This window comes from Salvelinus namaycush, chromosome 9, assembly GCF_016432855.1.
Source record: "Salvelinus namaycush isolate Seneca chromosome 9, SaNama_1.0, whole genome shotgun sequence".
Classification (NCBI taxonomy): domain Eukaryota; kingdom Metazoa; phylum Chordata; class Actinopteri; order Salmoniformes; family Salmonidae; genus Salvelinus; species Salvelinus namaycush.
The window spans coordinates 40,022,780-40,094,868 of NC_052315.1; the positions used below are offsets into that span (position 1 = coordinate 40,022,780).

The 72,089-nt window shown below is 41.5% G+C and overlaps 3 protein-coding genes across 5 annotated transcripts; 1 reads left to right on the top strand and 2 right to left on the bottom strand.

Annotated features, from left to right (window-relative positions):
- Nucleotides 1-1,261: 1,261 nt before the first annotated feature.
- Nucleotides 1,262-17,114, bottom strand: LOC120054052 (GTPase KRas). Of its 2 annotated transcripts, XM_039001420.1 has the most exons (6): nucleotides 16,874-17,114; nucleotides 8,535-8,652; nucleotides 7,756-7,934; nucleotides 7,168-7,327; nucleotides 5,051-5,175; nucleotides 1,262-4,107 (listed from the first exon to the last, which is right to left on the bottom strand). In XM_039001420.1, the coding sequence occupies exons 2-5, from the start codon at nucleotides 8,643-8,645 to the stop codon at nucleotides 5,056-5,058; spliced, it is 570 nt and encodes a 189-aa protein (XP_038857348.1). In that variant the 5' UTR covers nucleotides 8,646-8,652; nucleotides 16,874-17,114; the 3' UTR covers nucleotides 1,262-4,107; nucleotides 5,051-5,055. The 2 variants fall into 2 exon arrangements, with proteins under 2 accessions (XP_038857348.1, XP_038857349.1); XM_039001421.1 differs by lacking the exon at nucleotides 5,051-5,175.
- A 4,557-nt stretch (nucleotides 17,115-21,671) lies between these two features.
- LOC120054054 (ras association domain-containing protein 8-like) lies at nucleotides 21,672-57,656 on the top strand. Of its 2 annotated transcripts, none has more exons than XM_039001422.1 (6): nucleotides 21,672-21,965; nucleotides 35,320-35,583; nucleotides 45,501-46,306; nucleotides 49,483-49,680; nucleotides 52,594-52,744; nucleotides 56,732-57,656. In XM_039001422.1, the coding sequence occupies exons 2-6, from the start codon at nucleotides 35,481-35,483 to the stop codon at nucleotides 56,851-56,853; spliced, it is 1,380 nt and encodes a 459-aa protein (XP_038857350.1). In that variant the 5' UTR covers nucleotides 21,672-21,965; nucleotides 35,320-35,480; the 3' UTR covers nucleotides 56,854-57,656. The 2 variants fall into 2 exon arrangements, with proteins under 2 accessions (XP_038857350.1, XP_038857351.1); XM_039001423.1 differs by having other exon boundaries at nucleotides 35,356-35,583.
- Nucleotides 57,657-66,674: 9,018 nt separating this feature from the next.
- bhlhe41 (basic helix-loop-helix family, member e41) lies at nucleotides 66,675-69,284 on the bottom strand. The gene is made up of 5 exons (XM_039001424.1): nucleotides 69,086-69,284; nucleotides 68,912-68,975; nucleotides 68,634-68,741; nucleotides 68,421-68,532; nucleotides 66,675-68,210 (listed from the first exon to the last, which is right to left on the bottom strand). The coding sequence occupies exons 1-5, from the start codon at nucleotides 69,145-69,147 to the stop codon at nucleotides 67,279-67,281; spliced, it is 1,278 nt and encodes a 425-aa protein (XP_038857352.1). The 5' UTR covers nucleotides 69,148-69,284; the 3' UTR covers nucleotides 66,675-67,278.
- Nucleotides 69,285-72,089: the final 2,805 nt, after the last annotated feature.

Consider the following 72,089-nt stretch of genomic DNA (forward strand, 5'->3'; position numbering starts at 1 on the left):
TTAACTAAAAATAAAAGCTGAAATGTCTTGAGTCAATAAGTAGTCAACTCTTTTGTTATGGCAAGCCAAAATAAGTTTGCTTAAATAATAGTATCAATTAGGTTAGTATTGTGGAGTAACTACAATGTTGTTGATCCATCCTCAGGTTTCTCTGATCACAGCCATTAAACTCTGTAACTATTTTAAAGTCACCTTTGGCCTCAGGGTGAAATCCCTGAGCGGTTTCCTCTCCGGCAACTGAGTTAGGAAGGACGCCTGTATCTTTGTAGTGACTTGGTGAATTGATACACCATCCTCAAAGGGATATTTTTTTTATTAATCTACTAATAGGTAACCTTCTTTGCAAGGCATTGGAGAACCTCCCTGGTCTTTGTGGTTGAATCTATGTTTGGAATTTACTGCTTGACCTTACAGATAATTGTAAACAGAGTGAAAAGAAGGAAGCCTGTACATAATACAAATATTCCAAAACATGCATCCTGTTTGCAACAAGGCACTAAAGTAATACCGCCAAAAATTTGGCAAAGAAATTCACTTTTTGTCCTGAATACAAAGTGTTAGGTCTGTGACAAATTCAATAAAGCAGAGTACCACTCTCCATATTTTCAAGCATAGTGGTGGCTGCATCTTGTTATGGATAGGTTTGTAATCGTTAAGGACTGGGGAGTTTTTCAGGACAAACAAAACAGAATGGAGATAAACACAGGCAAAATCATAGAGGAAAACCTGGTTCATCCTGCTTTCCACCAGACACCAGATTAATTTACCCTTCAGCAGGACAATAACCTAAAACACAAGGCCAAATCTACACTGAAGTTGCTTAACAAGAAGACATTGAATGTTCCTGAGTGCACTAGTAACAATTTACTTAAATCTGCTTGAAAAATTAAAAGACCTGAAAATGGTTGTCTAGCAATGATCAACAACCAATTTGACAGAGCTTAGAGAATTTTGTAAAGAACAATGAGCAAAAGAGATTTACCCAGAAAGACAAATTTAATCGTAGCCAAAGGTGATGGTAAAATGTATTGACTCAGGATGTTGAATAGTTATCTAATCAAGATAATGTTTTATATTTCATGAATCTTTTACAGCCGTTTGAATTTTTCTTCCACTTTGACAGGGCATTGTGTAAATTGCTGACAAAAACTGACAATTAAATCCATTTGAATCCCACTTTGTAAGAACAAACTGTGGAAAAGGTCAAGGGGTGTGAATACTTTTAGAAGTCACTATGAGCAATGAAAACAGGGCCAATTCCTCTTAATTGTTTTGTCTTTATTACACATTAAATAGGAGTGGTGAGATTCATGGCAACAAAAAAAAAAGACAGATTTGGGATCAGATCACCACTCAACACAGTGACCAAAGAGAGCTCTCTATGGATGTGTTCAACAGTGGTCATTCATTCACTCCCCTAGACCCAATCACTCTCCCAAGTCCCATCATACACAAGAGAGAGAGTACTGAAAACTCCATTAAAGCAACATTCATTTAGACACACCAAAGAAATGAAGCACAATTTACAAAATGTGCACCTTTCAGTATCACAACTATACAAAAAGGTTGTTAAATACGATCCAGGTATAAATGCTACTTCTTTTCAGAAATCAGCAGTTGGCACGCAAAATAAAAAGGGAGGTGGAACATTTTGGTAGAATTACTTTTTGTGATACAGTATTGTTAACAAATGGCGTCCCATAATCAAAAATGCGCTAACAGTTCATATCTAACTTTAGGAACAAAAAGGAGGTAATAAAAGTGGGCCAAAAAAGCATAAATCCTAAATAAATGTATTGTATATTATGTTTCACTTTAGAATCTCATTCCTCTCAAACAGCAGAGTTTGTAGCTGTTGAACAGACGTGACGAAGAAGCCTAATGCAGTCTCGGCTCACATGTATCCCTCTGCTGTCTGACTGAAGCACCCGATGCAAACACAAAAGGCAATGTGTAAGAAGCCTCAAGGTAAAACCCTGGTATTAAGGTTGTGAAATAACGCTGAAAAACAACTATTCCGTGTTATTATAAATTAATACTTTTTTTTCTCTAAAAATGAATTTAATGGTAATTGCCTCATTTACAGACATCAGCTCCAGTTACATCACTAGGAAGCAACAACCTTTGTAAGGAATACATTTGACAAATTATTGGACTGGACCAGTCATTTCACTTGAAACACAGCCCAGCAAAACCCACGCAACACCTTCCCACCCAAGCTCTAACCCAAAAAATATAACTTCACGAGGAAGAATGAGAAATTTATATGAGCAATAGATTTTTGAACACTCTTTGCATGACAACGATTCTATGGGGGTGCATCTTTCGTAGAAGTAAAACAAACAAAAAAAATAGAGAAAGGAAGATCTGTGGTTGGACATTAAAAAAAAGGCCTTTAAGATTTTCTTTGCCTAATCTAGCCAATCCAAAAACAGGAAAGTACATTTATGGCAGCAATAAGTACAAAGGCTTGGGGAAATGTGCAAGGCATATTCTGTTAGGATCTGATGGATATTTTATGTCTTGCATCTGAAGACAGTAACTCACTATTCTTTAAGACAGTTCACCTGAATAACACATATACATCATTAGATTACTTGGTTTAAAGTTTAGGTTTAATTTAGGCATGCTATTTGTTTGCACTCAAAACAATTTGGATGTTACGCTGTAACAAGAAAGCCCAAATCTTGATTTGCCGGTTCAATAACTAAGATGAGGTAAAATGTGTTACTTCAGTAAAATAACTTGAATGGGAAAGGTTTGTCTTTCAAAAACACAGAACATGACACAAAATACACCAATCCTGAGGATATGAGGGGAATTTCACCGTGCAAACAAGATCTCTTGATGAACAATTAACTCATCTTTTAAAACATTCAGAATGAGCAGGGTATATCAAATTGAATGATAAAACTACAGGAGACACTGGATTGTGTAGAGGCATTTGTTTAAGCAACATGCAGTGCCACTGAGCAACACAACATTAGCTGCATGTCCTCTTCAACATTACTGAGAATCTTGCTGTTCTGATGCTATGTAAAAAAAAAAAATCTATTTTGTTTCTTACCTGCCACCTGGAGCGTTTCAGTTGTTGAAAAGGTTTCCCACCATTTAACAACTGGTTTCTACACAAAAGATCAGATCAGGTATGGTGAATATAGATTGACTCGAGGCCCGAAACACTATAAAAGCCTATGTGGCCCAACTGGACAGGAGCTCCTCGTTCCTGGCCCTAGTGGCTGTATCAGTATCGTACAGTATTAGTATCACTGTGCCATTCCCCATTGACTAGTAAGAACACATTGCATGCAAAAAGGAAAGTCCTGTAGGCAGGAAATCACTACCCACAAATTACAAAAAAGCACTAACAGATTACAACTTAATTAAAATGGGTAACCAGGACATTTTTTAAACTAGATACAGTAGTAAAGTTCACATGCATGCTTCAAGTACAGCATGACATTATTGAATCATATCTAGGAGTTTAAAGTCGGAGGATGGGCATTATTACACACAGTGGCCGGGACATTTGGAATTTCCCCCAATCAAGTGTTGGTCCTGCCTCCCAGTTGTTACTCCTTGTCCAATGGAATGGGATTCAACTATTTGGCACCCCATACTGTTAAGAGCATCTCATGCTCTCCAGCAGAGGGAAAATAAGCTTTTTAGGCTTGCTTTTTCTGTTGTCCAAAATTTCCCTACAGTAATGAACTTGGCTGTTGAATAAAGTCCTTTCGTTTTACTGTCTACCATAATTGATAATCAACCTATCGGACCAACACTTCTGGGCAACTGGCACTAAACAGAAAGTAAAGCTTATTGGTTTCAAAATAAGAGAAAAAGGCAGAAAAATAGGGTTCATTTCCATATTCAGTATTTTGGGTACTAAGATAAAGAGGCTAATAATTTAGCGTAATGTACAAAAATGTATTACTTGAACTGTTTTAACACATTTTTTTTGTCTATCTTGAAAAGGGGGCTGGTCATTATTCACATGAGTATACACTTTGTCTTGGACTTCTTTTTCTTCTTCTTGCCCTCCTTGCTCATCTTCTCCTTGTGTTTTCGGATTTCCCGCACTAATGTGTAAAATGCATCATCGACACCCTGGGGAAAAGAAAAAGTTAAGGTTTGTTTTGAAAACTCTTCCCAAAAACACTTATGTTCTCATCTGTGACTAACATGAAAGCTTGGCCAGATGCAAATGTCTGAAATGGCACCCCTATTCCCCAACATATTGCACTACTTTTGACTATATAGGGAATAGGGTGACATTTCAGTGTACACACCTAGTACGTAGACTAACATGCATTACAAAACTTGCGTTACAAATGTGCTCATTGCATATTGATTCGTTGGTAGGTGGATTTGTGGCATGAGCTGGCCCAGCAGACAACAGCAAAGACACAATGGCTACATCAATGATGCCAAAGAGAGGCAGGGACCAAAAATAACCAGGTCTTTGTCATTCACTGAGCACAACATTGGTTTCCTCTCTGATACAATAGGTGACAAAGTCATTTCAGATTGTGAGATAGAAAGAACAAGGCAGCGAAAGAAAGACAAAGACAGAAACAAAGGACGTTATGTGCGACATCAACGCACACAGTTGCCCCGGGACTTCAGTGGAACATCTCCGTGCTGTCCTCTTAGTAATCACACTTCCTTAGTCACCATTTCAAGACTTCATTTCGGCCCAGATTATCACAATCGCCATCGGTCACACAGTTCCAAGCTTACCTGCTCCCTCGTCTCTCACCACTGATTTGTCTCAGTTGAGCAGTTTACAAAATTATCATCACCCACGATAGTATAAACATACCCCACACAGAGACACAGATACCACAGGAGGAGAAACTAAGATGGACGCCTGGTTTCAAGGAGACCACACAGCAGATCCCAGGAGGTTAGCTTAAATAGGGATGAATCCTACCCACCAAGCAGCAAACATTACCACTTTCCCTGCTCGGTACCACACGGACGACACCCTCCCACACACCACAAATACACACCTGACGGACGTGAGGGAGCGCGGATGATACACACTTACCCCTTTCACATCACAACACACTTTTTAAGCTTGACGCAGCGCGGGGTCTTTTCTTCCTTGCTGAGCTTTTTCAGCCGGTACAGCCTGATCTCCCGTACCAGACTGTAAAAGGCATCCTCCACTCTCTGCAGTGCGAAACACAGCTCTCCTCAGTTAGGGGATACAGGGACACTGTTGACCCCTCAGTGTTCGGGGATACAGGAACACTGTTGACCCCTCAGTGTTCGGGGATACAGGGACACTATGTAGACTGTGTTCCCTCACAGTGTTAGAAAACATTAAGAACACCTGCTCTTTCCATGACAGACTGATCAGGTGAAATCTATGATCCCTTATTGATGTCACTTGTTAAATGCACTTCAATCAGTGTAGATGAAGGGTATGACAGCTTAAAAATCCTTATTTAATCTTTGAGACAATTGAGACATGGATTGTCTACGTGTGCCATTCAGATGGTGAATGGGCAAGACAAATGTTTTAAGTGCCTTTGAACAGGGTATGGTAGTATGTGCCAGGTGCACCGTTTGAGTGTGTCAAGAACTCCAACGCTGCTGGGGTTTTCACACTCAACAGTTTTCTGTGTATATCAAGAATGGTCCACCACCCAAACTGTGGGAAAAAAGCATTGGAGTCAACATGAGCCAGCATCCCTGTGGAAAGCTTGACAACTTGTGGAGTCCATGCCCTGATTAATTGAGGCTGTTCTGAGGGCAAAGGTGTGTGCAACTCAGTGTTAGGAAGGTGATCCTAATGTTTTGTACACTCAGTGTATTGGCATTCTATGTCGACTAAGTCTACATTTAGCTGTGTATAGGGCTGATGGATAAATCGGAGGATGCATTTTTTTTTATACAGTTTAAAACAATGAATAATTTAACCTCACAGGGGAATGACAGGTACAAACGTGTGTGTATTATTTGTGATTTCAGTACAAGAGCAACACCAGGTAGCCGGGCGATTCGACCATCGGAGGAGTGAGCTGGAAGAGACCAATCAGCGGCCCCAGAAGGAGTTGTGATTGGACCGATGCAAAAAGAGCAGAAGGTTCACCGACTGACAAATCGCCACATACATCACAGCACCAGCCAGCCACGCATAGCCTCACACGACACGCACCACTGAAGCCAAGCCAGCAACCACATAATCAAACAGACAATAGTGCACCATACAGCACACAATCACTTCCCACTGTCCATTAAGCATGATTATCACCCCGCCACAAAACAATTACCGACAATTTCCCCTCTGTCGTGACGATTCAGTGACAAAGATTGACTGATTTGTTGATTAAAACAATGCCAGATCCATTATGGAGCCTCTAATGGTGAAAGAAAGCCACATTTCCATGACAGAGGAGCATGCACGGACACAGCAATTCATAAATCAAGAATTCAATTAAGCAAAGGGACTTTAATTATGTACAGTACATTACCCGATACGTTTCCAAGCACCATTTAGAAACAGAGCACATATAGCCATTGATACCAACGCAAATCAAAAAGGCAGCTCGGGAGTCAAAAGAGGACCACAGCATTTTGTGAGATTGAAGTGGCCATGATTGTAAAAAGCCATCGCAAGGACACCTGACACAGCTGGTAAGAAGTAATCTTGCTACAATAAAGAAAATTGATCTGTGGAGAAAATGGTTGAATGGCTGATGTGTTCACGCCAGCAAATACCCTCGACACTACAAGGGCTCGATTTACTAAGGTGCAAAGTTATACCAGGTGCAAAGTTATACCAGGTGCAAAGTTAGGACCATTTTTTTTTCTCACCCAAGATGAAATGGAACAAAAATAAAAAATTGTGAGACATTAATAAGGTGGAGCGCACATTTCAACTTATAAGTTATCCCACATAAAAAATAAAATAAAAAACGAGTAAACTTTTCACCTGTTTTAGTATTCTGTCTCAAATCGGTCTTCAACTAGATATGGAGTAGAGCTAATGTAGCCGTGAAATCCAGACTGAATCACGCTACATTTCACTTTACCGAATTCAGTCTGGATTTCCAGGCTAGCCTATAGCCGTCATGTTAAAAACCAAGGTCATAGTTGCTGTTTGAGCCATGGCTGTGTCCACACAGCCCACTAGGGCTTGTTGTCTCCGTCTCTCACCTGTCTGGTTTTGGCCGAGGTCTCGATGAAGGGGATGCCGTAGCTGCGCGCCAAGTCCTGAGCCTGTTTGGTGTCCACCGTCCGGGACGGCAGGTCACACTTGTTCCCCACCAGCACCATGGGCACGTCTTCCGAGTCTTTCACCCGCTTGATCTGCTCTCTGGAGAACAAAGATGACAGGGAAGGCAAGGGTTAAATACCAGTGCAATGCTTTGGTCATCCAAAGTATGGAATGGACTCCTTTTTTGGGTTATTGATTTCACACACAACCTGGTTAAAGGGTTGGTGAAAGAGTGGGTTGAACAGGTCGAGAGTGATGTTGGCTTTGACACAGTTGACAGGATATGGTTGGCACAACTGTGTCTGCTTGGAAACCGATACAACTATAGTCCGCTGGTTTAACTATAGTCCGCTGGTTTAACTATAGTCCGCTGGTTTAACTATAGTCCGCTGGTTTAACTATAGTCCGCTGGTTTAACTATAGTCCGCTGGTTTAACTATAGTCCGCTGGTTTAACTATAGTCCGGCTTACCGCCATCAGTGCAATCGGCAGTAGTACTTCAGATGTTGTGGCAGAACCTAGCTCACCTATAGTGGTGGATGTCCTCGAAGGACTTGGTGTTGTTGATGGCGAAGACACAGAGGAAGCCCTCCCCTGTCCTCATGTACTGGTCCCTCATAGCGCTGTACTCCTCCTGACCTGCAGTGTCCAGGATGTCCAGCAGACAAGTCTCCCCGTCAATCACCACCTGCTTCCTGTATGAGTCCTGAAGGAGGGAGCAAGAAAGAGAGAGATGAATGGTTCAGGACTGGACACCTATGAATGAGCACATATTCATAGGTGTCCAGTCTACCTGACTAGGGCTCTGAAATCCTCTATGTAACTATATGGTCATAGAATGCTCATCTGATAAAGTTCCAAAGGAAATACAACAGTATTGGAATTGAAGAGAATGGATGGGATGACCAGGTAAGTGAGACTATATGTGCACTAGGGAAGAAATGCATTCAGTCTTCAAGCAGTCATAAAATGTATAGCTTTCAGAGTAATAATTTCTGACATGTCAAACTTCATCACGTAGCCATCTACAAATGTTAAACTAACTGAATGACAACATGTTGCGAATATTATATTCATACATTCAAATAACAGAATCTGGAGCACATTTTTACTTGCATTTGCACACAATTTGTTTTGCATATTCTGATTGCAGTTATTTTTCACGCAGCTCTGAGCAGTCCTCTGTGCAGGCGGAGCAGCAGCCACAAAAATTGTACACAACTTTTTTTCAAAGTAACTTTTCCTCCTGACTCCCAGGCATGCCTTGTAGTGAAAGACACGTGGTTGAACTGAAACAACTTTTTACCTCGATGGTGGGGTCATATTCATCCACAAAGTGGTTCTGGATGAGCTGGATGGTGAGTGCGCTCTTGCCCACGCCTCCTGCTCCCACCACCACCAGCTTGTATTCGGTCATCGTTCACCTATGGGACAGAAGACACAGAAATACAGTCAGTGAATATAAAAATAAACATTTCATGAGCTACACACTAACCACAGACTCAACAAGAAATAGTCACATACATAGGGTTGCAGAATTCCAGTATCTTTCCCAAAATGCCCATGTTTTCCAGTTGGAGGATTCCTGGAATCAGGAAACTGGGAGATACATCCACCAACAAGGAATTCTCCACCTGGGATTTCTTTAAAAACCTGGGAATTTTTTTACTCCACCCCCCCACACACACGGAATAAAGCTGATATGAACTATTTCTTCATAACCATCTGGTCAAGTTGTATTCATTCCTTATCAGTTACGTTACTCTAAAGTGCTTGTGTGTACAGAGCCCGCCAAATGCTACATTTGATTTTGTCCCGATTGTCTACACATTGCCTTTCATTTGCAACAATGACCATCCTGTGTCTAGAGCTGCAGGGAATGCATACAATCACAGATCTATGTGGATACAGGAATGTTTACATTCTATTCAATTTCATCCTGCGATTTCAGAGAAAATGGAACGAGAGGACCTAATATACTCTACTATTTTATTATAACAGTTTAAAATGGGCTTATCAACAAGGAGAAGAAGATATGTAAAACCATGAAAGTGATTTTGGAATTCTGCAAAGAGAATGTAATTTACGTAGACTATTATATTGATATTATAGGACACAAGCAAGGTTCTTGCTCATAAAATGATGACTTATCATTAATTAACATCGTTTGAACATAATTTACTGTTACAATTCCCTCAAACATCATCCCCATAAATGTTGCTACTAAATCTTCCTGTATCTCTAACTGTAACACAAATTCAACAGTCAGTTGTGAGTAACAGCTACACAATGGGATCTGGCAGTAGACACGCATGACGTTACTTTACAACCCCAGAAGTATCAAGCAACAGGGAGGCACACACTGCTATCCAGACAGTTATGTTTAAAAAAGATTAAACACTTGTTCTCAGTTGAGGCTGACATTTAACTCAATGAGTAGCATCTCAAAATACAACGGAAATAGAATCACCTAGTAATTTCTGATGAAAAAAAACATACCAACAAAATAGACTGTCCAATCGATGATACGAATCATGGATGCTATATTAGACAATCAGTGCTGAACACAACCGTACAGTATGTCAACAACACTGTACATTATGTCCGATACCCAGCACCTATGATCCAAATGAGAGCAAGGAGCTGAGCACTGGTACCTATGGAATTGTATTATTATCTAATGAAAAATCGTTGTTCACATTAAAATTTTCCTCAGCCAATACCACAAGCAAGTAACAGAATTGATACTCAGACGTCTTACTTTAAAATCTATAAACAAAAACCATTGATTTCAAAAGTTGAAAAAAACCATACAGCTCTATGCACAAGGACTACTTTACAGTTTACACAGAGCATTTCACAAAAACAAATTTTCTGGAAGAACTGCGTAGATGCAAAGTCTGGTAACAGAATTACGATATAATCTCCCTGGGGTTTTTTATGTGACGATGTTTTCCAAAAACATAAATATCTTCCACGTAATTAAGATTCAAATATGTCCGTAGAAAGAATGGGGTGTTAGCTATGACATGATACCCTAACTGTAACAAAAATATTGTAACGGAATAACATCATGGGTCCCTGATCTGTACTATACAGAAATGCATAATGTATATGAATGTCATTCTCTTCATGGTGATGTATCCTGAATAGATACACAAAAAGTAGAAATATGCAATACCATCCTTTCATATCCTGGCTATTATTGTAATGAGCTCCGCCCCCAAAACAAGACCAAATTTGGTTGAAATCAGACCGGACCAAATTTGAACAAATCATAGACGTCTACGTTTCACAATTTCAGACATCACAGACGAGCACAGTACAGTACATCACAGTAGAGTACAGTAATTCTACAGTATGTACTCTACTTTTCTTCACTATACTGTGCAATCTTGTGAAACAGAAGTCCAGGCCAGTCAGAAACCAAAAAACAAACTCTGTGGACGTTAAAATCAAGGCCAGGGCGGCCTGACCAAATGTAAACTACTTTTCAAAGTCCATGGATGTCCGGTGTCAGTCTGCGTGGATACTACTTACAATAAATGGAAAGAGGGGGCTCATGGGTATCTGTCAGTAAGAGCCGGGAAAAGTAACCTACTGATTCAAGGGGTTCTTAATTTTTACTATTTTCTACATTGTAGAATAATAGTGAAGACATCAAAACTATGAAATAACACATATGGAATCATGAACTAACAAAACAAAAAAAAAGTGTTAAACAATTCAAAATATATTTTTAATTTGAGATTCTTCTAAGTTGCCAACCGTTGCCTTATATAGTATCAGTCTAAAGTTTGGACACACCTACTCATTCAAGGGTTATTCTTTATTTTTCATTGTCCTGTTGAAAACAAATGTTAGTCCCACTAAGCGCAAACCAGATGGGATGGCATGTCACTGCAGAATGCTGTGGTAGCCATGCTGATTAACTTTTGACCGGTAGTGTATGAGGGCGAGCGAGCGAGGGCTTGTTCAGACTGTTTTCACCCTCTCGCTTTGACCAGAAAGAGAAAAAAAACAGTATGCCAGTGGAAGGGAGGACAGCAGCACAACTGTGGTTTGTGACAACTATGATTTCCCATTGCAGCCAATTCAATTGCAGTAACTCTGTTACAGATTTCTGTAAATCTGTTACCGATTTGCCATCAGAATTACAAGTTTTAATCACTTAATTCATAAACATTGATTTCAGTAAAAACACTAAATCATTGGTAGGTCTACCTTTACTTGTTACTTCTGTGAACTTTCATTATCTTCCCTCCTATTGAAGGAGAGAAATGAGAAAATATCTTAAAGATGGGTTTTTTGGTAACGGAATGACAAGGCACGAGGCAATGTTTCTTAAACTTAATGGCAAATAATTTCTCCATTACTAAATATACAGTTGAAGTCGGAAGTTTACATACACTTAGGTTGGAGACATTAAAACTCGTTTTTCAACCACTCCACAAATTTCCACAAACTATAGTTGTGGCAAGTCGGTTAGGACATCTACTTTAATTTGTAATTTGTTTACAAACAGATTATTTCACTTATAATTTTATACTTATAATATAATTCACAGTTCCAGTGGGCCAGAATTCTACATACACTAAGTTGACTGTGCCTTTAAACAGCTTGGAAAATTCCAGAAAAGTATGTCATGGCTTTAGAAGCTTCTGATAGGCTAACTGACATCATTTGATGGATCACCTGTGGATGTATTTAAAGGCCTACCTTCAAACGCAGTGCCTCTTTGCTTGACATGGGAAAAATCAAAAGAAATCAGCCAAGACCTTAAAAAAAAAATGTTGACCTCCACAAGTCTTGTTCATCCTTGGGAGCAATTTCCAAACACCTGAAGGTACCACGTTTATCTGTACAAACAATAACACGCAAGTATAAACACCTTGAGACCACACAGCCGTCATACCGCTCAGGAAGGAGACGCGTTCTGTCTCCTAGAGATGAACGTACTTTGGTGCAAAAAGTGCAAATCAATCCCAGAACAGCAGCAAAGGACCTTGTGAAGATGCTGGAGGAAACAGGTACACAAGTATCTATATCCACAGTAAAACGAGTCCTATATTGACATAACCTGAAAGGCCGCTCAACAAGGAAGAAGCCACTGCTGCAAAACCGCCATTGCAAATGCACCGCCATTGCAAATGCACATGGAGACAAAGATCATACTTTTTGGAGAAATGTCCTCTGGTCTGATGAAACAAAAATAGAACTGTTTGGCCATAATGACCAACGTTATGTTTGGAGGAAAAAGGAGAGGCTTGCAAGCCAAAGAACACCATCCCAACCGTGAAGCACGAGGGTAGGAGCATCATGTTGTGGGGGTGCTTTGCTGCAGGAGGGACTGGTGCACTTCACAAAATAGATGGCATCATGAGGATGGAAAGTTATGTGGATATATTGAAGCAACATCTCAAGACATCAGTCAGGAAGTTAAAGCTTGGTCGCAAATGGGTCTTCCAAATGGACAATGACTCCAAGCATACTTCCAAAGTTGTGGCAAAATGGCTTAAGGACAACAAAGACAAGGTATTGGAGTGGCCATCACAAAGCCCTGACCTCAATCCTATAGAAAATGTGTGGGCAGAATTCAAAAAGCGTGTGCGAGCAAGGAGGCCTGACACAGTTACACCAGCTCTGTCAGGAGGAATGGGCCAAAATTCACCCAACTTATTGCGAGAAGCTTGTGGAAGTCTACCCAAAACGTTTGCCCCAAGTTAAGCAATTTAAAGGCAATGCTACCAAATACTAATTGACTGCATGTAAACTTCTGACCCACTGGGAATGTAATGAAAGAAATAAAAGCTGAAATAAATCATTCTCTCTACTATTATTCTGACATTTCAGATTCTTAAAATAAAGTGGGGATCCTAACTGACCTAAGACAGGCAATTTTTACTAGGATTAAATGTCAGGAATTGTGAAAAGCTGAGTTTAAATGTATTTGGCAAAGGTGTATGTAAACTTCTGACTTCAACTGTAAGTGTTGATATTAGCTGGCAGAGGTCTTTACTTCAACAGTATAATGTTTTGATGTATTTCTAATAACTTTTAAGACTTTTCTGGTAGATGTTTTCTAAAGACCCCTTTTCCATCTGTTTGACCAGAAATCAAAGCCATTACTTTTGCCTAATTTTTAAGATGGAAAATGTTGTTGTTTTTGTATGTATCCATGCCTTCATTTCCCAAAAATACAGACTCTTCGCTTTCATTTGACACACAATTTGATATGCTCCTCTGAACTTGTTGGTGCTCATGGGTCCTGTTACATGGAAATGACCGGCAGCAAAATCAGACAACTTTATAGCAGAATAGTTGACGTATTCAATTGGTCAGCTTGTCGCATTCTATGTGAGAAAAGCATATTCCTCGACTCTCAAAATGCATGCCCAGTCATTGTAGAACATTCCTAAAGCAGTCCCGAGAAAACACACTTTAGAAAAAGCTGTTTTGGTGACCACTGTTAAAAGAGAATCAAAGCTTTCTACTTTCTCAACACCACAAAATGTGTGAATTGCACCATTTTAAAACCAGAGCTTTTAGCAGCAGCATGGTTTATGCACAATAGTGCTCGCTAATGGCGTTGAATGACTAGGAGAAACTGGGGCTAAATGTAACACGTCAGGTGTAACAGGTAAGCCCACATTATATTCACAGTACATGATCCTTGGCTGAGTTCCAGTGGAATGTTTTTTGGGACCTTCAAGCCATCAATATGTTGCTAACTAGCAACAAGATCATGTTTTAGAGTTTGTGATCTAGCTAATGATTAGCCCACTGGGGTAAATGCAGATGTTCAACCCTATGCTTCAACCTTATAGCCACTATGCTGCATCAGTTGGGCTACAGCAGGTGACAATCCTTATTACCGAAGAGCACACCTGCCTGATAATATGAACCAACATGTTATTGGGTTCATTTCTGGAGGGGGGAAATTATATTTGTTTGATGACAGCATCATTTAATTTTCATTCATTTCGGAGTAATGTCCTTTTAAAAATTCCCCAGAATTGACCTTCACAGTCATTCTACAACAAAAATCATTGTAGGTCCCTCTGTGACCTGTAGTATGCAGTGATATGTGCTTTTGGCAGTATATATTGTTTAGGCTAGTATATTATATCAAAGTTAGTGTTTCATCACCTTTTTCAAACTTACCTAAGGTCTACACTAATTTCTGTACTCCCTCGGAAAGGCCTACTATTTCTATTGTAAATGCCATTATAGGCCTAATCATCATCATCAGAAACTATGGCCTACAGTGTGAATAAAGATTCATTGTGACTTTGCAGTTCTCCCACTGACCTAAAATGATTGTACAGTAGGTCTATTAACTAGGCAACCATGCTTGCAATGTTGATGAAATATTGTCAACCCTTTTCATATCCTTATACTGCAGGAAATAGAAAGCTTGTTCATGATTGGCTAGTCATGACACCTGTACGGTCAGCTGTAAATACCAGTCATCAACAAAGTTGGCATGTCCAATCAAGCACTCTCCATTAGTTTTCTGCTTTCAGATCAATTACAAGTTACTGTAAAATACATGCCAATATTGTAGGAAAGTATTGTGAAAGAGTAGACAAATAGCCTATAAAAACCCCACTGGGTCCATTTTATGCAGCTTGCCTATTGGCATAATCTGATGTTAGACAAACAGCCATTTTCATTGGCCGTCAACCAAGGCCTAATACTAGCTACTACTGGCTGGGTTGTTCCACCAATTTAGTGTAACTTGGTGAAAAAAATGGAAAAAAACTTTCATTTTACCATTCTGTCATAAAGAGCACATGTTAAAAAAAATATATAATAATTTTAAATTAAAACCATATTCCCATTTTAAGAGAAGATATAAAAGAAAATGACTCCAGTGAGTGCCTATTAAGTGCCAAATAAAATAGCAGGGTTGACCGTAACCAATTCATAGACACCAACTACCTTCAGCGCCTATTGACGGTAGTACATGCATCTTCTGGTCGGGGGAGTTGTTAGAAGCCCAGACGCTCGTTCTGAACGTTAAAACGCATTGCTCGCGGTACGGTTTTGGAAACATAAGGACCATATTTTTCCTACCAGCGAGAAATAATAACAGAAGGTTAAAATTACTACACACCTTAATAGGGTTGATGTTACAGCTCTTGCTTACCGAAAACATAGGTGACCATCTATGCTAATTAGCTATCTAGAGTGCCCCGAACACCTGTGTGTGAACGTAACTGTTGGCACGCACAGCATATAGTCTGTGCAAAACTGCTACAGTAACTGCATCTGTTTTATTTCAAAGATTCTTTCTCACAGATATAAAAGATAAGGAGCATATCAGCATGTTTCTAAAACCGTTTCGCAAACGATAATTGACGTTTCTAAACGTTAAAACAGTAAATTGTAGTTCACATGCAGCCAACTGTGGGCGAAGCTAACTGCTGAAAACCCTACGGATAAGACGAGTTTGAGAGCTAGGTTGACAACTTTATCTTAAATCAGCCATGACTCCTCTTGTGACAGGGGGAATGGAAGCTTGTTGTACGCAAAGGAGGGCCAATTGAATGCAAGTTCCACAAAATGTTTTAAATTGTTCAAACATTTCTAGCCTGTCTATCAAAGGTAACAGGGTTGACGTGTTATGCTCGACCTGCTCAGTTTTCCACCACAAAACACCAGAAAAATGCCAAAAGAGTAAAACCAGCTCAGCTGCTTTTACACTGATTACATCTTCAATTCTCTTTTGAAATTTATTTTAAAAAGGGAATAGTTTCTCCATATTAACAGTTCACATAAGTGTTGACCTTAAGATGAGGGACAGGGTTGTTGTTTTACCTTCAATTAATCACTAACATTAAATAATAATGTCAAAGCAACAAAATAACTAAATGATGGTGAAATCTTGGAGAAGTGTTTGGGTTAAGTGTGTTAATCTTCCTACAAGTCATGATGCACCTAGGGACATGTCAAAATGCTGAAATGTCTTTATTCATATTAAAAATCCAATTTATAGAATTTTCCATGTGGTCTATATTAAAAAGGGCACTATTTAATAACAGGCTTTTGAAATTAAATATTTATGCCCAATATAAAAAAAAAAAAAATGTAAAACATCAAAAGGGACGCAAGAGGCACTCATTTCGTGGAAGGACCCAGTTATTTGAATAATACCTGTAAATGCGAACTGATGAGCACAACCTTAGATTGGCCTACACCCTAATATTACAACTGTATAAAGTCGAGTTGTCTGTAGCCTACAATTAACTGGAGTAGGACCACAATTATAGAGTAGCCTAGCATATGCAGTTCCCATAAGTGTTAGTGAACTAGGATTGTCTTGTGCAAATCTCAAATTCTTTAGCACAATGGATTGAATGCTATGCGTAAACCCGGTAGAACCTGCAGCATTCATGGGCGAGCGGATGAGTTTGAAGCCGCCATAAATACCGCATAGGTCTGCGCATTAAAGGGCCAGACATTAGGTTAACAATTGGGCGTAGTTTGTATTAACGATACTTTTAGCTGCAATTGCACAGGAAAATATGAAATCATTACAGGCCCAACCCTCAAATTAAGATATAGCCGAGAGGACACATTGTCGCCCCGTATCCATTGTGTAAATTGATACAAATGTAGTGATCTTTCCAATTGTTTTACCTATAGCGTGTGGAGTTCCGCGTCCGAAGTAGCGACCAAATAAGAAGTCAAGCAGATAATCCTCCTTTTTCACACGATCTCTGCATTTCCTACTTTACACTGAAACGGCCGCATTTGTGTAAATGTAACTTCTTTTTAAAAAAGCAGACAAAAGTAAGGACATTAATCGATTTAACTTTCCATTTGATACAGCGTTTGGCCTGCTACTCTCGATTCAGCTGAGGTTGGCCTGACGCGAATATGGGCGGATACCGGGTGCAGCGTCGTACAGTTTACCCAGAAAGCAAAGCAGGGGATTTCAACTGGTTTCGGTGATATCACTACACTAGTTTTACAATAAGCATTATAAAGACGCTCACTTGTTCTCCACCCAATTCACTTATAGTTTACGTTAATATATTGTTCTGGTGGATGCTTGTGTTGGTAGACTGTGTTTTGAAACGTTTTGGGTCGATATGTTTTTCACAGATAGGACTGAGATATCTGCGCACAAATACATCGATCATTATGACAGTGTGAATTGAATTATTCTATCTAGCATCAATATTTCAAGACCTGTCTCTGGGAATAGATATCCCTCTTCTTCCCAGTGAAGCGGGTACAGCAACGGATGAGGGGGGACCACTATATATAGGCTCTAAATATAACTGGAATGTACTGTAGGGACGTCATTCCCAAGCAAGGAAATGATTTGGCGATCCCTTTGTCAGTTTTCCTCGGCTTTCACTGGTATACCTTCAGCGCTGAATATGTGCATATAAATAGACCGTGGGGGGGATACAGTACAGTAAACTCTGTGGTAAAAACAAACAGTTAACGTTTGGCTCGGGGAGGCCAAACAAAGAGACGGTAACCAATTCACACAAGTATACATTTGCATTAGAACAAAATTACGCATGTGCGTAACAACTATGCAGTTTTATGTTTATTTTTTTGTGTGGGTGTCAGACCGGGGCAGCATTGCGCAAAACAGCTATGGACAGATCCATACCCCTGGCTGCTTGTTAGAATTCAAACAATGTATATCCTCAATTATTTTTAGTGACCAGTGATTTGTCATACAACTAAATGTATCTGAAAAAACTATTTTAGGCACCTAGCCAAGATGAATCATCTTGATACTAATTACATAGTTATCAAATCAAATATTACACCATTCTGGAGACAGTATCCTGCTCACACTTAGTCATTAAAAAATAAATATAACTAAAATATGAATTTCATATTTAAGTTAGAGGATACAAAGTTTGAGTTTCAGCACTCTCAACCCCTCTGAGAAAAATAATATAACATATCAAATGGATGGACTGGAGCGTTTAGACTGGGTTTAGATGGAGCCACAAGGGGTCAGTAGGTATCCATTTATGAGCTCGCAAACAATGCCATTGCCAATGCTCCATCAGCTGTTTTCATTCAGTCTTGTGTGGCATAAAGTATGCTCTGTGCATATTTATGGCTTTATGCTGTTGATTGATATTGAAAACAGTTTGTGGTAGGACTACTTTAAGTTGCTCTTAAATCTATGTATTTACATTGTAGTTACATAAACAGATGTAGTGTAAGTAGCCTCACGTGGTGTAGGAGATGTCTTGATTTATGTTTTCTTATCCTCTTCATTTTACATGCTTGAAATGCCACTGTCTGTAAATTCGCCATTTTCTCTCAAATGAATAATAACACAGAGAAAAGACACTATTTTGCTTTTTGGAATCCTGAGTATGAGGCATGCATTAATCTAATATAAACATGATCAAAACTGTGATGTTTTGCTAAATGACCTTCACTGATCCCATAGTAGACCAAGGGTCTCTACCAAGGATTTATATATACACTAGATCAAATCAAATTTATTTATTTATTTGTCACATGCTTCGTAAACAAAAGGCGTAGACTAACAGTGACTAATACACAGGGAATAACAAATAACAATAAAAAGTACATATCATGTCTTTAAAGATAAGATTAATGTTCACCACCAGTCACCTAGCTATTTTCCAGTTAAAAGTCTATATGCAGACTACCACAGACGTTCACTGGAACATTCAACTGTGTGTTAATTAGGACATGTAACTTGCCATCTTGACTGACTGACTGACTGACTCAACCCAATGCAGCATTAAATCAGTGCCTCCATTGCAGACTCTCAAGTGTCTTCTGTCTTGGTCAATAAAATGACGCTCAAAGCTACGCAGACAACTGATTAACTCTCAAGATACTTGTTTACTCATAGAGATTATGATGAGGCTCAAAATCAACTGCAGACTTTGAATAGTAATGTCCCCAGACTGCATGAATCATAGACTTATATTCAATATCATATGAACACATTAATATAATTACATTTGACATTTTAGTCACTTAGCAGACACTCTTATAAAGAGCGACTTACATTTAGTGCATTCATCTTAAAATAGCTAGGTGAGACAACCACATATCACAGTCGGGTTGTTTTATGTCATTTCAGCAAGCCATGACACCAACCATTTCAGATTGTTCTGAAATCTTTTCTGTAGTTAGAAACAGATACGATAAGAATTCCGGAAACATTATTTTGTTGATATATAATAGGATCCTTGAAAATATCATTAATTGCACTTAAATTGGTCATTTTAATTTATAGGATTCATATAATGTTCAAAAATTATAGTACCTAACATCCAATTTTGACCAAACATTTTTCTAACAATGAGTAAGACATGAGGAATCTAAAGAAGTGGTCAAAAGCCAGGCATAGTCCACCCAAATGACCAAATGACATATTGGTTTTCTTACCCTGTACGCAGACTATGGACCAGGTGTGACTTTCTTACCCTGTACGCAGACTATGGACCAGGTGTGACTTTCTTACCCTGTACGCAGACTATGGACCAGGTGTGACTTTCTTACCCTGTACGCAGACTATGGACCAGGTGTGACTTTCTTACCCTGTACGCAGACTATGGACCAGGTGTGACTTTCTTACCCTGTACGCAGACTATGGACCAGGTGTGACTTTCTTACCCTGTATGCAGACTATGGACCAGGTATGACAGCAGCAACCCATGCTTTGGTTTTGTTTACCTGACCACTGTTTCAAATGCTAACTCTTTTGCATTTGTGTCACAAATCCAATGTAATTCAAAGGTACCTATATTAGCATTCAGCGCTTCATATCCAAATCATATACAAGTAACATCATTGAGTTACACAATACATTTTTAGATACTTTAGGATGATTTGGACATGAAGCTTGAAAATGCTAATATCAATACCATTGACTTGCTTTGGGTTTGTGACACAAATGATGAAAAGTTAACATTTGAAACAGTGGACAGATAAACAAAACCAAAGCATGGGTTGCTGTCATACCATGTCCAGGGACTGCTTACATGGTGAGCGTCATCCACATAGCAATGATAGGGGAGATTATGTGAGGATATGACGGAGCTGAGTGACTTGGTGTATAGAGAGAAGAGGAGAGGGCCTAGAACGGAGCCCTTGGGGACACCAGTAGTGAGAGCATGTGGTGCAGACACAGATTCTCTCCACGTCACCTGGTAGGAGTGACCTGCCAGGTAGGATGCAATCCAGGGCTGCATGCAATCCAGCCCTGAGAGGGTAGAGAGGAGGATCTGATGGTTCATGCCGTCAAAGGCAGTGGATAGATCTAGGAGGATGAGAACAGAGAGAGCCTGCTTGAGACAGAGGCGAGCAGTCTCAGTTGAGTTAGCTTCAAGACTCTTCTCTCCACACACCAACTCACTCAGCTCTGTCATATCCTAACATGGTCTCCCCTATCATTGCTATGTGGATGACACTCAACTACTTTTCTCCTTCCCCCCTTCTGACACCCAGGTGGCAACACACATCTCTGTGTGCCTGGCAGGCATCTCAGCTTGGATGTTGGCCCACCACCTCAAGCTAAATTTCGACAAGACGGAGCTGCTCTTCGTCCCAGGGAAGGCCTGCCTGTTCTATCACAGTTGACAACTCCACGGTGTCCCCTCCCAGAGTGCAAAGAACCTTAGCGTGACCCTTGACAACATCCTCGTTCTCTGCAAACATCAAAGCGGTCACTTGCCTGCAGGTTCATGCTCTACAACATCCGTAGAGTACGACCTTTCTTCACACACAAAGCGGCACAAGTCCTAATCCAGGAACTTGTCATCTCCCGTCCGTACTACTGCAACTCTCTGTTGGGTGGGTTTTCCGCTTCTGCCATCAAACCCCTGCAACTTATCCAGAACGCTGCAGCCCGCCTGGTGTTGAATCTTCCCAAGGTCTCCCATGGTAACGAGAGAGTTGGTCATAGACACCACACTCAATTGTTTTGGAAAGAAAAGAAAGAAGGGATGCTGGTCCATAGTTTTTTTTACGTCAAATGCATCGAGTGTTGGTTTCTTGACTGTGACTATCTTAAAGTCAGATGGGACGCAGCCAGTGGTCAGGGATGAGGTGATGTGGGAAGTGAGGAATCCAGATAGGTCTCCAGATAGTCTTGAGGAGGGGATGGGGTCAATTGGGCAGGTTTTTATCTCAAACATCTAAATGTTTTTAATATATACTACAAATAATGTTGTTAATCTGTGTGTGTATATTCTGTATTAAAGAACAATGTAGCCTACCCTACCTGAATGTCACCATATGGTACCTACTCAAGTAGGCTACTCAACCACTTTCAGGAACTCCACTCCTTTAGGTGAGTAGGCCCTGTTCTACAGTGTATTGCAGCTTTAAAATGGTCCACAATGCCTTGCGGTGTCCCAGTTCCGATGCAATGTATTTACAAGCAAGAGTAATGAAATAGGCAGAGGGCGATTTTCCGCAGCGTGTTGGTCCGACCCCAAGGGCTAGCGCAGAGACGGCGCAGCGAAAAACTTTCAGCCATGGATATTTCAATGCACCTCATTTTCTTTTGATTCCGTTCTCTTTGCTGTGGACCGTATCACTTTGTCGCAGTTCATATAAGTGATTTATAGGCTTGCCCCGAGAAAATATCACATTTGCAGATTCCATTACTCAACAGCATCTATTTTTCCTAAACTTCAGTCCGGCTACAGAAGAGTAGGGGAACTTCTGTTGTTTTTTTCGTCACCTAGCCTACAACACGAAGGTAAGGTTACGTTTGTAGTTTCCCTCCTAATGTTAAGATGTTAACGTTACACTGTATCTTAACTAACCCTTTACAACAGTATCCCAGGTGTAGTAATCGGTAATAGCAAGCGGCCGGGATAATGGAAACATTATTATTAGGCTGCATAGTGGAACAGTTGTGCCCGTTACAATATCACGGGTTCTTTCTCGCGGTGAATACTATCACACTTTTAAAACAAGAGCGGAACATTTCAGAGCCATTTGCCACACTTGTTTACTATGTGGCCCATATCTTTTACATCAACACATGCATTGGATCTCTACCTGAGAATAGCCCATAGCCTATGGTTTTATGACATGTTTATAAACATTTAATAATGGTTGATAATAGCTACATTGTGTCTCATGATGTCTGTAAAACATTACACCGTTTACACTTTTCAACACAGAATTTCCTCTGTGTATAGCCTATTTCCCAATCATAATTAAGCTAAACACTATTTAATATACCTATAGGGCTATTGTTAATGCGGACTCGGTTTATATTTCCAGTTACCCACTCTACCATTAGAGACTGAAACTACCTGTAGAGTAGGTCACTCCAATATTTTTGGCATAGTGATGTATTAGAGCAGTAGTAGAATGCAAATGGCTTCTTTCCTGCTTTCAGCATCTGTGTATTGACACTTTTTTCATACAATCAGCTATTACACACATGTTGAAGCAAACAGTGTTGGCCAGCAGATACTGTTCTATATCAGTATCTGAGTCTTGTTTGTTTTGGGCTGTCTCCTGCACAGCACTGTCATTTTGTTGATAATATTAAAGAAACATTGGCCTTCTCCGTAAAACTTTTCTTAGGACCTGTTTAATTTCCCTTCAAAGCTGTTCTATCTTAATCCCACAGCTGTGGTAAACATGTGTTCAATTACTGCACTAATGACTGATGGGACCGCCAGAACATGGACTAAACTAAACCCATGTCCTCATCATGTCCAAACCAACCCTCCAAACCCTTGGCCAGAGTAGAAGCCAGGAAATCGGGTCTGTTGCCCCAATCAGTGTTGCTCCTAAGGCCCTGCTCCCGGCATCAGGCTGGCACTTCAAAGCTGGCCTGCTTATAGAGCCATCATGGCAGGGGAACAAAGGCTGTATTATTGCTGCTGGCTAAACGTGCCGTCCAGATGTTCGAGATCCTGCCAGTGTTGACCTCCCGACTAGGGGAGGCGGGGGCCACTCTGGAGTCTAATATAACATCCAGCCAGCCTGATGTTAGGGAGGGAAAGGAGTGTGGGCCTCCAGAAGCTCCTAATGGAAAGCTTTACAGGAGCTGGGGCTATAACTGTGGCTGTGGCATGACTGGGGCTGTTTTTAATCCCTGGTGAGGGACAGACGTCTCAAACGCCGTCTCCCTAGAGATTTTTGGATTGAGGGGTTGGAGGGGGTTAGCCAAAATTATGAGCAAGTGTTCGGTTGTAAGGGTGTGCTCGAGGCGAGCCTATGTTTTTCAGGTGGCCTAATATAAGTACAGGATATTGTCTGGCCAAACTTTACCAGTGGAATAATTTATGTAATTTCCTTGTAGTTACGGTAACTAAACTTTTTGTATTTTCTTAACTGTCTAGACATATTTATTTTATGCTAATTTCAAAGTTGCACAATTTGCATATGTCTACAAACATGTTTACAATGTCTACAAATGTTTTCCACTTACATGGCAATGTGAAGTGTTTCACACACAGACACCCCATCCACACAAGCAGAACTCAGTTTGGTTTTAAATAGTGGCTTTAATCTGTCACTCATTTGTAACAAACTTTATTGAAGACTGTAGGTTTTGTCATTGTAGTCAGACAAATGTAATTTAGGACCAGGTCTGACCTGAGGAGATGCTGCTCCTAGCTCCTGTGGAGGAGGGAGGAGGCTTTTAGTGATTAGATTTCAGAGAACCACCACAAGACATTCCTTCCTCTTTCTTGTTTTGGTATTTAGTTGGGAGTGGGGCTTCTGTTTGTAAAAAAAATGTAGCCTAATGCTTGTTTTATGTCATTCAATAGTACTTACCCTAGATTTAGCCTATTTAGCTTAGTGTTTTAATGATAGAATGTAATACAGTCCTTACGGTGTATTCCTTGTAATTCCTTCCTTCCAATATAAAAATAGTCAGCCCACAAAATCACCAACAAAAAAGCCCGTCACTGTATAGACTGTATAACTGATGTAGTCCTTTAACTGTGAGTAGAATCTAAGGTGTATTCATGTTAAACGCAGCCCTGAGATCAGAGGGCTGTGCACAGAACCATGGAGTTCCTTATCTCCACGTCACGGCCCATTGCATTCTCATCGGCCAGGAATCCACACTCTCTATGTTATTAGTTTCCTGGATGCCTGGCACTGACGTGGAGATGTAGTGGAATTCCTTCCTATAGAAAAGATATCTGCACACACTTTAATACCTCTGCATTCCGGGATGACTGGCACTGACGTGGAGATGTAGTGGAATTCCTTCCTATAGAAAAGATATCTGCACACACTTTAATACCTCTGCATTCCGGGATGACTGGCACTGACGTGGAGATGTAGTGGAATTCCTTCCTATAGAAAAGATATCTGCACACACTTTAATACATCTGCATATTTATTGTGCTGATGTTTTTGATCAGATACCTTTTTCAAGAACTCCTCCCTATAGCCACCCAATGCTCCTCTATGCACAACTTCCTCAACCACTGGGGTCCCACAACCCAGTCTTACATACCAGGCTGTTTGACATTATGGTATATAAGGCCTGAGGCCCTAGTATGACCAACTACCCAGGTCTGCTACGTGTGAGACATGAGAATGTGAGGCCAGGGCAGCACTTGATGGCGAACTGGGGGGATTTAAATACATTGTTTCTTAGCCTACTCCAAGACACACACACACACAAACAAGAGTCCCCACCACCACCACAATAAAACAGTGTCTGGCTGTGGCTGGGCAACAGGGATCCATTTCACAAGAGACCTAGTCTGGTACCAATTATACTAGAGTGTATAAATGGTTAGTAATTACAACGTAGCCCCGCAACAGGAAGTGCATTTTGAATTAAAGTTCAATGCTGGAAATAGTTTGTAAGCACCAGAACCCCCTATCGCACAACCCTGTAAAAAAAAAACTCATTATGGATTGTGGGGTTTGGGCTGTTTTACTTTTTGTAATCAGGATAGAGTTGAAGTAAATGTTTCTTTTGTTTTTGTCTTTTATATATCACTACCTCTGGTGTTAGGTCACTGCTCTGCTTTCAGACCTTCAATGGCCTTCAACCTATCTCCTTTGCCAAGACGTGATTAAATTGTTTCCCCCATAGTGAACAATGGCCTGTAAAGTACAAGGGGAACACAGGGGTTCATAAGGTCTAATCGCAGAGAAAGCAGACGTGGACTGTTTTCCTGCTAGAAGATCTTTTGTCCTCAAAACAGTTCAGTGGTTCCCCAAGGGGTTTCTCCCAACTCCCAGAGTCAAGTTGTGCCTGATTCTTTGTTTTAGCCCCATGATGAATACCCATTTTGTTTCTCCTCAAACGGACGTATGTTCTTCATGGAAATGTATGATATTCATACCAGTCCACTGCAGTACAGTTCAGCAGGAATATATCATAGTTGTAGACCTAAATAAATATGATCATCTAATCCGTGACATGTAAGGGCATTGTCTTACGTCAAGTGGCATCACTCCTACTTGCTGCCTGTCCCTCAACTGACAGGGAATCAGTGCAAACGGAATTAGAGACAATGATGTAAGGGGATGTCCTTATCCTTCCTACCTATGGTCACGAAACCTCACCACACGAAACCTCACCCCAGCACAGCCATATTTCCCATGGCTCAGAGCTGTACATGATCACTCTATATCGGATATTATCTCTGTGGCAGTGACCTGTTGTAGGGGTTGGGAACCTGGGCCAGTTCCTGGCCTGGTAAAGAGATGGCAGTGCCTGGCCCGTGTCCCTGTGTGTGAGAGGACCCAGAGGGACATATGGTGGCTTGTTTACACTAGCATCAGTCAGTGGAAGTCCTAGCCCTCGTGCCAACTCTCTGGGCTCCTGTAGCCCCGGATCTTTGGGCTGGCAACAGCGGGAACAGCCATGGCAGCAGCCTGGGTCTCAGCGGACACACCGCTCACAGTACCTTGTACTCGCACACCTCACTAGGCAGACAGGAAGCCAGCCCAGGGACCACCAGCCTGAACTCTGGAGCCATGCCACATTGAGACAAATGACAAATGCATCTTGGGTCTAGTGCTGTGGCGGTCACAACATTTTGTCAGCTGGTGATTGTCAAGCAAATAACTGTCAGTCTCATGGTAATTGACCGGTAATTAACACAAACACATTTAGCATCTCCTGGCTTCCAACATAGCCTACAAGCCACTGAAGCAGACCTTTGGAACCTCTACATTTTAAAAAGTCTCATAAATCCATGTAATATAGCCTACACCTTTACAAAAAATACATTATTTATTTTAGACAGGTCTAAAGAAGCATGATATGAAGAAAATGTAGTCTATTTCAGAAGAACAGAATTGCATGCTCTGATGTTTGGTCCTGATCTGTGTAACGATATGCGCTGAGAGTCGGGAAGCAAGTACCGGGAGTGAGTGTTTTAATAAAATAAACAGAACAATACAAAACAAGAAACTCTGACAGCACACAGGCATGAAACAGAAACAGAAACAATGACGATTGGGGAAGGAACCAAAGGGAGTGACATATATAGGGAAGGTAATCAGGGAAGTGATGGAGTCCAGGTGAGACTGATGATGCGCAGGTGCGCGTAACGATGGTGACAGGTGTGAGCCATAACAAGCAGCCTGGTGACCAAGAGGCCGGAGAGGGAGCACACGTGACAGTACCCCCTCCCCGACAGGCGGCTTCAGCCGCAGGACGGCGACCAAAATGACGATCCCGTGGATCAGGAGCGGACCGGTCACCTCTGCTGAGGCGCGGGAAACCTGTCAGTCCGGCTGAGATGCGGGTGCGTGGCGACTTAGAGCGCCGGAGAGAGCATACGTGACGGTACCCACTCCCCGGCTCGTTCGGCTCCAGCTGCAGGATGCCAACCAAAGGGACGATCCCGGGGATCAGGAGCGGACCAGTGACCCCTGCTAATACGCGGAACCTGGCTCCGGCTGGGGTGCGGGAACCTGACAGACCGGCTGAGGCAGGGGAGCCTGGCGATCTTGCTGAGGCATGAGAGCCTGTAGCGGCTCCCGGACCCGACGTCATTCCCACCGGGAAAAAAACACTCCCTGATGCTTCCCTTAGGTGAGGCGTCATTCTGTAACAATATGCTCTGAGAGTCGGGAAGCAAGTTCAAGGAGTGAGTGTTTTAATAAAATAAACAGAACATAATACAAAACAAGAAACACTAACAGCACACAGACATGAAACAGAAAGAGAAACAATGACGCCTGGGGAAGGAACAAAAGGGAGTGACATATAGGGAAGGTAATCAGGGAAGTGATGGAGTCCAGGTGAGTCTGAAGATGCGCACGTGCGCATAACGATGGTGACAGGTGTGTGCCATAACGAGCAGCCTGGTGACCTAGAGGATGGAGAGGGAGCACACGTGACAATCTGGGTATGCCAAATGGCTGTGGGCTACACTAGTTCATTTAGCAGACAAGATTTGCTTAGAATTCTGTGACATTATTTTATATTATTTTATAGTATGAAGAATACAATTGAACAAAGCTGAATAAAATAGAAAGGATATTTTTTCCAAACGATTTGACAGAGTGCACATATGCGGCTATTCTGTGTTAAGCGGTTAACAAAGAAATATGTACTCCTATATGCTTAATTTAGAGTTATTAATGTAACTTTAGTTGTTCTACAAACGTTGGGCTATATGTTTTGATTGTTAATACATTGTAAGGCTGCATGATGCGACTCTAATGATGATTTGAAAAAAGTCGCTTGAAAGGCATGAGCTCTGTTTTATTTTTTTGTGCAGGCTGTACACACTTCATCAGTCTCTCATTCACAATTTGACAAGCATTTGATAATGCCTCAAATCTCACAGCAGCATCCCCTTTGTGTGGCCATAATGCACCCTAAAAAAATCCATGCCTTTTGGGCCTGTGCCCTTCTCCCGGAGTGCTGCGTTGTGCCCTTCTCCCTGAGTGCTGCGCACTCCATTGGACATCTCACTCACATGGTTCTCCATCACGTGATCGGGTCTTTCTCACAGGCTACAAGTGAAGACAGACACATCGGGGATGCAACTGCGCTCGTCCTTATCCCATTCCGAGGTGCATATTGAAGATATTGGAAGAACTGTCCACATTTACTTTTCATCAGCCAACTAGATGAGTAGGCCTAATAAACAGCAAAAGCACTAGCCTATGTCAATCTACTATCCCCCATAGTACAAAAGTTGACCTGTTATATTCTGTGTGAGAAATAAATATTCCAAACATAGTCTGGGACAGTTGTGGGATGCAATAGATCCCAAATTAATACAACCACTAGCATCCCAAAAACCTTTTTACGCAATGTGGCTGACGCAACGTTTAGCTTTAAATGTTGATAAACTATAAGACTATTTCTTCACATTATAAGCGCAGCAATGCGCACATTGCCATAGGCTATAAGCACGAATGTTCCATTAGCAGGAAAACACCATTATCAAAAGTGACCACAAATGCAATTATGCATGTAATGCTTTCATTATAAAGGTGCATTTTTATGGTGAATATTATCTTCCCCAAACTTGAAACTCATGCGCTGCTTATATATGCCAGTAAGGCTCTACACACCTTGTAAAGCGGAAAAAATACATGTCCTCTATGCACTTAAATAGCAAATGGAGGACGCTTTTCCTGTGGTTCATTTCCATGCCAGCCGGGTAGGCTATACTCCTGTTGTAAAGATAAGCAATGTGCTTAATATTAATAAGAAAGATGAGAAATATAGTAGGCCTAGCCTATAGAAAGCTGATGGGCACCTCCTCTTTTTAATAGAGGCCATCACCCTGTTTTCTTGCGCAATTTCATAGCCTATATAAATGTTGTGCAACATGAGCTCATGGGCTCTCATGAAGTGTTTGATTAGATTTTCGATTACATTTGCATTGATGTCAGAGTGATAAGAGGGACAATAGAGTGCTGAGTACCAGACAGTTAGCAAGTTTGGTAGGCTACTAATAACCATCAGCAGCATCAGAGCTTGGAGAAGCCTAATTACCGTGACTAAACGGTCCTGTTGAATTTGACGGCCTTCATGACTCGTGACCGCCGGTGTGGCGGTAATATGCTCACCGCAACAGCCTTACTTGGGTCATCTGCCTTTTGGTCTGTTTTGGTTTTACGTTACAGCAGTAAAGCATCTCTTTAGCTGTTCTTCGATCTAAAATGGAATCTGTTGGAATGTACTGTAAGCCATGCTCTCACGGAATGCTCCTTGGCTCAGGGTTGTGAGCAGCTCTACAGATCAGGCCATGGTCATCTCTGCAGGGCAAAGGGGCAGATCTTGAGATAGACCTGTGCCCTGTGCCACTATGCTGGCTTGGCACCAACCACTATGTTATCCTGTATCATTGTCAGTTATACAGTACTGTACTGGATTTGCTGTTGTATTTTCTCTGTTGTGTTATATGATTACTATATGCTAAGCTTATATGGATAATCTTATATGGATCACCAGTTTTGCGGCCGTATGTCATATTGTAGTACACGCCAATGTGTGTTACAACATGGTATTAAGACGCATTAGTCCCCTCACTGTGTAGACATAACCACTGGCTGTTTTCCTGGGGGGTTTGGAACAAAACTGTCAACCAGCTTTATACATTATAGCCTGGACTTCTGGAGAGGTGAAAGGTTAGTTATATAACACACACACACACACACACACACACACACACACACACACACACACACACACACACACACACACACACACACACACACACACACACACACACACACACACACACACACCGACCCCTCAGTGTAACCCAACCTCCCCTGAGGACCTATCTGTCATTTAATGAACGGAAAACTCAAAATAGTCATAATACTACAAGCCTCTCATTCACATCTTGTTCACCATGGGGGGCTTATTGGAGCTGTCATTTGTGACTGAGACTTGTAAACAGGTGCTTTAAACAATGTACTTTTGTTGATTGCTAAAGGCATACAAATACAATTATTTCTTGATACATTTGAAACAAGGTCTAGAAGCGGTCTAGCTTGTGAACGACTCTTGGCAGAATGTATTGCTTGACTGCGTTGAGGGGGATAAACACAATATCGTTCACAAACTGCAGCTCCCCAAGCAATTCGTTCTCAAGTTCGAGTTTGTTTTGTTTTGGTTCAACAGAGCGGTGTCCATCATAACATTCAATAATCAATTAATTGTGTTCCTTCTTGCACCATGTGATCAATTATCAGTTCTTAACATGTCTTTTTCTTCTCTATTTTCCTGCGCGCATATGACAGACAGTTGGTGGTTGGAGCACGTCTTTCCGGAGGAGCGTGTATTAATCCTGCTGTAGGACTCATTGCAGCCAACTCGTCAAATGAACGAATAAAATTGATTAATCACTCAGAAAAATGAATCATGACTCTCGAGTCGGTAAAAATAGTAATTCAAAAATAATGACTCGTTTGTGAACTGTACATCATCAGCACACAGTTCCTTCACGCTGTTTATTCTCTCAGCATACTGTCAATTCATGCACTCAGCGGCTGGGGAAGCATGGAGAGGCCAGAGATAGCCAGACTTGAGAAACGTCATCAGTGCGTACTCTGCAAGCAATACAGCGGATGAAGGCGCGACAAGAGAGCGGTGATCGGATAAACGTGGTTATGGATAGTAAGGAAGAAGGAGAAGAGCCAAGTGTAGTGGAAAGGTATGTGTTGGGTAAGACGCGCGCCAAGTACAAACAATATTCTGCTGCCCCTGATGGTCAAAAATGTTACCTGATGAGTGTGAGGATGAATTACCTATGGTGGCTGGTGTTGTGAAGACCTCAGAGTCCAAACCTTGCCCGATGGTCATGCAAGGATAATTTGGGCCCAGTAGGAGTGACATTTTTGAAGAAAATTGATCCCTGCCTTTTGGCTGATCCATATGTAGTCTTAGGCTGGGTAGAAAATAAGTTGTTTACTATTACATTTTTGAAGGTAGCTCGAAGTGGATTTTATGGATTTATTCCATTCAAGGGGGAGCAGGCGCTTCGCGTCACATGACTAGGGACAAGACCTGTGACTTGCTTTGCTCTCCAGAGCAGGGCGCCTTTGAAAGGAGTGATTAGGATATGTCAGTTAACCAGTGAGAGTGTCTGTACCGAACCCACTAAGGTGTTTCAGATGCCAAACTTATGTTCATGTTGCAGCAGTGTTTAGGACGACGATTCCGAGATGTGAGAAGTGTACAGGAGGGCATGGGACAAAGGAATGTGTAGTATCGGTGGGAAAAACTGTGTGTCAATTGTGGGGATGCCCACGTAGTTGGCGATCAGAAGTGTCCAGTTCGAGAGAGACAGGTTGAGGTTGCCAGGGTCAGAGTAGGACAGAAGGTGTCGTATGCTGAGGCAGTGAAGAAAGTAGAGGATGATGGGTCAAAGGTGAGTAGTAGGCCTAAGCCAATACAGAGTGACACGAATCTGTGCTTCAGTAAGGTTGGCTTTCTAGCATTCTTTGCCATGGTTATCAACTGTACTGCAGAAATGGAACGTAAATCACAGAAAATAGATGTTATGGTGGCAGCTGCAGAGAAGTACTTGGGTGTACGAGGTTTTACTGCAGAAGAGTTACAAGGTGTGTTGAATGAAAGAGTCCCGTCGTCCCAGGCCGTTGGCCTGGTGTAGGATCAGTTAGGGTCAAAGTAGTGGAATGGGGTGGTGATTATATTTTTTTATTAAATAGTGGTATATACTGTAGGTGTAGGATTAGTTGGTGGTGCAATATTTTTCCTTTTCCCTGTTTCTTTTTTATTTTGTATCACAAAATGTAACATGATTAAACACACACTATCGCACAGTAGGTGATGACATGCACAAACAAAATGTGTGAACGCCATGATTTAAGAATGATGCTGCTTTCCACGTTGCCTCTAAATATGAATCCACATGTTTTCTCTATTATACTATTCATTTGTGTATCTTGCTCTCTGCAAAATGCGAGTTAGTCTAAGGAAGCTGGCGTGTGCCTAAAATAATGCTAATCGATAATGTTAATAGTTAACTAGCTAGCTGGCTAGCTAAATGCCATTTAGCTAAATGCTCTAGCTAGGGCAAAACAAACATTAGCTCTAATACAGGTTGTTACCGGTGGTGGTATAGATCACCATGTTGTTTGTGCAACGGTGTGTTCTGAATTAGATAGACTATTCTAAAATCTTTGTCTAAATGCAACATTTATTCAAATGTGATTAGGTTCCCCTGGTAAACACTGACCAACACTTTGGTTCCTACCCTGTCCTAACTCCTATCTGGCTTTTGCATTTGTTGTCGTGCCAACCAACACGAACCATAGAAAATAGATATCTTCTTCAGAATAAGAATAAGAAGTGCTTCAAAAATAAGTAGGATTCATATAGGCCCAATGTACAGATGTAGAATGTTAATTTGATCACTCTTTTATTGCTTTGAATTTTCCTCAAACCTGTAGTGTATTTGAGTTTGAAAAATGCAATATAATAATGTAATTTCCACTTTAACATTTCAGACCTGATTTTCCCTGACAAAAAATGTATCAATCCCTACAAAAATATAAATTATTATAATCCACAAAATAATTCACATTTCCTGTTGCTGCAGGATTAGTGTCCTACTGTAGCAAATTGGCTCAAATTAAGATCCTACATATGTAGGCTATATCTTAATCAATTTCAAATCTATTTTTATTGTGCTCCTGAATTTTATGTGGTACTCTTAACTTTTCTAAGTTAGCAGCACCAGTCTTACCAATGACATTTTTTCATTTAGAGCCCTGGCCATGTATGTTCTGTATTCCAATGTCAATTCACTTTTCACACTCCCCTGGGGAAAAAAAGTTCAACAAAATAGTGACAGAGTTATGTGTCAGTACAGAAAAATCTCCCAGAGTCCTCTTTGTGTGTGACTCGCAGCCCATTTCCCTCCATGCCTCTATCTGTACTCTGCTGCCATTTAAGGGCAATCTGGATGAAGGACAAAAGCACTTCCTAGCCAGCTGTAAATATGCCAGGAATAGAGAGATCATCAGCCAGGCAAGAGACAAAGGTGACACACACACAGAGACACAGAGTGTTTGTTTGACATCCCCCCTTTGCCTGGCCCTAAAAAGAGAGATTGTTCTCTCAAAGCCCCTACCATGTCCTATTAAGCTGAACTGGTTTTATCTTGCAGTGATGTTTAGTGTTCTCAACCCACTGTTTTTAGCAAAGCACCATTTGAGAGGTAGAGTGTGTGTGTGTGTGCATGTATGTGTGTGCGTGCAATCGTGCGTGAGTGTGTCTCTCTGTGTGTGTGTGTGTGCGTGCGCGAGTGCATGTGTGTGTGCGTGCATGCGTGTGTGTGTGTGTGTATAAAGCACAGCAGCATGCCGAGGCTGGTCTAAATTACATTACACGAAGAGAACCCACTGGGGTGGAGGAGGGTGGGGGAGGTGTGAAGGGGGGTTAAGTGACCAGCAGGAGGATAGAGCAGTGCAGTGTGAAGGTCAGCCCTCTAGGGGGCATCACAGCTCTGGACACTAGCCATACATCCACTCTCCATAGACTCTCCTTGAAGAGGACTGCAATGCAGATGGTTTTTCCTTTGAAATGTCCCTAATTTGATCTGATTTCGTAATTCCATATTGACTTTTTATCCTTGGTCTGTTGTGGAGACAGGATGGAATATAGAATGTGCCAGACTGCATGGACCAAGGCCACTGGTCATGCTTTTTCACACTCACTTATCATTTGACACCAGGCTGAGTGTCTACTACAGTCACAAAAGCAGTCTTGTTCATTTTGTCTGGAATGAACTTGACTGGGAGATGAATGCGGTTCAAAATGAATGTCTTTACCACATACTTCATTGGATTACTACCGTGAAGCTACAGGTAACTGGCAAAATAAAGTAAACACATTTGAGTAAATTAAGGAATACAATGTATATTGAAATCAGGTGCTTCCACATAGGTGTGGTTCCAGAGTTAATTAAGCAATTAACATCCCATCATGCTTTGGGTTATGTATAAAAATGGCTAGTTGCCCAATATTTTGCCTACCATGGCTAGAAGAAGAGATCTGTGACTTTGAAACAGAGGTCTTAAAGGAGCATAGGTGGTTTAAAGTGTGTGTGTGTTTGTGTCACCAGATCTCAACCCAATTGAATACTTATGAGAGATTCTGGAGCGGCACCCGAGACAGCGTTTTCCACCAGCCTTAACAAAACACCAAATGATGGAATTTATTGTGGAAGAATGGTGTCGCATCCCCCCAATAGAGTTCCAGACACTTCTAGAATCTGTGCCAAGGCGCATTAAAGCTGTTCAATAAGCTTGTGGTAGCCCAACACCCTATTAAGATGACTTTGTTTGTTTCCTTTATTTTGGCACTTACCTGTATTTTGAAACTCATATAGTAAACAACACACAGAGCATTATACAGAAAACAAACCAAAAATAGTTCCTCGTCAAATCAAGCCAGACACACAAACATACAAAGTTACCACATCTGCAGCAAAATACGAGACCCTCGATGCCAAGACATCAAAAGAAAGTCCTTGTTCCCCTCCTTCTCCCTCTCTCCCTCCCTCCTCTGTTGCAGTCTCTCATCCTGCCCTCCCCTCTCTATTTCATATTTCACTCACTTTTCCTGCTCTCCCTCTCTCCATTTCACTGACGCCATCTTCCGTCTTTCTCCTCACCGTTGTTTCCTCCTTCATCTCTGTACAATAGCAGGAACTTGGCTCAGACCATCAGTACTGGCAGGCTCTTTCTGTCCAACCCCCCTAAAGACATGTATCTATTCACAGAGCTGGGATGAAAACAACAATTTCATGTCCAGCTGGTCCCACTATGCCTGGCTGGACGGTTCTACCATTCCCCAACTATTTGAGCCGTCCTCCTTTTCCACAACAGCCGCTAAAAATAGTGGCACATATTTTCAGGCTGATATTGTTTTCAGGCCATGATGAATCTCCCATTGCTACTACCTGTCTCATCACAGACTACAGTGACAACAACTTCTACATCTAGCGAAGAAATAGGTTTACACAATTTCAAAGATCCATCCCAGTGGGGTGAAAACTGGTTGAAATTGCATAATTTGGTCCAGTTTTGACCAGTTTTGTGCAGTTCTGGGCAAAGAGTTAAACTACATTGTCCTCTTAAATGTGCTGCTTCCTGACCAGGTCCTTCCTGGTTTGCGCTGTGTTCTTCCTCCTCAGTGAGTTGGTGGCCAGAGGTGCTGCAGCTGGAGCCACCCTGCACTGCTGGAGCTTCCAGGAATGACGGGGCCAACCCATCGCAGCCGGCCCCCTCGCAGCACCTGACCTGAGTCACCTGACCCATCATGGAGCTCAAGGTCTGGGTCGACGGGGTCCAGAGAGTTGTTTGTGGGGTCACAGAGGCAACCACCTGCCAGGAAGTGGTCATCGCTCTTGCTCAAGCCATAGGTGAGTATCCTCTGAACTATGACTCTAAAGACATATTCCAGAGGATTGAAAACGACCTGGTTATTTTTTTAAACGTCCCATTTTGGACTTGACGTGTCATTGTACGGCTCATACATGCATAATAAATGATCTACAGTCCTCAGCCAGTGGAAAGGGGCACAGAATCCTTACATTCTAACCTGCCATTTAGTGCATCAGATCTACGTGCTCGTTCCTGTCATGTAGGGAATGCATGCTCTGAAGCAAGTGGGATTAGTGGCTGCATGCACTTACTATTAGTTATTTTGATAACAGCGACAATACACTGAATAAATCGATCAAATTCATGCATCAGAAGTTAGAAAGCATCCAAAAGTAGAAGTTAGATCTTTTCGACCTCGGTAGGAGTTGCATTTCTCTCTTTCAATACATTTCTGCAAACCAGAAAATGTTGTGCGCTAAAAATGTCATTTTAGCCACACAAATACATTGAGAAGATAATTGTCAACCTGATCAGCAGGTACGTGCACAGATAGAGAGAATGAGTCCCTTTCAGATTGGTGGCTTTTTTTTATTATGACATTTTTATTTTACTTTTAATCTATTTTCTCTCTTGTTTAAATGAAATCCTCATCAAACTAGTTTTGAATCCCACTCCTCTTCCCCCACTCGAGGGCACACTGACTGCACTCGTCCTGCAGGCAGAGGCTACCGGCCAGGGCTATAAATGAAGGGCGTCCCGGGACGATAAAGCCTGTCTGGGACGGTTTAAAACATTATAAGAGCAGCAATGTGCACACGGCAGTAGGCTAACACGGAACCCAAACCAAACCGTGCGTGCGCCATCGTGCATAAATGTATTTTGTCCCCCCACACCAAACGCGATCACAACACGCAGGTTAAAATATTAAAACAAACTCTGAACCAATTACATTAATTTGGAGACAGGTCGAAAAGCATTAAACATTTATGGCAATTTAGCTAGCTAGCTTGAACTTGCTAGCTAATTTGTCCTATTTAGATAGCTTGCTGTTGCTAGCTAATTTGTCTGGGGATATAAACATTGAGTTGTTATTTTACCTGAAATGCACAAGGTCCTCTACTCCGACAAATAATCCACACATAAAACGGTCAACCGAATCGTTTCTAGTCATCTCTCCTCCTTTCAGGCTTTTTATTCTCTTGACTTTATATTGCGTTTGGGAACTTTCATAAATGAGGTGCATTACCACCACCGACCTAGTTCGTCTTTCAGTCACTCACGTGGGTATAACCAATGAGGAGATGGCATGTGGGTACCTGCTTCTATAAACCAATGAGGAGATGGGCGAGGCAGGACTGCGTCACAAATAGAACTGACTTCTATTTTAGCCCTTGGCAACGCAGATGCTCGTTGGCGTGCGCGAGCAGTATGGGTGCAATAATTGAATAATATAGATTTCTAAAATTATTTTGCAACGCTCGTGCACGCGACGCAAGTGGTGTAGTCAGCCTGTAAACGCGAACATTCCAAAATGGAATTAGCAGGAACACATGTGACAGAGATGTAAATATAGACATTTTGAAAGATATTTTCTTGCTGTAGCCATTACGCATATCACCTAGGTTGAAAAATATTTATTTACATTTATGTACAAAATAGATGTATTTATTTGGGACGGTTCATCTTCAATTTGGTACGTTTGAAATTGCACTTCGGGATGATCCTGGGACGGTGATGAAAAAAGTTCGTCTCAAGTCCTTCTACCGGTGCCAAAAGGTAAACATTTTAAATTGCATGTGTCATCTCATGGGGAATGCTTCAATTCGACTGTTTGTTGGTTTGTTAGTAGGCCTATGAGGCAGATGTCAGCAGCAGAAGAACCTCCAATCACAGGTAAAGACTAGTTAGAGTGTTTCAACATAGCTAACTATCTAGCTAACTAACTAGCTGATCTACATAATCTACATCCGCTATGAACAGCTGATAGCCCACCCCTCTTTGCCCTCTCTTTGAGCTGTAGGCTGTTAACTTGCTAGGATAAGTGTGATTTTGCAGAAAATAAAGGCCTATGCTAAAAAATATATGTTGAAATTTGGCTACAGGCGCATTAGATAATTAGCTATGAATGTAAGAATTTTAAGTCAACAGATCTTTTTTGGGGTGTGTTTTTTGGGAGCAGGAGCAGGTGCCCTTTTTAGGTCTGTGCACGGCCCTGCCGATCAGAAACACTATGCTGTCAACCTTTAGATTCTAAATGGTGTCACTGGTGAATTTTGGAATATAATGCCCAATAGGCTATAAGGTTTTTACCAGGTGTCCGTCCATTAATTTGTCCCGTTCGCCAATCACGGCAGAACACACATATTGATGCACTCAAGAAATACATACTGAAGCAAACTTTCACCCACTTTTTAGACAGTAAAATATTTGCCCTTTCTATTGTGTCAACCATCCATCCAAATCGAATAATTCCATGTGTCCACCTTTTGTCCTTATAAACATTCACACAGGTATTCCATGATATGGGGTAATAATACAACACTGCAGTTGAACTGCCAGCGATCATCATTCATCACGTATGCAAATGCTATACATAATCCATACACGACTTTCAAGGAGTAGGACATTTGATGCAACTTTTCCATTGTATGAAATTACATTTTCACATTTGCTTGCTCATTTTCCTTACTAGTCTGATGAGACAATCCATTCAACTTTTACATTTTTTATTTTTTATTTCACCTTTATTTAACCAGGTAGGCTAGTTGAGAACAAGTTCTCATTTGCAACTGCGACCTGGCCAAGATAAAGCATAGCAGTGTGAACAGACAACAACACAGAGTCAATCTGAAACGCTAGTTTTCGAGTCATCGAGGGTTCCACTGCGCCCTTCGGAAGCTTCTTTATCGAGCGGGCATCCTATGCTGACTCGGCGCCCTTGGCAGCAACTTCGTCCCATGAATCTTAGCATGTCACCCAAGAACAATGGTCAGAACTACGTCGGACTCAAAAATTGTCAGAATAAATCAAGATAAATTAATACATTTGTAATTCCTTTTAATTTCGATTTTAGGAGTTTAGAGTATTTCTGAAGTTTGATCATGTACTAATATATATGAAGGGAATGATTTGGCATTTCCCATATAATTGATGAGGATCTCCATATGGCAAATGTACGGTCCCTTACTAGACTTCTGCCGAGTGTTATTAAAATAGGCCAACGACCCCGGGTCGTGCGCCGGGCACGCTCTTCCGGGAAGTGATCAAACGAAGTCTCACGGACATTTGGTTTTCATTTTATAAAATGTTTCAATTTTGGCAATTGAAAATTACCAGAAAATTCCACCAGATGGCGACTGGCTGCTTATTGCAAATGTACAAAACCTCACCAAACGGACATGGCCATGGTCAAGGGAGCATTTTGGACGTTTTTCAAAAAATCCCACTTCCCACTTCTCTCTCATTGCACCAACGAGCGATGGAGAGGAACAACTATCACTGCTCGACCATCCCGAGTTCAACGGGCCAGTCAAGTGGGCATTTCTGCAGTATATTAGAGCATGTCCAATTCGTGATGGTAAATGCCTGGTAATCTGAACGGGTTACAAGGAGCAATTAAAAAAAAAAAAAAAAATGTTTAATGCCTTTAGGGGTTGCTGGGTAGGGAGCACCCCCCACCCGGGCCCATCCAAAATCTTTTTTAAAAGTCCCAATTCAAAAAATGGTTCAGAAAGCACTTTTTTAGAGGTGGTTGATTTTTATATATATTTTTAATATTTTCTAAATTTGACCCTTGGGTCTTGACTTTGTGACCATTTGCCATATGAAAATCTACGGTGGAGCGCACTCGCCATCTTTGGGATTTTTGGCGTATGACACTTGGCATTTGCCATATGCCACTTGCCATATGGTTTGAATGAACTGCCGTCCATTTGAGTGGTATTTGCGATTGTGTATATGTTTCGTCCAATGCCAATATGTTGCCATTCATTTCTATCCATTTCATGGGGGTCTTCCCTTACTTGCTAGCTAAGCCTGAGCCAGTCACTTTATATGAAATTAAAGAGAAGCTAACCAACCAGCTAGTGCAACACTAGATGCAATGTTCCTTCCATAAGCAAGCTATTTAGTTAAATAACAATATTTTATCACAATGAACACATTTCAACAAACAGCCTGCTTTGCCCCGAGTCAGTACTACAGTGTCGAGTCTGCTGCTGCGCGTTTAGCTGACCCAATGTTACAATGTAGAGATTGGTGCTTTGGAAACATGCTTAAGTATTGACTGCTGGGAACATGTCTACAACTTCATCAGCAAGCTGTCAAACTATCGTAAATAAGTGACAAGCTACATGCTGTTTATCAGTGCAGTGCCAAAAATCCTTAGCTAGCGCTAGCTAAAATTCCATCCCTGTGTTTTTCAGTGAAGCTAGCTAGCAGCAGGCAGGCTACAACAAGCTAAAACCAGCTGATGAAATCACTTGCGATATACTTGCACATACAGTGCATTCGGAAAGTAATCAGACCCCTTGACTTTTTACACATTTTGTTACGTTAGAGCCTTATTCTAAAATTGATTAAATCTGGGGGGTTTTCTCATCAATCTACATACAATTCCAAATTTATAAAAGTTAAAAACAGAAATATCAAATTTACATAAGCATTCAGACCCTTTACTCAGTACGTTTTTGAAGCAACTTTGGCAGCAATTACAGCCTCGAGTCTTCTTGGGTATGATGCTACAAGCTTGGCACACCTGTACTTGTGGAGTTTATCCCATTCATCTCTCCAGATCCTCTCAAGATCTGTCAGGTTGAATGGGGAGTGTCACTGTACAGCTTTCATGTCTCTTCAGAGATGTTTGATCGGGTTCAAGTCCGGGCCCTGGCTGGTCCAAACAAGGACATTCAGAGACTTGTCCTGAATCCGCTCCTACGTTGTCCTGCTCGTTGTCCTGTTGGAAGGTTCATTTTTATCCCAGTCTGAAGTCCTGAGCGCTCTGGAGCAGGTTTTCATCAAGGATCTCTCTGTACTTTGCTCCGTTCATCTATCCCTCGATCCTGACTAGTCTGTCACCACCATGCTTTACCGTAGGGATGGTGCCAGGTTTCCTCCAGACGTGACGCTTGGCATTCAGGCCAAAGAGTTAAATCTTGGTTTCGTCAGACCAGAGAATCTTGTTTCTCATGGTCTGAGAGTCCTTTAGGTGCCTTCTGGCAAACTCCAAGTGGTCTGTCATGGTGCCTTTTACTGAGGAATGGCTTCTGTCTGGCCACTATACCATAAAGGCCTGATTGGTGGAGTGCTGTAGAGATGGTTGTACTTCTGGAAGGTTCTCCCATCTCCACAGAGGAACTCTGGAGCTCTGTCAGAGTGACCATCGAGTTCTTGGTCACCTCCCTGACCCAAGGCCCTTCACCCCTGATTGCTCAGTTTGGCTGCGCGGCCAGCTCTAGGAAGAGTCTTGGTGGTTCCAAACTTCTTCCATTTAAAAATGGTGGAGGCCACTGTGTTCTTGGGGACCTTCAATGCAGCAGAAATGTTTTGGTACCCTTCCCCAGATCTGTGCCTCGACACAATCCTGTCTCGGTGCTCTACAGACAATTCATTTGACCTCATGGCTTGGTTTTTGCTCTGACATGCACTGTCAACTGTGGGACCTTATATAGACAGGTGTGTGCCTTTCCAAATCATATCCAATCAATTTAATGTACCACAGGTGGACTCCAATCAAGTTGTAGAAACATCTCAAGGATGAGCTAAATTTATAGTCTCATAGCAAAGGGTCTGAATACTTATGTATCAAAGTTTTTTATTTCTGTTTTAGATTTTTTATAAATTAGCAATAATTTCTAAAAAACAGTTTTCGCTTTGTCATTATGCAGCATTGTTTGTAGATTGATGAAGGGAAAACATTTATTTAATCAATTTTAGAACAAACCTGTAATGTAACAAAATGCGGAAAAGGGAAAGGGTCTGAATACTTTCCGAATGCACCGTATATTTTGCATGAATAGAGAGATGTCGTTTTGTTTTTACAACTTTCTCACTGTCTACCGGAATATCAATACATAGTTTGTAATTTGGAGGGATGCCCTCTGAACCAATTCAGCTGTTCAATTTGTTAATACCTGTAAGTATTGTCAGAAGCTATGAAATGATGTATTATGATTTGTAATGATGATAATGACGTGACAATGACAATAATGGTTGAAAAAATGCTTGTCTACTGGTCTCTGTTCTATCTGATTGTGTGTGAATATGACGGTGATAGTAAGAGAAACCACAATAAACACACACACACACACACATACACTCTAAATCATCTTAATTATGGGCCCGCATGACAAGCACTAGGCAGGCTCTAGTACTGCCGCATTCTCTGGTTTCATTCCCATTCAAATACATACACACACCACACACACACATTAGAGCTACTTTGTAAAGAGGGTGGACCACTGTAACGAGGGAGATGAGATCGCGGTTTGCACCTCAACCGCACTGTGTGTGTTTGATACTGTAACCAGAAGCTGTGATGCTATCGGCCTCTGTGGATGGACAGGGACTCTCTCTTCTGGCTGGAGTTGAGAGGAGAGACTGCGTATTGACAAAGCTTTCACCTGGATTAACCAGGTGTCCTTAATGTTTTGTGTACTCAGTGTACATGCACAAGCACACACACACACACACACACACACACACACACACACACACACACACACACACACACACACACACACACACACACACACACACACACACACACACACACACACACACACACACAGTGAGCTCTGGTTGATTTCAGTGAGTATGTTGATGGAGGTGGTAGTTTGGCATGGCTCTCGTTCACAGTGGCGGAGGGAGGGCTGGAGTTGTGGGGGGACTTGCAGGAGTGTTATGCAGAGTAGATGGTAATTTTGGGTTGGCTGTATGGCTAATATTGGGCGTAGGATGTGAGTTATGGGTGGGATGCCTAGGTGGAAGAGAGTGGTGGGGAACTGTAGCTCAGGGCCTCTTACAGACATATACTGATTTTACTGCGCAACACAATTACAAGTCTTTCCCCACTTCCATATTCTCTCTCTCTCCTTTTTCTTTCTCTCTTTCTCCCCTCTTCTCCCTCTCTTCCTTTTGCCCTCCTCTCTTCCCCCTTTCTCTCTCTCTCTCTCTCTCTTTCTCTCTCTCTCTCTCTCTCTCTCTCTCTCACTCACTAACTCACTCGTTCTGTTTCCTGCTTGAAATCTCTATCAGTCTGTCTCTCCCCCCACTGTGACTGACTGAGAGAGAGAGAGAGAGAGAGAGAGAGAGAGAGAGTGTGTGTGTACATGCACGTGCACAGACACACAGAGCGCACATTACATGTGCATGCAATATGATTTTTTATGCAATATAATTATTTATGCTGATGATACAGTATTGTACTCTGTTGCACCATCTGTAAACCAAGCCTTTTCGTATTTGCAGTCTGATTTCCAAGCACAACAGAAGTCAGTTGTGGATCTTAAGGTAGTACTTAATGCAAAGAAAACAAAATACATGCTATTTTCTAGGTCCGAAAACTTAGACTTACAGTTGAAGTCGAAAGTTTACATACTCCTTAGCCAAATACATTTAAACTCAGTTTTTCACAATTCCTAACATTTAATCCAAGTAAAAATGTCCTGTCTTAGGTCAGTTACCACTATATTTTAAGAATGTGAAATGTCAGAATAATAGTAGAGAGAATTATTTCTTTCATCCTTTATTTCTTTCATCACATTCCCAGTGGGTCAGAAGTTTACATACAATCAATTAGTATTTGGTAGCATTGCATTTAAATTATTTAACTTGGGTCAAACATTTCGGTTAGCCTTCCACAAGCTTCCCACAATAAGTTGGGAAGCTTGTGGAAGCATAGCAGTGTGAACAGATAAAGCATAGCAGTGTGAACAGACAACAACACAGAGTTACACATGGAGTAAACAATAAACAAGTCAATAACATAGTAGAAAAGAAAAAAAAGAAGAAAAAAAAGAGAATCTATATACAATGTGTGCAAAAGGCATGAGGAGGTAGGCAATAAATAGGCCATAGGAGCGAATAATTACAATTTAGCAGATTAACACTGGAGTGATAAATCATCAGATGATCATGTGCAAGTAGAGATACTTGTGTGCAAAAGAGCAGAAAAGTAAATAAATAAAAACAGTATGGGGATGAGGTAGGTAAATTGGGTGGGCTATATACCGATGGACTATGTACAGCTGCAGCGATCGGTTAGCTGCTCAGATAGCAGATGTTTGAGGTTTTGGCTTTAGGGATGATCAGTGAGATACACCTGCTGGAGCGCGTGCTACGGGTGGGTGTTGCCATCGTGACCAGTGAACTGAGATAAGGCGGCGCTTTACCTAGCATAGCCTTGTAGATGACCTGGAGCCAGTGGGTCTGACGACGAACTACTGGAATTTGGGAACTGGCCTGCAACAACCAAACGTGATGGACAAGGTTGATTGGCAGGTGGAATGATGTCCAATGAGGTTGCATGGTTAAAGTGGAAGGTGGGATCAGGTCGGTTCAGTATAATCCAATGAGGTTGTGGGATGTACACCCAACATGAACACCACAGAGTTTTTTTTACTCTCTTCGGGCACATGCTACAGAGGCTCGAGAAAAATGATGTGATGTTGTACACAATTGTGCACAATTTCAGAGACCTGCTTTGGTTTGTGAGCACTAATTTCAAAACTACTGTCTGAAATTATTCAAAACTCTGGAAAATCCCTTTAACAAAGGCTTTAGGATGTTTGTTTTATGTGTGTTGGCTACTAATATTTAAAATATTAGCATTTAAGAATGTAGGCCTATACTTTGTTTTCTGCATGTGCTTTCCCCTTCGTTATGGATGATATTGAATAATAGAATAATAGTATAATGTACCTCTAACCTAACCTATAGTATTTACCTGTGAGACTTTGGTAAGGTAGGCTACTGTCTTTGTCACCAAGCCATAGTTGATTGACTGCGTAGCAATTTGGGCCAGTGTTACATAGTAGTACTCAAGTATAGCGACAGTGAAGAGGATATACTGATTCTCTGTTATAATGTGTTGCACCACTTGCTTGTATAAGAAATGGTGGTTAATTAAACTCCAATTTTAATCAGGAGCTGTCTTACAATTTGGCTTACTGCTGAAAACTAATATTTGTTCCTCTCCTCCAGCCTACGCCTCAATCTGGTGCTGTAGTGAGAGATAGAGAGGGTCTTAGTCAGAAACCCCCTCCATCCATCTCTTCATCCCCCTCTCTCTCAGTGAGAGGAGAGGAATGGAGCAGACTGTATTGACATCACTTCCCATTAAGCGTGGGGCAGGCGAGAGGAGGGAAAGTCTGAGTCATCCCTCCATCTCTTACAGGCAAGGGGAAGCAAAAGCACTGAGGAAGCTCCCTCCTCTCTTCCATCCACCCTCCTCCTACTTTCCATATAGAAATTCCTATACACAGTACAAATGTCTAATGACAAGATGAATGTTATGTTTTTGGGGTTTATCTCTAGTTGGGACCAGCACTGGAAAGAGACTGTGTATATCAAGTGGTTTGCCTCAGTCTCTTTGGCCTTGTTTCTTGTGTGGAAATTGGAAATTGGAAAATAAAATGTCCCACTAAAATATAATTTCCACTAAAGCAAATATCATATTACCTAAAAAAACTAACAGGGTTATTCATCTCTGTTAATAGATAGATGTTAAATTATTCAAGGCTCTTATACATTCGCTTTTCGCTTTTTAATAGCTGACGATGCACTGATACTTATCCTATTGATCCACGTAAAATATGATTACAAAGAGAGCTATTATTCATCTCGACAGATTTGTTAGTTAGTTTGTCAAAGACATACACAAAACTATGCACAAAGCATACACTAAAACATACACAAAAGCTGACATAACTGAACTTGTCCTATCTGTTTTTCCCAGGCCGAACTGGGCGCTATACCCTGGTGGAGAAATGGCGGGACACAGAGCGCCACCTGGCCCCCCACGAGAGCCCGGTGGCCTCCCTCAACACCTGGGGCCAGTATGCCGGTGACGTCCAGCTGATCCTGCACCGCACGGGCCCCTCCCTGACCGAACGCCCCCCCTCCGAGGGTCCCCTGCTCCGGGGTCCGGAACGCGGCCCACACCGGCAGAGCCTCCCGCCACTCGCCAAGCTCCGCCATCCCAGCGAGCACGCCCTCCATCGCCGCGAGCCGCGCCGCAAGTCCCTCACCTTCACCGGCGGGCCCCGGGGCCTCCGGGACATCCTGAGTGGAGGCCGGGTGGGGGAGGGGAGGGAGTTCGAGGCCAAACGACGTCTCCTACTCCAGGGGAATGGTGGGAACCATAACCACCACCACCATGCAGCAGCGGCAGCCACAGGAGTGGCAGTGTCCCCCGGCATGTGGGCCTGCCGCATGGAGGACCTGGTCAGACTGGTGGGGCTCCAGAGAGAGACTCTGGGCGTGCTGGAGAAGAGACTGGAGGCCTACGAGGCTGAACTGCAGACCTGGGGGGGGCGAGGGGGAGAGGAGGCCAGAGGAACAGGGGGGCTGATGGAGGAGATAGTGAGGCTGGAGAGACGGCTGAGGAAGAACGAGGTGGAGATGGAGGAGGAGGAGTTCTGGGCCAGCGAGCTGCAGATTGAGCTGGAGAGTGAGAGGCAGCTGGAGGACAGGCTTGAGGAGCTGAGAGGGCGTCTTCAGTGCGCTGAGGTCGAGCTGGGGGACAGGATGGCTCTGGTACAGGTGGGTGGGACACACTTCGGATTTATGACCCATGGGCATTAATTAGATACGGTATGATCAAGTGGCATGGACACTATTAAAGGGCCCCTAAATGTTACGATTTCTGTTGTATATTGTGTAAGGGGCTATGTGACCTTAAGGAAAATAATGCATGATGCGAAAGGTGTGCCACGAACAGGGCCAGTCCTTGCTGTTCTGCCGCCATAGGCCATAGGCGAGACCAAAAAATGCCGCCCCCCGCAAAACTAGAATAATCCCAGTGAGCAAAATGACGTTTAAAAGACGTATTTTCCAGACGTTGATGTTAAGTTCGATTTAATTTCTGAATGAAAGGTGGAAAGGTATTTTCGTATGTTTAAAATACATATTTTCCAGGATGTTGAAAAGGCATCTTTTCCGGACGGTAAAAATAATATGTATTTTCTGGACATGGATATCTGGTTAATTTTCTGTTCTGAATGAAAGTTGAAAATACTTATTTTCCGGATGTTGAAAATACGTATTTTACAGACGTGGAAAATATGTATTTTCCGGATATTGAAATCAGGCTAATTTTTTGGCTCTGAATGAAAGTTGAAAATAAGTCATTTCTTGACGTCTATGTTTGGGCCAAATCAAAGCTGGTCCAGACCAGGCAAAATCTTAACCAAACGTAGACGTCTATGATTGGTCTGGACCGGACTAAAAACCAAAGTCCGTGGAAATCAAGGCCGGTCTGGAACTGCACTAAAAGGTGTAGCCTACAGTGTTGCCTGAAATTGAATTTTAGGTATGCCCATCTATCTATGTAGGAAGCCTACCGGTTGTAAAACACCAAACGTTCGGACAGGACCATAACAAGAAGTCCAAAAGACGTCGGTTCGTGATTACTGGGGTGTAGCCTAATATGTCAGACCGCAATAGAATGTTATGAATGTCCATCAATGTGATAGGCCCACCGTTTGTAAAACAGGCCGTTGCATTGGCTTTATTAGTCCTGATTCCTGTGACATCAGTTTGGCTATTTAAGCTCTGAATATCAGATACCCAGTTATCGCTAGCCTATTTGCAATGTATTTACACAGCAGGAGATGCAGAAGTATTTTCCTTTTCACTATGATAAGATGATCAAAAATTGACGGACACAAACTTTAAACCACTGATCATGAAAACGGGGTGGAACTCCTGGACAAAAGTTGTGATTGTCCATTAGATATTATGCATTTCACTTTGACCTGTGCTGTTTTTAGGATATATTGTTTGTTAACATGACAGCGTTTTTTTCTATTGAGCGCCGTCTCATTACATCCATTTTATCTCCATCCTGTAGGCTACAGAAAAGGCCACATAGTCTTTCTACCATATCCTATATCTGCTACATGATTTGTATTAGATTCTTTTTTTTGACGGAACGTTGATGGAGCGCTGCAGAGATGCGTCTCTCCAACAGCACCATGGAGACGTAAAATAATTTCCCCCCCTGCCTTTGACAAAGTGGGCACTGCTTATCAAAGGGTGGCATCAGCGCTCACCTAAAAAGTCCACATGGAACTGGTTGAAAGAAATTGTCATTGTTTTGGGGCAGAATTGTGTGAGGTTTTATGTGTTGTTGTTGGACTTCCGTCTTTGTCAGTTTTGCTCAGAACATGCCGTCCTTGTCAATCTGCCGCCACCTAATCATGCCTACTGAGCGGGGCGGCCGTGGCCACGAAGCACAGCGGAGTGGCACTAACCTTTTGCAGAGTGCCATTATTTTCCAGAGAACACATACAGCACCAAGTTGATTATCCCGCTTATACCACGGCTATAATTTAACACACACATTACTGAGTGAATTTACCTGTAGAAATGTGTTCAACATCCACAAGTTGCTAGAAAGTTTACTGGATAGCCACAGTAATTGCCTTGGTAACCTAGCAAACAGACTTGCTAGCTAAGCAAACCATCAGTCCTCCTAAATATTAGCTAGCTATAAAAATCGAATTCAACAATGCCAATAATGTTCTCAATTCGACTATTGATAGCAGTTGGTTATTGCCGTGTTTTATAACGAAATAATGCACACTCTAGAATGCTCTTCAAGGAAATCAGAAATGAGTATTTAACAATTCCGGCATGGTATAATTAAGCAATAAGGCACGAGGCAGTGCTGTATCATGAATACAGTCACAGGTAAATGCTCTTTTTCGGCCTGACATATTTAAAATAACAATGAATTACATATTTTCATTAAAATGTTATTTTGATTAGTCAATTCATACAGTTTTATTCTTCCACCATCTGGTTGCTTGTTGCTACAGACCAAAATAAGTTGCTAGCTATGCAAAAGAACTGGTTGTTCTAAACAAAATGGTTGCTATGCAGGCTGGATAGCTAACATTCTGGTCACTTGCTAGCTAGCTAGCCAACTTTCAGCTTATTTTCTATTGATGCGTGATTTTAACTGGCTCAGAAAAAGTTGTCTCGTTTCGTCTGTGCACCATTCACTCTATTTATTATACTACAGAGAAGGAAATTAAAAAGTGAAACATTGTTTCCGAGGTCAAACAGACAGCGAGGCTTATATTAACGCCCGCTGTACCAAACTAAATGCTAGGCTGGAAGCAAGGGGAAATAATGTGCAAGTTGGGATAAATAAATAGAGAGATGACTCAGACATGATATTCTTATGGAGGCGCAGTGATTCAGATGGAACTTAGGTGTGTCTCTGTGACAGCCAATACAGCACGGCTTGGAACGCTGCTCATCCAATCAGTTTTATAAATTGTTATAATCACATAACATTAAAAGTGTGCAGGCACCTTGCATCATCATTTTAAAGACAGATAATGCATATCCTCTCTCTGAATTTCTTGCTGTGCCTTTCTATGCACTTCCATCTAAATCAGGGTTTCCCTTACTCGGTCCTGGGGACCCCCCTTGGTGCAGGTTTTGTTTTTTGCCCTAGCACTACACAGTTGATGCAATAATCAAAGGTTGATGATGAGTTGGTTATTTGAGTCAGCTGTGTCGTGCTAGGGCAAAAAAAAACTAAATGTGCACCCAAGGGGGGCCCCAGGACCAAGTTTGGGAAACCCTGGTCTATATAACAGACTACCAGCAAAACCGATGATGTAGCTAGGGTGCTGGGAAGCATATGTTCTCCTAACCATCTCCTACTCCTATTGGTCTAAAACTCAAACCTGTCTGTGTGTCAGGGTGTAGAGGCAGGTCTGGAGGAGGAGCGTCTGCAGAGGGAGAGACAGGAGACTCAAAGGGTGAGCGAGGTGGAGGCCAAGGCGCAGGTACTCAGAGGCCGCACCGAGCTCAAGGCCCAGGACAGACAGTCTGTCCAGCTGGAGAGCAGCTGCAGAGCCGTGGACAGGTCCCTCGGCCTGAGTGGCAAGAGACTGCAGGTCAGACACAGGCATTGACACATGTATTAACATACACACACACGCTGATGCATGAGCATACACATGAAAAAATGCATGTAGAAACACATATAGTGTTTTTACATATACAGTATACAGTACATACCAGAAGCATACCAGATGCGAAGCCACGGCAGTGCAAACCAAGCCTGGGATTTGGTTTAAATCAACTTAACGGCAAGGCCAGGGACTATTCATTTGTAGAGAGGAATCGTGATCACATCAAAGTGGTTCTGGACATAGTTATGCTATGTGATAGACAGGACATAGCACTGTGTGGACATAGGGAGTCTAAACAGGCCCTTATAAGGGACTTGATTTTTTTTTAAATACATTTTAAAAAATCTAAGTCATCATGAGCAGCTGCCAAAAAATTACTTGAATCAGCAAACATAAACCTGGCCTAGCAAGGCAGGGATAAAAACAGGAAATCATCATACATAGCCTTAAATCATAGCAGGTACGAATACAGTAGCTCACTTAGAATCAAACACATATAAGCCTGGTTTACCAAGACAGGCATGAAAACATTAGGCTAAATCATAAATAAACAGTATTCAGGCTTACCTTTCTTGTGTGTTTCACGTTTTACAGCAGAAGACATAGACGTTCCCTTTCAAAGGCATGCAGTGAGCGTAGCGTGTAAGATCTGATTCATGTTTTGATATGGCATGTAGTGTAGAAGAGTCTCTCAACACTACATGAAGTCATAGGAAGGGTGATGATGGCCCTTACAGGAACTTAGTAGTATTACTTATTTATCTGAGAGTGAGGTGGATATATAGCGTTTAGCATTTGTCTCTCTGAAATGAAACCATCAAGTGATACATAAAAAAAATAAAAAAACATATGTCATTGAACATCCCAATGCCATGATTAGATAGTGACAAAAACATCAATTATTTTTTATACATTTTAAACAATAAGCTAATTTACCAACATTTCTGAAAATGGATATATAGAGTTTTGGAAATAAACTCTTCAAATAGGCTACTGTTTATCGATCACTCATTCAATAGCCAAGCATGCTTGAAAGTAAATAGACCGGTAGCCTATTTAAAATATTTTACAGTATGGTTAGGCTACAGTATTGCTGTGCGATAGGAGCTCAACATCATAACCTAATCTCAGAGCCTATACCAGGGCAGGAGATAAAATATTGAACAACAATTTGTCTTTTGCATAGTTTGGGTTGTAGCATTTACTTTAAATTGTTCGAATAGACAATCAATCTTGTAGAATGTATGACCAATGTTTGGCACTCGCTGTAGGCAGCATGCATAATTAAATTTTTTAATAGCTAGGTTTATATTCTAAAATAAAAAATAAATAAAATCGTCCTAAAAACATTTTCCCACCAGAGATGTATTTCCTTTAAATGTACTTGTTGCAGATAAAAGTCTGTGCATGATGAGGTAGTGCACATAAAACAAACTTTTGCAGTTAAATTTCCATGTACCGGTTAAAAAAATACAAGTTAAATGGGTTTCAACTCTACTGCTGGTTTTGTCACAAAAAAATGTGCCTTATATATCAAATGTGTCCACACTGGTATTGGCACGTGCGCCTTAGCCAACAGCTCGCGTATACAGTGCTTGTATAGCCTACATGACTAGATTATTATGGACAAAATACTATTTTTATTTGTCAAATGGCAACCTAACATCGATCATCATGTCACCAGATTAAGACCATAGATATTTATTGGAAAGGAGCATCAAGTTCATCAGCTTTCACTTTCACCACCCTGTGAAGTTCATCATTTATTTAACCTGTAGCCTAACAAACTGCATGCTTTCCCGAGTCATGGTGGGAGGACCACACAGACTTGTCATCGCGTGACTCCAAGTTTACTCCGATATGATGGTTATTATATCAATATTTGCGCATAAAGCATTTCCACCGCCATTTCTCACAAAATACATTTTACAGACACAAACAGATCCCAGCTTGTCTAGCGTATTTTGTTTGTCTACATTTGGAAAGTTTACCGACAAATTTGCTGTTTCCTCAGGCCTGTCATGACATTTTTTAATCTCACATAAAAAGGTTTGATGGAAACCTGGTTAGTGTGATTGAAACATTCTGCCCAAACCTACTGTATACAAAAATGTGAGAAAATTTGTCATTTCTTTTAGAAACTGTCATGGCCCAGTTACAACATAAAATGTGTACATTTAAGTAACTTAGCAGACACTCTTATCCAGAGCGACTTATAGGTGCAATTAAGGTTAAGCTCCTTTCTCAAGGGCACATCGACAGATTTTTCACCTAGTCAAGTGCTTTGCTCAAGGGCACATCGACAGATTTTTCACCTAGTCAAGTGCTTTGCTCAAGGGCACATCGACAGATTTTTTCACCTAGTCGGCTCAGGGATTCGACCTTACAGTTACTGGCCCAATGCTCTTAACCGCCCTAAAAAGTTGGTTGCATCACATTTCAGTCATTTAGCAGACACTCTTATCCAGTAGTGAAAACATAAACTTCCATACTGGTCCCCCGTGGGAATCAAACCCACAACCCTGGCATTGCAAGCACCATGCTCTACCAACTGAGCCACACAGGATCTCCAAATCTTACAGCAAATTAGGGCATTTTTGTTACTATGAAAGGTGAATGGAGGACGATTTCTAGGCAGGGTTGTAACGCTCCTTCACGAGCGCATAAATATAATACGTCTCTGATTTATCAATGAAAACATGCGTATATGTTGCGTGCAAATCCTAGAATCTCCACGTACGGCAGAATTTAGTGAGAGTTTTTGCATGGTTGGTAAATGAGGCCCCAGGAACAGATGACCAGTCAGTATAGCTGCAGTCAGATTATACAGTAGAGTAAATACAGATGGCAAAAAGATAGATTTATATCGTTGATCAATCTGTATCTCCCCTCCAGGACATGCATCATGAGCTGGAGCAGCTGACCAAGGAGCTGAGACAGGTCAACCTGCAGCAGTTTATCCAGCAGACTGGCACCAAGGTTACCGTGCTGCCAGCCGAGCCCAGTGAGGAAGAGGAGGGGACTACCCACACCGGACAGGGCACAGGTCATTTCTGTCAAATTAGCTAGATTCATAGATCCTCTGTGGGTGCATCCTGTTACCCCCTTTTTCTCCCCAATATCGTAATTACGATCATGTCTCATCGCTGCAAAGGGCTTGGGAAAGGCGAAGGTCGAGTCATGCGTCCTCCAAAACATGACCCGCCAAGCTTCTTAACACCCGCTCGCTTAACCTGGAAGCCAGCTGCACTAATGTGTCAGAGGAAACACTGTTCAACTGAGTCAGCCTACATGCACACGGCCTGCCACAAGGAGTCGCTAGAGCACAATGAGCCAAGTAAAGTCCTACTGACCAAACCCTCCCCTAACCCGGACAACACTCGGCCAATTGTGCGCCGCCCTATGGGACTCCCGGTCACAGCTGGTTATGACACAGCCTGGGATCGAACCCAAGGCTGTAGTGGCGCTGCAACACTGCGATGCAGTGCCTTAGACCGCTGCATCACTTGGGAGGCTTCTGCGATAACCTTTGTTCTGACTACTGCTCGTGGTCACATCATATTGCTGAGTATTGCTTATTCATTGAAAGGGCAAAATCACATACTGTATTATGTGATTTATTTCTGATTAATTAAACATAATGCCTAACAAACTTGTCCACACTGAATAAAGAGGCATGATTGACAACTTCATGACACTGGCTGCATCTCTAAGCACTGTGCAGGAGGTGCATTCACGTGCCGTGTGACTTGTCGGGCGACATTTTCGTGCAGCAAAAGAGCACAGATTTGTGCAAAAAATACTTTAAACCTTCAAATGTTATCACGTTGCCATCACGCCATCTTCTTTTCATGAAAAACACCATTCTGCTCTTCCACTGCTCTGTTTGTCAGGTCACTCAATCAGTCCCACTTAGGCTTTTCTACGGCAGTTCTCTTTCACTGTGTGCCTGCTGAGATAGGATGACTCAGCTACGGAGAGGGGGGGGGGGGAGAGACCATGCAGTGTGTGCATTTGTTACGCCCCCTCAAGTGGCACTTATGGTTTCCATGCCAACGGCTGCCTAGATACGGCTGCCGGCTTGCCTAGCATCACACACTCCGCCAGCTCAGCTCTCCCTCTCTCCCTCCATCATCATATCCCTCCATCACTCTCTCCCTTCATCCTCCCTCCATCCCATGCTCAGCAGTTTCTGTGGTGATGGACTCAGTGGACTGTAGTCTTGCCTACCAAGAGGCTGGCCTGGCAGAGAGAACAGTTAGACAGAGAGCTAAGAACACTGTGAACACTGAGGCTTGTCAAAAGGCTACGGGAGCATACACAAACAAACTATTCTAGTCACCAGGTGCTCTTGGAGAACCTTTGAATTCCTTAGAAGTTCAGTCTCTTTATATCAATCTTGAATTTCAAACGAATTTCGGAGGTGTAGGATAGTGCCCAAACGTTCCATGTTAGAGACTGTAAAAATATTAGTTTTATGCACTAAACCAGACCTTGTTAAAATATCCTCTATATCAACTTACGCAACAGTACACCTTTAAATCCCACCTCACCCACCAAGTTTTTCCAGATCACTTTTCCAAATGTTTTTTTTATAACTGTGCAATGACCATGTGCTTACCATTACCTCATGTAAATGGTTTGCGCTTGTATTTATATTAGACTTCATGCTAATGGTTTTCCATTATGTCAAGTAATGAGTTTAATGTTCATGTCCTTCTAATAACCTAGCAGGACATGTGTGTTCAATCAGCAAGAGCCCTCTGTTTGGCCATTAAGTTAACTGTTATGGCTGGCGTCCTGCACGGCTCAACGCTGACACTGTGTGGTCAGATCTAGTAACGCATAGAGGAACCCGCATTCAAATCTGAAAAGTGGATTTGAGGGTGTCCTTTTCTTAAGCGATTGTAGTAACTCATCCTCTCTCTCTTTCCCTCTCTCTTTCTGTCTCTTTCTGTCTCTCGATTCAATTCAATTCAATTCAATTGACTTTATTGACATGGCAAGTTCATTATTACTTACATTGTCAAAGTATACATATCGAAAAATAAAAATAAAATATATATGTATATATATACAAAATATATATATATTTATATATAAATAAATGGTGGGACCAACAGTAATAATAATAGTAGTAGTGGACATGGGATTACCATTAACAACAACTACAACAACAATATTAATCAGAACAACAATACATTAAAGCAATGGTAGTAGACCAGTGTCAACATGACTTGAGAAGACATATGACCTGGTATGAAAGACAAAACAAATGGGAAATATTATCAACATTACTTTGCATTTTTCACTGGCTGTCCCTCAGGCTGTGGCAGGAGGACACATATTTCTCTCTCTCTCTGTATCTCTCTGTCTATCCCTCTATCTCAAGAGCAAACCATTTACATGAGGTAATGGTAAGCACATGGTCATTGCACAGTTATAAAAAAAACATTTGGAAAAGTGATCTGGAAAAACTTGGTGGGTGAGGTGGGATTTAAAGGTGTACTGTTGCGTAAGTTGATATAGAGGATATTTTAACAAGGTCTGGTTTAGTGCATAAAACTAATATTTTTACAGTCTCTAACATGGAACACTTGGGCACTATCCTATACCTCCGAAATCCATTTAAAATTCAAGATTGATATAAAGAGACTGAACTTCTAAGGAATTCAAAGGTTCTCCAAGAGCACCTGGTGACTAGAATAGTTTGTTTGTGTATGCTCCCGTAGCCTTTTGACAAGCCTCAGTGTTCACAGTGTTCTTAGCTCTCTGTCTAACTCTGTTCTCTCTGCCAGGCCAGCCTCTTGGTAGGCAAGACTACAGTCCACTGAGTCCATAACCACAGAAACTGCTGAGCATGGGATGGAGGGAGGATGAAGGGAGAGAGTGATGAAGGGATATGATGATGGAGGGAGAGAGTGATGGAGGGATATGATCCCACGGGGGACAAGTACGAACAAATATGATAAATGTATGCACTCACTACTGTAAGTCGCGAGGGATAAGAGCGTCTACTAAAACACTTACATTTTAAATGTAAAAAAAAATATGATGGAGTGAGAGAGGGAGAGCTGAGCTGGCGGAGTGTGTGATGCTGGGCATGCCGGCAGCCGTATCTAGGCAGCCATTGGCATGGAAACCATAAGTGTCACTTGAGGGGGCGGAACAAATGCACACACTGCATGGTCTCCCTCCCTCTCTCCCTCCCCCTTCTCTCTTTCCCTTCTCTATCTCTTTCTTCCTCTCTCTCTCAATTCAATTCAAATGGGCTTTATTGGCATGGAAAACATATGTTTACATTGCCAAAGTAAGTGAAATAAACAATAACAAATTAATAGTTGACATTAAACACACACAAATTTCAAAAGAGAAAGACGTTTGACATTTTATATTATTATTAACTACTGTATGTACAGTGTTGTTACAATGTGCGAATAGTAGAAGTACAAATGGCAGGGGAAAAAATAATAAGATAAATATAGGTTTCATTTACTTGTGTTTCTGCTCCATTGGTTGTCCTTTTCTTATTGCAACAGGTCACAATTTTTGCTGCGATGATTGCAAACTGCTGTATTTATGTATATTTATGGTGCAGCAGTTAGCCTACAGGTTATGAGCGTTGGGCCAATAACTGAAAGGTTGCTTGTTCAAAGCCATAAACTGACTAGGTGAAACATCTGTCTATGTGCCCTCTAGGAAGGCACTTAACCCTATTTGTTCCTGTAGGTCGCTCTGGATAAGAGCATCTGCTAAATTACAAAATTGTTAATGTGTTCCACCTAACAGAATCAGAAGCTTATCAATATTTGTTTTCAAATCTTTTTGGGGTCCCTGTAATCTGAGGGAAATATGTGTATCTTATATCGTCGTACATTTGGCAGGAGGTTAGGAAGTGCAGCTCAGTTTCCACCTCATTTTGTGGGCAGTGGGCGCATAGCCTGTCTTCTCATGAGAGCCAGGTCTGCCTGGCAGCCTCTCTCAATAGCAAGGCTATGCTCACTCTCTCTCTCTCTCTCTCCCTTTCTCTCAGACTTGGTTCCTATGTCTGGTTCCCTGAAGCGTCCCGTCTCCTTTCACCCGATGCCTGGTCACCTTCGGGTCCTGCACAGTCCACTGACATCTGGCCTAAACCCAGAAGGGATCTACGTGTAAGAGAAAAGAGGGCACACTTGGGGTGACTTTGTTCCCGTGCTAGCTGGACACCTGAATACCATCCTAAAGGTAGCCTGGTTCCACTAAGACCTGATCCCAGATCTGTGTGCTTTAGCCAACTCCTCAACACCCAGTCACTCCTAGTCAAATAAGTTGGCTAAATACAGATCTAGGACCAGTGCTAAAGGATCCCTGTGATGGGACATCCAAGTACAGGTTACCTCAGTAGCACTCTCCGGTCCATGCTCTGTTCTGTTACCTACATATCATGGAGAACAGGAACACTTATAGAGATCATATTGTTATAGGCCATTGTGTACAAGCACTCCAAGTCTCCGACATGGGCCAACATGTGACGATGATAGCTCCAATGATGAAGGAAAAACTATTGGTAACATATTTGACTGCAGGGCGCTTGAATGGACAGACAGAGATAGTTGAAATAGACAATATAGCAACAGACATGAGCACCGTGTGTCATAACCCAAATGGTTTTCTATCTATTTAAACCTTGGAACTAAAAGTGATGCGTCATTATCATCATCAGCATCATCGTAGTTTTCATCCCTTGAAAGTGTATGCAATTACTTTCTTTTCATTTTAATAAATCAAGAAGTTTTGAAACGTTAATATTTTATCCATTATAACAACATACAGTAAAGAGGTTCGATACTATTTTTTATGAATGTTTGCATTTTGGAAAATATCGCTCCAAACTGAAAAACTTGCTGTTGAAATCTGTGAACTAAACCATACCAGTCCAAAGTTTGGACACACCTACTCATTCAAGGGTTTTTCTTTATTTTTACTATTTTCTACATTGTAAAATAATAGTGAAGCTATGAAATAACATATGGAATCATGTAGTAACCAAAAAAGTGTTAAACAATTCAAAATACATTTTATATTTGAGATTCTTCAAAGTTGCCACCCTTTGCCTTGATGACAGCTTTGCACACTCTTGGCATTCTCTCAACCAGCTTCACCTGGAATGCTTTTCCAGCAGTCTTGAAGGAGTTCCCACCAGTTTTTGGCTGCTTTTCCTTCACTCTGCGGTCCAACTCATCCCAAACCATCTCAAATGGGTTGATGTCAGGTGATTGTGGTGGCCAGATCATCTGATGCAGCACTCCATCACTATCCTTCTTTGTAATATAGCCCTTACACAGCCTGGAGGTGTGTTGGGTCATTGTCCTGTTGAAAAACAAATGATAGTCTCGCTAAGTGCACACCAGATGGGATGACATATCGCTGCCGAATGCTGTGGTAGCCATGCTGGTTAAGTGTACCTTGAATTCTAAATAAATCAGTGACAGTGTCACCAGCAAAGCACCCCCACACCATCACACCTCCTCCATGCTTTACAGTGGGAACCACACATGCAGAGATCATCCATTCACCTACTCTGCGTCTCACAAAGACACGGCGGTTGGAACCAAAAACCTCAAATTAGACCAAATGACAGATTCCCACCGGTCTAATGTCCATTGCTCGTGTTTCTTGGTCCAAGCAAGTCTATTCTTCTTATTGGTGTCCTTTAGTAGTGGTTTCTGCCATGAAGGCCTGATTCACGCAGTCTCCTATGAACAGTTGATGTTGAGATGTGTCTGTTACTTGAACTCGGTGAAGCATTTATTTCGGCTGCAATTTCTGAGGCTGGTAACTCTAATGAACTTGTCCTCTGCAGCAGAGGTAACTCTGGGTCTTCCTTTCCTGTGGCGGTCCTCATGAGAGACAGTTTCATCATGGCGCTTGGTGGTTTTTGCAACTACACTTGAAGAAACTTTCAAAGTTCTTGAAATTTTCCGGATTGACTGACCTTCATGTCTTAAAGTAACAATGGACTGCAATTTCTCTTTGCTTATTTGAGCTGTTCTTGCCATAATATGGACTTGGTCTTTTACCAAATAGGGCTATCTTCTGTATACAACCCCTACCTTGTCACAATACAACTGATTGGCTCAAACACATTCAGAAGGAAAGAAATTCCACAAATTAGCTTTTAACAAGGCACACCTGTTATGTGAAATGCATTCCAGGTGACTACCTCATGCAGCTGGTTGAGAGAATGCCAAGAGTGTGCAAAGCTGTCATCAAGGCAAAGGGTGGCTACTTTGAAGAATCTCAAATATAAAATGTATTTTGATTTGTTTTACACTTTTTTGGTTACTGCATGATTCCATGTGTTATTTCATAATATTGATGTCTTCACTATTATTCTACAATGTAGAAAATAGTAAAAATAAGGAAAAACCCTTGAATGAGTAGGTGTGTACAAACTTTTGACTGATACTGTAAATTTGAAGAGTTTAGTGATTCTGTGGTAAATAATTGTATTTTATCCAGTGTATTGATTGATGTATGGACTGCGTTGAGTCGTGGATGAGATGTCTATACAGTGGCCCTATTGGGAAAAGTAACTTTTAAAGGATGTCTGTTTCTGAAGCATTTATATGCATCTGTATCATAACAAACTTTGACCCTCGGCTCACATCAACCAACAGGCAGACTGTTTCTGCTCTGTTCCGATTGTCATTATACACTATGCACGGTTATACAACCATTGGTTCAAGGCTTTGTTACTGAAGAAAGGGTAGATGGTAGCCTATAAACTGTCCAAAAGTGCTGATATGTCACTTATTGTTACGATATGTGAAATGTCAACTGATATAATCACTTATTGAAATATTAGAATACTGTAGATAGTATGAAGTTCGGTCACCACATGTATTTCCAATTGCTGAGGAAGAAGGAGAACTGTGTATGTACAGTTATGCAGTATTGTTAATGTAACAGTATCAAATGAACCGACAGTGTTAGTTTTCTCCTTTATCTTGTGTTGAAAATATGTATTACTTTGCTAAAATGTTTAATCTTATTCATCTGTAAAGAAATGGGTCCAAAGATTAGAGGTCTTATTGCATGTGTTTGTTTTTCCAAGTAGCCATATCTGAATACTTATTCAAACCTAAGGGCTCGATTTCATCGATAGGGCTGAAGACCTGTGCTACGGGGCGATAGCAATTTATAAGCAATGTTCCTGCATTCGCAGGGATTGCCTTCATGGTAAACGCAGCATATGTCGGCTCAATGGGAAATGACCTTTACATTTCAATCATGCTACAGCACAGATCTTCAGCGCTACGGATTCAATTGAGCCCTAAGTAACACTAAAACCACTTTTGTTAGATCCTAAGAGGGTTTGGCTGAATTGACAGATATACAAAACTAGACTTGTCCCAGGGCCTGTATTCATAAAGTGTCTTAGAGTACAAGTGCTGATCTAAGATCGGTTTTTATCTTTTATAGCAAAATGAATATGATTATATGGACAGAGGGGACCTGATCCTAGACCAGCACCCATACTCTGAGAAGCTTTGTGGATAATGACCAATATCTGTTTTTCATGTCTTGCCAATTCCTTGGCGTGACAATGACCAGAGGAGTTGCCAAAGCAGCACAAACTAATCTGGAACCAGGCTAATGTAACACTATAGCACTGACTAAAACCTGATAAAAACGAGTTGATCAAATGGACACATTTTAATGTGATGTATGTATGCAACAGTTGCCCTCATTGTACCGAACACATCTTATTGGTTTTGATAAACTAATGGTTCTCTGCTACTCAGCTTTTAATAAGTTCTTAACAAGTGCCTTATACTCATACTTATTTCTGTATATACTGTATACGACTAATGTCAAGCTTTACCGGGGATTATTCCAACAATGACCCTGCTCTGTTCTAGCCTGGTCTCAGATGTGTTTGTAGTCTTGCCAATTCCTATAGTCATTGTTACGCCAGTGACCATAGGAGTTGGCAATACAGCACAGACAGATCTGGGATCAGGCTAGCTCTGTTCATTGTGCGAGTAAGATGTTTATTGGAGAAATGGGTAGATAAGAAACCACTTGTATGTTTCCATAGGTTGTTTTGGTCGGTGTTTAACATTTTGTGTCCTGTGCTCTCCCATGTTAAGAAATCAACTGTACATACATGTTTTATTTTTCTGCCTTAGTTCACAGCAAATTGTTCAGAGATGTATGGCTACTGGCTGCTGATATGACATGGATTGCATTATTATAATAAAACAATGTGACAAACTTTTTGTCAGCTTTTATGAAGTTGTCCATGAGTCTGATATTCTATAAAATGTTAATTGAAAGAGGCACAGGACATAGGAAGAGTACACCGGAGAAACATGTGCCCTTTTAACACTACCATGCCGACCCGGACCAAACTGCTGGCTCAGATATTTTCTTTTCACATTGTCCTTTCCAGTACAGTGTGAGCAACTAAGGTGGATGTGTAACTAGGCCAGCTCTGTACAACTTGGTTTGGCTTGTCTCGGTTCGGCTCAGTAGTGTGAAAAGCCCTATGGTGAAAGAAGTGGGAGTTACTTGATGATGGAGATGGAAAACGTGTTGTCGGTATCTCCACTAGATGGCGCTGTCCGTCCAATAATCACAAAGCCATAGACTAAACTGGATGGCTCTGGTGGTTCTCGGTGACCGTGGGAAATCATTGCATAATAATAACCAAGTGGATTATTTCTAAACTGTTAGCGGTCACGAAAACACTTCAGGCAACAAGGTTAAGTCAGACACATTTCTCATTTTAAACTCATGCCTGGTTTATGAAGGGTTTTACCTTGAATTGTATTATAGAAGTCGGTGGGGTTGACTTACATTTTTAAAAATTGTATTTAACCTTTATTGTAGGCAAAGTCAGTTAAGAACAAATTCTTATTTACAATGACGGCCTACACCGGCCAAACCCTGACCTGGACGACGCTGGGCCAATTTTGCGCCGCCATATGGGACTCCCAATCATGCCCGTTTGTGATACAGCTTGGAATCGAACCAGGGTCTGTAGTGACACTACTGGCACTGAGATACAGAGCTCGTAGTTAAATATTCCAAACTGCAACATTTCCACCCTCACTGGCGAAGCACAATACTTTCTATCTGACTAAATATTTACGCAGTTGTCACCAGAATTCAGGACACTGGTGAAAGTATCTTATAGGCTAAAAGATAAGGAGGGTAAACAACTAGTATCTATATCAAGTCAACTTATTCTGCAGGATGCTGCAAATACTGTGTCCAAAATAAGTAATTTTGCAGTGATTTGATTCCCTTACAGAAAAATATTGCAGTTTTGAAACTGCAGTAAAAGTGTAGTAACTACAGTCGACTGTGGTATTTTGGACACAGTAATTGCAGAATAACTGCAGTTATACAGCACTCTAATTGCAGTTACACTGCAAAATTACTGCAGTATTTTAAACGCAGTATTTGCAGCATACTGCAGTTATACTGCACTCTAACTGCAGTTATACTGCAGTGCACTGCACTCTGCAATCTTTTTTCGTAAGGGTTAGAATAAGTTGACTTGATATAGATACTAGTTGTTTACCCTCCTTATCTTTTAGCCTATAAGATACTTTCACCAGTGTCCTGAATTCTGGTGACAACTGTGTAAATATTTAGTCAGATAGAAAGTATTGTGCTTCGCCAGTGAGGGTGGAAATGTTGCAGTTTGTAATATTTAACTACGAGACTACTTATCCATTACTATGCAAAGCATTACTGATGCAGGGAACCCCCCAAGGCTGTGTCTGTGCTTCACTGACCTTGACTAAAACAAAAGCAAGAAGTGACTGGAAATCAGCTTATTGCTCTCTGATTCAAATAGCTGACACAACTTTGACTTATCAAGTAGTCTTACAAGTCAGACAATAGTTTTTGAAATATTACCTAACAATCCAAACGAAGAAACACAAATGACATGTTAAAAACTAGAGATCAAATCGAATTTTATTTGTCACATACACGTGTTTAGCAATGTTATTGCAGGTGTAGCGAAATGCATGTGATTTTAATGTAGGGGAAAAAATGTAATACTGCACAGTTTCCTAAGACCTTGAAGCACGGCAGCCCTATCCGTCTGCACCATTTTCCAAGGTCGATACCAAAATGTACAATAGTGACAATTGGTGACATTTGCAGTGATGGCTGTGTTCAGAAATAACAACCTAATAAGAAATCAAGGTATTCAACTATTTGTGACAACATAGACCTAAGGTACTGGGGGTGGTCTTTGTCATTAGGCCTACTCAAAGGTGTTATTAGGAACATAAGCCCTATGTCCTTTTCACTGGAGTTGACCTTGCCAAAACAGCACAAAAGTAGTGAAAAACCGTTATTGTTTTGCACCAGCCAGCGCAGAGTCAGTGTGTGTAAGTGTAAACACACTTCATCATTCTCTTATCACATCCCACTGGGCACACACTGGTTGAATCAACGTTGTTTCCACGTCATTTCAATGATGGAATAGACGTTGAATTGACATCTGTGCCCAGTGGGATGACACTAGCTCTAAGCCTTAGTTTACTAGACATTCCACAGCTGGCTGGATGTCAGCTGATTAGAGAGCTAGTAACAATACACATGGAGCTGAGGACTTAACAGTATCAGGGTGTACAGTATGACTTGGTGTTCACACCACTTGTTGTTGGAGATCCAATTAAATGTGGATGCTACTGTGATAATGGATGTAGAAGTTTTCAGAAACATCTTCTATTCTTATTTAAAATAAAAAGTGACTCAAAAAATTACAGAATATATTATTCCCCATTCAGTTAGGCAAAACATAATTTTAAACACAACCAAAACAAACTGCAAATGAATCCAACAAGTTTGTAAAGTCAAAAGCTTGATGTGGTCATTGAATGCTAGGAATATGGGACCAAATACTCAACTTTTGACTACTTTAATACACTATAAGTGAATGTGTCAATGTTAAGTAAATCATTGTAATGTTTGTGATCATCTCTATCGTGTCTTCTATCAATGAAAGCATATGTTATAGCTACACTACATGACCAAAAGTATGTGGACACCTGCTCGTCGAACATCTCATTCCAAAACCATGGGCATTAATATGGATTTATTATAACAGCCTCCACTCTTCTGGGAAGCCTTTCCACTAGATGTTGGAACATTTCTGCTGGGACTTACATTCAGCCACAAGAGCATTAGTGAAGTCGGCACTGATGTTGGGCGATTAGGCCTGACTCGCAGTTGGCGTTCCGATTCATCCCAAAGGTGTTCGATGGAGTTGAGGTCAGGGCTCTGTGCAGGCCAGTCAATTTCTTCCACACCGTTCTTGACAAACCATTTCTGTATGGACCTCGCTTTGTGCACAGATGCATTGTCATGCTGAAACAGGAAAGGGCCTTCCTCAAATTGTTGCTACAGATTTGGAAGCACAGAATTGTCTAGAATGTCACTGTATGCTTTAGTGTTAAGATATCCCTTCACTGTAACTAAGGGGACTAGCCCGAACCATGAAAAACAGCCCCAGACCATTAATCTTCCGCCACCAAACTCCTGGCATCCGCCAAACACAGATTTGTCAATCAGACTTCCAGATGGTGAAGCGTGATTCATCACTCTAGAGAATGCGTTTCCACTGCTCTAGATTCCAATGGTGGCGAGCTTTACACCACACCAGTCGACGCTTGGCATTGCTTATGGTGATCTTAGGCTTTTATGCGGCTGCTTGGCCATCGAAACCCATTTCCAGACGAACAGTTCTTGTGCTGACATTGCTTCCTGATGCAGTTTAGAACTCTGTGAGTGTTGCAACTGAGGACAGAAGATTTTTACGCGCTACGCGCTTCAGTACTCGTTGGTCCCGTTCTGTGAGCTTGTGTGGTCTACCACTTCGCGGCTGATCCGTTGCTGCGCCTAGATGTTTCCACTTTACAATAACAGCACTTACAGTTGACCGGGGCAGCTCTAGCAGAGTATAAATTTGACTAGCTGACTTGTTGGAAAGGTGGCATCCTATGAGGTGCCACGTTGTAAGTCACTGAGCTATTCAGTAAGGCCATTATACTGCCAATGTTTGTCTATGGAGATTGCATGGCTGTGCGCTTCATTTTATACACGTCAGCAACGGGTGTGGCTGAAATAGCTGAATCCACTAATTTGAAGGGGTGTCCACAGACTTTTGTATATATAGTGTGTCTATGAAGCAAACTATCCATTTTGTGGTAAACAAATAAATAACAATAAGACATCCAAGTAGTTTTTGGTCTGATATTTATTTTGCAACTTGTCAGCAATAATTTAGAACACCATATGTGTAAAGCATTAACGAAATGTGCAACAGTTGCTCGGTTAAATATTTTTGGACATTGACATCAGACATATATTCCATAGTATATTCACAAAATTATTTACACACACTTGTCACTTTTGATGACCGTTTAAACTCTCCAACCCTGTTCCTGGAGAGCTACCATCCCGTAGGTAGTCACTCCAACCCTGTTCCTGGAGAGCTACCATCCCGTAGGTAGTCACTCCAACCCTGTTCCTGGAGAGCTACCATCCCGTAGGTAGTCACTCCAACCCTGTTCCTGGAGAGCTACCATCCCGTAGGTAGTCACTCCAACCCTGTTCCTGGAGAGCTACCATCCCGTAGGTAGTCACTCCAACCCTGTTCCTGGAGAGCTACCATCCCGTAGGTAGTCACTCCAACCCTGTTCCTGGAGAGCTACCATCCCGTAGGTAGTCACTCCAACCCTGTTCCTGGAGAGCTACCATCCCGTAGGTAGTCACTCCAACCCTGTTCCTGGAGAGCTACCATCCTGTAGGTTTTTGCTCCAACCCTAATCTAGTGCACCTGATTCTAATAATGAGCGGGTTGATAGGCTAAATCAGGTCAATTAAAACTGGGGTTGGAGTGAAAACCTACAAGAGAGTAGCTCTCCAGGAATAGGGTTGGAGAGCCCTGGTTTAAAACATAGCGGATTTGAGGCAAGAACTGATGAACATAAGCTAAAAATAAGCAATACTGGGTATGCAAATTAAATGTAGTTACTCACACAAGGAACTCAAAACACACAATAAACACCACATTTGCATGAATGAATCTCTTAGACAAAAACAAGGATTGTATATTTTAAAAGGACATTTATCAGAACTATCGGTCCCCGACCAAAGTTACCTCTCCATCTACATACACCTATCCTGTATGTGTTTGTGTTAGAATGTGATACTACAGCTACTTCTCCATTCTGAGGCTGAGTATCAGTTGTATCATGTAGCTTTATAAGTACAATAAGACTTATTACCCAAAACGAGCTATGATTAGTGGCTTATAAGGTCTGCACAAAATCACTAAAAAGCTTCAATATCTGTAGTAGCCTAGTATCTGGTTCTTCAAACACATTCACAGTCTGTACAGTCTGGAGTAAAATGTCTGCCCTCTAGTTTAGTGATTTTCTAAAAATAGACAGTGATAGACTAGAATAGTTGGAAAGTGAGTGTTGGGAGGAAACAGGGGGGATTTTCCAAAGGCAGAAACAAGTGCACTTTATCTCTCAAATAGTAAAGAACTAGACATTAATCCTATACATACAAACTTCCAGAGCTAAGAAATACACAGGTAGTTACATTCAATATCAAAGTTCTATAAGGTGCTATCATACCTAGTATCATTTTGCTGGAGGTAGCCGTCAGGTCGCGCGGTGTCTCATTATGTGTGCAGAGATGCCAACCAATTAGGGACATAATTGTCAATTGTCATAAAACAGCATCTTCCAATGAAGTGCTTCTTTTTAATATGCCAAATATCAGCACTCGCAGTCAGAAAAACTTATTTGAGGAGGTGATTGAAAATTCCAGAAGACTAAATAGACAAGTCAAAATGTGTTGGCATGGATAGGGAGTTACATAATACGTAGTCATTTATCCAGTTAGTTAGTCATTTGTGTGTATATGGGGGGGGGGGGGGGGGGGGGGGGGGGGTCAATTTAGTGCATATGTACAAGGAAATGGATCAAAACACACCTATCACCGTTAGTCATACTGTAGTCAGAGTCAGCAATGTTGATTCTAACCTTGGTGGAGGTCATTTGTAACTCCATACATCCAATGTGACAAGTATCTGATTGGGGATCTGAGGATAATACTGCGCATAGAAGCAGATTGTTTATCTTGATGCTTTGGCACTGATATTGCCAGTTTTAAAGGTTGTGTCAATGGAAAAACTAACTCCAGCTCAATATACCCTAGGACTGTAGTAATAACAGACGTGTGCATGTTGTTAGTGTCAATCATTGTCGATTATCATTCAGATTACTCTTGCATTAAGTGCAAAAGGCACAGACTGTCACAACTTCCCCCTGCCTGGCCAAAATACAGGAGAAATTCAACTGTGAAACTTGTCTCGAAACTCCTACTATCAATTAAAATTATTGAAAATATGGTAAAAACAGACAGCTATCAGAAAATCCTAAACAAAATAATATGCAGAATATAGATCCAATTAGGATATAGGCTACACAGGTAAATTAGACCGTGTTTACAAGAAATAAAATCTAATGTTATCTTCATTATGTACAGTCATTTTCATTGTCTGGGGAGACGTTCCCTAATACCATCATCATCATCATCATCATCATAATCATCATCATTTTCAGGGTTGTCCTCCCTCTCCTCAGGTGAGCCCGGCTCCACGTTTGACATGTCACTGTCGTCAGAGAGAGAGTGCTTGGAGTTGGAACCGAATCCAGAGCTCTTCTCTGTCGACATGGTGGAGAATGCACCTGCGGCAGCAGCAGCCGCTGCAGTTGCCGAAGCGTGTGAGTTAAGGCCGGGGTATAACCATGGAAACGGGGATGAGAGAGCTGCTGCCGCAGCAGGGTACACAAACTTCTCTAGGTTACTTTTGTCGAATAGCGGCATGTAGGTTGCTGCTGCAGAGGGATTGAGGAAGTAAAAAGGCATGCAAAATGGAGTCTGCTGTCCCACGCCAGTTATTCCCATCAAAGAGTTCATAAAGGCCAGATCGGGTCTGGTGGTCGTGTCTGCGCCCGTCGTACCGTTTCCAGCCCAGTTCATCTTCGTTTTTTTGGCTGCGTGGTCATCCCCAAACTCCTGCTTTATCTTTACTGCTTTGCTACGGTCACATCCTTTATTCACATCGGTCTTTTCCGCCTCACCCCCGTATCCACTGTCTGTGTCTGTGTCATTCTCGTTAAGCTCCCCGTGGCTCCTCTGTATGACCGATACGCGGTCATGTCCTGCTTGGCTTTCCGCTTTCTGGCCATCCCGCTCCAGCACGTCTCCAGCAGGTTGCTGGGAATGGAGCAGGGGCACACTGGGCTGAAATTGCGCAGATACTTTGTGCAAGTGGTTGATGAGCTGTGCGCACCGCTGCTCGCGCGTATTCCAGTTCTCGAACTTGTTGAGGTACTGCAGGACCTCTTTGGCACATGCTTGGAACCCGGAGTGGAACGCATCCAAATCAGCGTGAATGGACGTCTTCATCGACCGATCCCCTGAAAAAGTTAGAAACGACACAATTTACAGTACATGATTTAATCGTAATCAACTGTGAGAACACAACCAATAGGCCTATCGAATTTGATTTAGGCTACAATAACTTTTACGCATAGCCTATCCAAGCCCAACTCTAAACCCAAAGTAGCCTAAGTAGAGAAACCTAAAAGTCAAAAAGTAAAGTCATTGGAGGTTATGTAACAATTTACCATTCTGCAAAGCAATAATCTTCTGGTGTTGCTGCTCAGTGACTGCAGTCAAAGCGTTTAAATGCTTCAAAGTTAACTCGAGAACAACCGCTTTCTCCAAATGCCCAAGCGTCTGAAAGGGAAAAACATGATATCCAATTACTCAACAACACAGTAAATTAAAAACACACACTATTAGGCTATACATCATCCTACACAATTACAAAAGCTTACCGTCAATTTGAGATGTTCGGGTAACAAATCCTTCAGCTGTCCGATACATTCATTGATTCTGTCTCTCCTCTTCTTCTCTATCAATCGGTGTGGTAACTTGTACGCGTCCTAGGGATAATACGATAGATATATTCGATTAGGACCACAGAAACGAATGACAGTGTTAGATTCATTCTACATCAAGTGCCCCATAGTCAAGACCGTTGTGTTATCCTACAATGACTTGTTAGCTATCAGACATTGTATTGAGATACAAACAAGACTAAATGAGCGCATACCTTGCCATCTTCGCGCTTCAGTCCTCTTTTCGATTTACACATGTAGAGTGAGGAGTATTCCAACCTGAAATAAATAAAGAGGGCAGGATAGTCACATAGTTATAAAGGTACCAAGGGTGATCATCTAATAGTTTATGGACAGAGCCCATACTGTCCTAAAAATGAAATTATTACCCTAAAAAATTTTCATGATCAGTAAATTGTCTGTCTTGCAGACGCGGTATTCTTTCATCCATAACTTGTCGGTAGGCTATTCCACTTTGTCTTTACAATGTTTGTTATTACAAAACCAGCAGACAGAGAAGGTTTGGGAAGATGTTGCACCGCGACTGTTCTCGATAGTGCTGCGCTTTAGAATGCTGTCTATTTTCCTCAACTGCCACTTTGCGAGCAGTTTGTGCGAGAGTGCACAGCGCACGCGCGCCTCGAGTCGGAACAGCTCCAACTCACGTGTAAACTGCAGCAGCACAACGTCCGGTAATTAAGACCTTTGCAAGACTCGGTCTAGTAGGCTACGTCACAACCCGTTTCTATGGCAATGCAAACTAAGACATATCTATTAATGTATGGTATTCTATTGGAGTTCAAATTCATAGTCAAACGACTGAAATAATTGTGTATTATATCATGTCCGTTCTGCCGGTGCACATCACATCCAATTGAGCTCCGCTTTGACCATGTACGTGAATGCAACGCGCACACGGGACTGTGTTTTCGCGTGCGTACGTGCAAGTAGAGTGTGCATAAGGCGCTCACGCACACACACACACACATCCCGGGGGCGAGGTAGGCTGCTCATCCCTTCTCGCGCTGAGTCTCTCAGCCCGCCAGCCGCCCTGAGGTGCGTTTTCAGTAACCATGGCACTGTCTGAGTAGGCTACACAAAAACGTGCGCAGCAGTTCCTTATTCAACCGTGTTGACATCTTCCAATGAACAAATTCGTAACAATGTATGCAATCGTGTCATTGTGCTATGCATAATGCATTACAATTAGGCTACATTATTGTTGAGCACATGAAGTTAATGTGAACATGGCCCATGTGAGAAGAGAAACAATTATATGTGTTAACTTATGCATGCTTGCTTGGCTATTGAAACATGTTTTACTAAGTAGACATGCCATTTTATTAAGATTCAATATTGATACTTTGGAGATCATTGGAAGAAATAAACTTGCACTATTATAAATATGTAATAAATATGTTATGTTGTTAGTAATACATAGGCAATAGTGTCACGTCTTGGCAGTAGGCTACACTAACTTAAAATAGGTTTCACCATATAACCAAGCAGCTTCAGTATACTTACACTGGCCATGTAATATACCATGTAACACCTAGCTATAGAAACATTTAAAGGGATACTTCACCCAAATTACATATTGGTTTCCTTATCCTTTAAATAGTCTATGGACAAGGTATGACAGTAATCCATCCTTTGGTTTAGTGTCCCTGGCACTGTTTCCAGATGCTAACATTTTAGCATTTGTGGCACAAATCCCATTCAAGTCATTTTTTTTACGCATCATATCCAAATAATCCGAAAGTATCTAAACTGTATTGTGATGCTCACCAAAGTCATTTAAGGATGATTTGAACATGATGCGCGAAAAATGCAAATATCGGTCCCATGACTTGAATGGGATTTGTGCCACATTGAATGCTAAAAGGTTAACATTTGGAAACAGTGCCAGCCACTGCCAGGGAAACTAAACCAAAACATGGATTGCTGTCACACAGAACGCATAAAGGGCAAGGAAACCAGTGTAATTGTGTAATTTGGGTGAACTCTCTCTTTAATATAAATTTGAGTAACAAAAAAAAGTTTCCATCCGCTTTTTATAGTGAATGTGCCCACTCTGGTGTTGGCATGCTTTAGCCAACAACTGGCAGATAGCCTACAGTGCAGGAAGGATATCGTACATGATGAAATAATTATGGACAAAAGAAAAGAGCAAGATTATTTTTATTTGTCAAACGGCAGCCAAGCATCGATCATAATGTCTCTCACGATATTTATTGGAAAGGAGCATCAATCACCGCGTGTACTTTCACCACCTTGTGATGTTCATACATTTATTTCATCTGTAGCCAAATAAACTGCATGCTTTCCCGAGTCATGGTGGAAGGACCACAAAACATATCATTGATGCTGCTTGATCATCGATGCTTGGCTCCGGTTTGACAAATACAAATAATCTCGCTCTTTTGTCCATAATAATCTAGTCATGAAAGGCTATCCTACCCGCACTCTATCTGCGAGCTGTTGGTGCACGTGTCAAGACCAGAGTGGGCACATTAGCAATGTAACGCAATTTTTGGTGGGGACAAAACCATCAGTAGAGTTGAAAATGCAATGCTAAACTATTTAACTTGCATTCTTTATTTGGTACATGGGAATTTAAACACAAAAGTTATTTTTTATGTGTACTACGTCATCATGCACAGCCTGTTATCCGCAATAGGTCAATTTTATGGAAACACATCTCTGGTGGTAAAATGCCCATATAGTTCTTATGCGGATTTTAGATTATTTGCATGAAAATCTGTCGGCAGCTGGATGGAAACCGAGCTAGCGGCAAATCTCCGATGACAGTGGTAAACCCAAAGCAACACCCAGGCTTTATTGCTATTAGCCCATACAAACACATGCATAACATATTCACAACATGGAACAGATACTTTTTTTTACTTTCTTCACATTTTGTTACGTTACAACCTTCATCTAAATTTTTATTTTATTTAAATCCTCATAAATTTACACACAATACCCCATGATGACAAAGCAAAAACATGTTTTTATACATTTTAGCAAATTTATATAAAACAACTAAAACAGAAATACCTTATTTACATAAGTATTCAGACCCTTTGCTATGAGACTCCAAGTTGAGCTCATGTGCATCCTGTTTCCATTGATCATCTTTGAGATGTTTCTACAACTTGATTGGAGTCCACCTGTGGTAAATTCCATTGATTGGACATGATTTTGAAAGGAACACACCTGTCTATATAAGGTCCCACAGTTGACATTGCATATCAGAGCAAAAAGATCGTGTCGAGGCACAGATCTGGGGAAGGGTACCAAAACATTTCTGCAGCATTAAAGTTCCCTAAGAACACAGTAGCCTCCATCATTCTTTAATGGGAGAAGTTTGTAACCACCAAGACTCCTAGA

Coding starts and splice junctions, on each gene's coding strand:
- LOC120054052 (XM_039001420.1), bottom strand. CDS start 8,645: ATGACCGAATACAAGCTGGTGGTGGTGGGAGCAGGAGGCGTGGGCAAG. Junction 7,328..7,755: donor GAGGACATCCACCACTATAG/GTGAGCTAGGTT, acceptor TTTGTTCTCCAG/AGAGCAGATCAAGCGGGTGA. Junction 5,176..7,167: donor CCTCGGCCAAAACCAGACAG/GTGAGAGACGGA, acceptor TTCGCACTGCAG/AGAGTGGAGGATGCCTTTTA.
- LOC120054054 (XM_039001422.1), top strand. CDS start 35,481: ATGGAGCTCAAGGTCTGGGTCGACGGGGTCCAGAGAGTTGTTTGTGGG. Junction 35,584..45,500: donor CGCTCTTGCTCAAGCCATAG/GTGAGTATCCTC, acceptor TGTTTTTCCCAG/GCCGAACTGGGCGCTATACC. Junction 46,307..49,482: donor ACAGGATGGCTCTGGTACAG/GTGGGTGGGACA, acceptor TCTGTGTGTCAG/GGTGTAGAGGCAGGTCTGGA.
- bhlhe41 (XM_039001424.1), bottom strand. CDS start 69,147: ATGGATGAAAGAATACCGCGTCTGCAAGACAGACAATTTACTGATCAT. Junction 68,976..69,085: donor GATCATGAAAATTTTTTAGG/GTAATAATTTCA, acceptor TATTTATTTCAG/GTTGGAATACTCCTCACTCT. Junction 68,533..68,633: donor CCGAACATCTCAAATTGACG/GTAAGCTTTTGT, acceptor TTTCCCTTTCAG/ACGCTTGGGCATTTGGAGAA.